Source organism: Grammomys surdaster, unplaced genomic scaffold (assembly GCF_004785775.1).
Source record: "Grammomys surdaster isolate TR1022 unplaced genomic scaffold, NIH_TR_1.0 125940, whole genome shotgun sequence".
Taxonomy (NCBI): domain Eukaryota; kingdom Metazoa; phylum Chordata; class Mammalia; order Rodentia; family Muridae; genus Grammomys; species Grammomys surdaster.
The window spans coordinates 2,321,020-2,389,795 of record NW_021620762.1 but is presented as its reverse complement, the minus strand read 5'-3'; the positions used below and the strand labels follow the sequence as shown (position 1 = coordinate 2,389,795).

The window sequence follows — 68,776 nt, the reverse complement described above, 5'->3', positions numbered from 1 at the left end:
GAGAAGGAGCTGGCTGTAACACGTGGGAATGTCACACTGTAGCTGTTAAAAGCAGTGAGGTTACTGAGTGTTGATAAGGAATTATCTCCAAAATGCCCTTGAGTAGAAAAATAAAGAATGGAATGCATGCACTCACTATGTTTTTTATAAACTTTTAAAAATACTATAAACAAATTGAAAGTGAATAAATAAATTACTAATGAAAAAATTGAGACAGTACTTTGCTCTGTTAAGCAGGCTTGCTTGATTTTTATTTGTCCCTTTATCTTGTCTTAAGACAAAGTTTCACTATGTAGCCTTGGCTGGCCTGGAATTTGCTATGTAGCCCAGACTGGCCTCAAACTCACAGAGATTCACCTATCTCTGCCTCTGCCTCCTGGGAGCTGAGATTAAAGATGTGAGCCATCACACTCAGCTGGCCTGCAACTGTTTGTTTGTTTGCTTGTTTTTCCAAACAGGGTTTCTCTGTCTAGTCCTGGAATCTGCTCTGTAGACCAGGCTACCCCTTTCACTCAGAGATCTGCCTGCCTCTGCTTCCCAAGTGCTGGGGATTAAAGCCATGCACAACCACCAACTTGCATACATATTTTTTAATTTTTAAAATGTTATATGTATGAGTGTTTTGCCCGCCTGTATGTTTATGCACTATCTTCACGACTCCTGGCCTGAAGAAGCCAGAGGAGGACATTGGAGAGCATGGAACTGGAGTTACACACAGATAGTTGTGAGCCACCATGTGGTTGCTGGGAATTGAACCAAGGACATCTGAAAGAACAGTCAGTGCTCTAAACTGCTGAGCCATCTCTTCAGGCCTTGAATTCCTGTCCCTCCTGCCTTAGTCACCCAAATGCTAGATGGCAGAGAACCACTGTGCCTGACTAAAATTGATTCATTCTTGTTGGGATTTATTTTGTTTGCTTTTTAAAGACAGGCTCCAGGCTGGCCTCAAATTCAGCAATCCTCCTGCCTTTACTTCTTGAGTGCTAGGATTATAGGTGTACATCACCAGGCCAAGTGTTCTCAGTTTTAAAATGAGATGCCTTGGCCCTCGTAATTGAAGCAAATGCATGTTCCCAGTTATGGGCCTCTGTCCTGCATAGCTTGAGACCTCTCTCAAGATTTGCCACGCACTCTGAAAAAATCTAGATAAAAGGATCTTGAAATCAATTTGGGGACTGGAGAGATGGCTCAGTGGTTAAGAGCACTGACTGCTCTTCCAGAGGTCCTGAGTTCAAATCCCAGTAACCACATGGTGGCTCAGAACCATCTGCAATGGGATCTGATACCCTCTTCTGGTGTAACTGAAGAGAGTAACAGTGTACTCACATATAAAATAAATAAATAAATCTTAAAAGAAGAAAAAAAAAGAAATCAATTTGACAGCAACCATTACGAACTTTTTACTCTTATTTCTGTAAACTAAGGTTCTGTGTGTATGAATGTGTGCGAGCCAGTGTGTGTGTGTGTGTGTGTGTGTGTGTGTGTGTGTATGTGTGTGTGTAAGCTGAAGACAATCTCAGGTGTTGTTTCTCAGGCTTTGTCCACCTTATTTTGAGACATTGTCTCTCGCTAGCCCGGGACTCACTATCAAGCTAGGCCAGCTGGCCAGTGAGCCCCCGAGAGCCACCTGTCCCTACTTCCCTGCTTCTGGGGTTTCAAATGTGCACTATCCTGACAGGCTTTTAAAAAATGTTTGGTGTGGTCTCTGATTAGGTTTGGAGAGATCCAGAGCTGTGTCCAGGGCTGAAGAGCACAGAAACTGAGGCAGGGTCCTGGATCGGAGGCCATGTTCTTTCCAGCCATCGTAGTGAACAATTTTTGTGCTTTAGAATGTCCTTCTGGCCTGTTCAGGGCACACTGGGTTGTGTGAATGTGGAGAACCAACAAAGGGCTGCTACCAGAGTCTAGGGGACTGGGAGTTAGGAAGGACCTCAGGAAGCAAACAGGAAGGGTGATGAAGATGTCTCCTTAGAGTGTGGCTGACAAGGAACTAAGGCATGGGTAAGCCTCCCATCCCCCAGGGAGCAAGATCAGGATGTCACAGAACCCAGTGAAGTTAAACTTCAGGGGAAGAAAGGGATCCTTGGGCAACAGCGGCTGGTAGTCATAGTGCATCGTCTCCATCTAGTGGCCATATCCAGTACTGCAAGAAGGAATTCCTGTGTCCCCACCCCACCCCCTCAACAGAAAACCTCACTCTGCCACCTCAAGGTTAAAGGTGTAAAGCAGGGCAAGGGCTAACTCCAGAGAGCTTGTTCAGTCAAACCCTAGGTAAGTCTCTGAGCACTTCCCCGGAAGAACATTACGCCTGGACAGGGCGCCAGCGTCCACGTTCAGACCTGCCTTGTCATATTACTCGAGGAATCAGGCAGGAAGCTCTTGCGGCCAGAATCTTGGGATTCTGAGAAGTTTTCATCTCTCCCGGGCACTTCCCTCCTTGAAGGTGGCTTTGTGTACTGTCCGGTAGCTACTCTTTCCTAGTGCCATTCTCACCCTTCAGCACCGGTGGTGGGGGTGGGGTGGGGTGGGGTGCGGCATCCGCCTCTCAGGCAGGGCATTGCCAGTCTAGCTGGCTTTTAGGAATGAATGGATTTTGTTATTTCAGATCCACTCTCACCTACAACTAATTGCCCAGCTGGTTAGATTGTCACACCCCCCACTCCCACCACCCGACAACTTACTCCTTAGAGTCCCCCCCCCCACCACACACACACCTCCTTGCAGGCAGGCAGTCTCCAGCATGGCCAGAGAGAACAGCTTTGTTGACAGGAAGGCTCAGATGTAGCCATCTATCTACTGCTAACTGTAGCCACAGTAGTTAATCGGCTCTAAGCTCCCGGCAGGTGTCCACGCCTCCTCTACACCCACCCAAGAGTTCTGGATTCACGAATGAAGGACATGCACACCCAATCTTTATATTTTAAAATGCCCAAGCGGGGCTGGTGAGATGGCTCAGCGGTTAAGAGCACCGACTGCTCTTCTGGAGTTCCTGAGTTCAAAATCCCAGCAACCACATGGTGGCTCACAACCATCTGTGATGAAATCTGATGCCCTCTTATGGGGTGTCTGAAGACAGCTACAGTGTACTTACATATAATAAATAAATAAACTTTAAAATGCCCAACCTAGGCTAGCTCAACGGCTGGGCCACTCCTGAACCTCCACATGGCTAACATGCTCTCTCTTCTGATATCTTGAGTTAACACTTTCTAAAATCTATACTTTCTCTCTGCTACCCCAGACCCAAACGGGGAGTGGCCCCTGTTTGCGTGTGCACCACCATCAGACTCAACAGCATAAAAGCGTCAAGCTCTATGCCTTTAATCCCAGCACTCAGGAGGCAGAGGCAGGCACTGTGAATTTGAGGCCAGCCTGGTCTACTTAGTGAGTTTTAGAATGGCCAGGGCTACACAGAGAAACGCTGCCTTGGGAGAAAAACAAAAAGAGCATTAGGCTTATGTTGGCTCACAGTTTGGGGCGCAGTCCATCGTGAGAGGGAGGCAGGGCAGTAGTACGAGGCAACTGGTCACATGGCATCTTCAGTCAGGGAGCAGAGATGAGATATGGATGCTGGTGTCCAGGAAGCCTTCTCCTTTTTCTGCAGCTGAGGACCCCAACTCAGTGAGGTGCAGTGGGGTGGGACCTCCAGCACTCAGAGCGGTTAAGTGAATCTAGGAGTGCCCAGGGTCTTCCCACCTCTGTTAAGTAAATCTAAGAATGCTTACAGAGGTGCCCAGAGGTCTGTCTGCCGGGTGACAACACAGGGACTCCATAAGAAGATGCCCAGGTTCGTCAGTCATTAGGAAAATGAAATCCAGAACCATGGGGACCACAGTACCCTTGTTTGTGTGAATAGTTGGCACCCAAGGAAGAACCAGAGTGCCCCCAAAGAGACAAGTGCTACAGGCCTAGGACAAAGCACGTTGCATGCCAGGTGAGATTCCTTGTCTACAGCAGGAAAATGACCACAGTTGACTAAGATACATTATAGTCATGAAATATAGGCATGTACACATGCCTGAGAGACTCAAATTACAGATACACAGAGATATCTTGAGACTTACAAAAATTCTTTTAAATTGTATTTACTGTATGTGTGCCCCAATAGCACACATGTGTAGGTCAAAGGACAACTTGTGAATGTCCCAGGAATTGAACTCCGGTCTTCAGGTTTGGTAGCAATTACCTTTGCCCTCTAAACCAGCAGCTCCCAACCTGTGGGTTGTGATCCTTTCAGGGAAATGACCCTTTCACAGGGGTCACATATCAGCTATTCATGTTATGGTTTATAACTGTAGCAACATTATAGTTATGACATAGCAACAAAAATAATTTTATAATTGGGGGTCACCACAACTTGAAGAACTGTATTATAAAAGGGTCACAGTGTTAGGAAGGTTGAGAACCACTGCCCTAACCATTTTCAATCTAAGATATTTTAAACTTGCTGGTCCTGAGGCTAGGCCTCACACACCCTCTGCAAGCCCTCTGCCTCTAAGCTACAGCCCAGCCTTTCCACTGAGATGTTTTACAATACTTTACATTAAAAAAAATTTTGTGTGTGTGTGTGTGTGTGTGTGAGTTTGTGCCCCCACCTGAGTGCAATGCCTACAGAGACCATAAGAGGGCGTTAACTGGTTTTCTCTGCCAAAGAAATAAGCCAATTCAAGCCAAATTAAAAGTAAAAAGACATGTTTACTGGAGGCTGTTCTTGGGCCAGGGAAATCACCATGTAGACATGGAGGAGGGGACAGAGAGAAAGACAGACAGAGAAAGAGGAAGAGAGAGAGAGAGAGAGAGAGAGAGAGAGAGAAACAGAGACAGAGAGACACAAAGAGAGAGAGATAGGGAGAGACAGAGAGACAGAGAGACACAAAGAGAGAGAGATAGGGAGAGACAGAGAGACAGAGAGACACAAAGAGAGAGAGATAGGGAGAGACAGAGAGACAGAGAGACACAAAGAGAGAGAGACAGGGAGAGACAGAGACACACAAAGAAAGAGAGAGACAGGGAGAAACAGAGAGACAGAGAGACACACAGAGAGAGAGAGAGAGAGAGAGAGAGAGAGAGAGAGAGAGAGAGAGAGAGAGAGAGAATGACCAAACTAGATTATATAGAGAAGAGCCTCTGGAGGAGGGAAGCCCAACCCTTGGACTGAAAAGTTCAGGGTAGAGGGTGAGGTATGCCAGTCATACCCTGTAATAGGGAGGAACTGAGGGATGCTGGGAAAACTGGAAGCCAGGTTCTCTTTGATATGTTAAATAGGTACCTCAGAGGCTTGTCCTGGGTCTGAACTCAATGTGCATTGGATGTCCCTGCAGCTGGAGTGACAGGAGGTTATGAGACACTTCATGAGGATGCAGGGACTGAACCCTGGTCCTCTGCAGGAGAAGAAGTGATCTCACCTGTTGAACGAGCTATCTATCTATCTATCTATCTATCTATCTATCTATCTATCAATCATCTATCTGTCATCTATCTATCTATCTATCTATCTGTCATCTATCATCTATCTATCTATCATCTATCTATCATCTATCCTTAAACAAGGTTTTATGTTATTAAGATTGGCCTTAAATTCATGGTGTAGCCCAGGCTGGCCTTAAACTTCTAATCATCCTTCCTAGGGTAATGTAGGGTAATGACTGTGTCTCCACCCACTGGCAGGTGCTTGGCTAATTAATAATGGGCATGATGGGAAGGGTGTGATAGAATTGAGCCTTAGGAATGCCTGGCGCAGGGGTTGGGCACACAGGCATGTCCAAGAGCGTTTCACGAGGTGGGGGAGCTTCATAAAATACCCACGTTCTTTTTGTTGTTGTTTTGGGGGAGCTTCATAAAATACTCACACTCTTCTTGTTGTTGTTTTCTTTGAGACAGGGTTTCTCTGTGTAGCTCTAGCTGTTGTGGAATTCTCTCTGTAGACCAGGCTGGCCTCGAACTCAGAGACCACTCGCCTCTGCCTCCCAAGTGCTGGGATCAAAGACGTGCGCCACCACAATCAGCTTAATTAAGAGTTCATATCTTAAACCACAATTATGAAGCAGGGTAAGCCAGCCTGGAGTGGCAGCAGGCTTTGAAACTTCAAAGATCACCCCCCAGCAACATAACTCCCTCTAAATCTACCAAAGCAGCACCACCAAGTAGGGACCGTGAATTCAAATGCCTGGGAATATGGGGGATATTTCACATTCAAAACAGCAAATTTCGTGGAAAAGCCTGTTTGAATGATCCCATTCTGTTCACAATGTGTTTGGCATGGAACCCAGGGCCACGTTTATGCTACGCAACCAACCAAGCTACACTTTCAGGCCCAGTTTTAATGTCAGATGCTCACAGATACCGTATGGTGGTGACCCTAGCGTGTAGATGTACGGTGAAGTTCCGGGCAGCCGCTGGCTTCCCTGGAGTGTCGTAGGGTCGTGTGAAATAAACCAGTTGAGCTGGATTTGTGCAGTGCTTCACTGTTCTGGGGAGAACAATACAGGCCACGGTCCAAGTACAGGTTGTGAAATGCCAAGCTGTGTAAGTACGCTGAATCTGTGTGAGCGCTTCTGTGTGAGCGCTTCCGTGTGCATGCGATCTGTGTAAGTACACTGAATCTGTGTGAGCACTTCTGCCGCTTGCCTGATGGCCCGGCTTTAATCCCTGGGACCTACATGGTAGAAAAAAAGAGTTAACTCCCCCAAATTGTCCGCTAACCTTCATGATAAAAATATTTTTAAATTATAATACTGGGCTGTGGTGGTGCACTCCTTTAATCTCTGCACTCTGGAGGCAAAGACAGGCAGATCTCTATGAGTTCAAGGCCAGCCTGGTCTACAGAGTGAGTTATAGGACAGCCAGGGCTACACAGAGAAACCCTGTCTTGAGAAACAAAGTAAAACAAAGAACAAAGCAAAACAAAATAAACAAAAATAAAATTATGAAAATATACAGTTGAACATTATACTTTTCAATATTAATTTAATACCTTTCAAAAAATTTTTTTACATTTATTAGGGTTTTGTTTTTTGTTTTTGTTTTTGTTTTTTTCTTTTTGGTGGGGGCATGCCACGCTGTACATGCAGAGGCCTGGAGGTCAGAAGACAGCTTTCAGGGTCCAATTCTCCTTCTCCCGTGTGGGCTCTGGAGATGCAGCTCTAGTTGACAGGCTTAGCGGGGAATTCTTGTGCTACAAGCCATCTCTTCAAACTGCGTCTTAGTTTTTATAAATCTCATTAATTTAGGACTGGGTTTGTGGCTCAGTTGGTCAAATGACCAGCCAAGAATGACAGAAATTCTGGATTCAATTCTCCTATCTCTACTGAATACCGAATAACTAACTGGGTGTGGTGGCCCATGGGGCATCAATCCCCAAACTCAGCGGACAAAGACAGGAGGCTCAGAAACTCAAAGTCATCCTTGACTAAATAGTAACTTCGAGACTAGCAGGGGATATTCTGGCTCAATAAACAAACAGTAAATCACCTAGAAGACATGACAGAGACCTGGGATAGGGGAGGTACCCAAGAATCAATGGGGGTGGGGTGACCTTAGCTGAGACTCATAGCACTGGGGATATGGAACCTGAAGATGCCACTTCCTGTAGCCAGGTAGGAACCCCAGTGGAGTGACAGGGACACCAACCCACCCAAAATTCATCCTGACTACAAGAAATTCAGGGACAGTTGAGATAGAGCAGAGACTGAGAGGATGGCCAACCAATAACCAGCCCAACTTGGGACCCATCTCATAGGCAAGCACCAGTCCCTGAGACTATTAATGATACTCTGTTATGCTTTCAGACAGGTGTCTAGCATGACTGTCCTCTGAGAGGCTCCACCCAGCAGCTGACTCAGACAGATGCAGAGACTCACAGGCAAACAGTGGATGGAGCTTGGGGACTCTTATGGAAGAATAGGGGAAGGACTGAGGGCCCCAAAGGTGATAGGAACTCCACAGGAAGACCAACAGAGTCAACTAACCTGGACACTTCGGTTCTTAGAGACTGAACCACTAACCAAAGAACATACACAGGCTGGACCGAGGCCTGCCCACACGTATGCAGCACATGTGCAGCTTGGTCTTCATGTGAGTCCTGAACAACTGGAGCATGGGCTATCCAGAAAGCTGTTGCCTGTCTGTGGGATATGTTCTTCTAGCTGGGTTGCCTTGTCTGGCCTCAGTGGGAGAGGTTGTGCCTAGTCCCGCAGAGACTTGATGTGCCAGGGTGGGAGATACCCAGGAGGACCTCCACCCTCTCAGAGGACAAGGGAGTGGAGAAAGGGGAAGGACTGCTGGAGGGCGTGACCCGGAGGAGGGGCAGTGAGCAGTATATGAAGTGAATAAATAAAAATAAAGAGGCTGGGTGGTGGTGGCGCACGCCTTTAATCCCAGCACTTGGGAGGCAGAGGCAGGCGGATTTCTGAGTTCGAGGCCAGCCTGATCTACAGAATGAGTTTCAGGACAGCCAGGGGTATACAGAGAAACCCTGTCTCGAAAAACCAAAACCAAAAATAAGTAAATAAATAAAGAAAGAAAGAAAGAAAGAAAGAAAACATAAAATGACAGAAGAAAAGACATTAAAAACTAGACAACAGGGGGCTGGAGAAATGGCTCAATGGTTAAGTGGTTAAGAGCACTGACTGCTCTTCCAGAGGTCCTGAGTTCAATTCCCAGCAACCACATGGTGGCTCACAACTATCTGAAATGGGATCTGATGCCCTCTTCTGGTGTGTCTGAAGATAGTTACAATGTACTTATATACATAAAATAAATAAATAAATCTTAAAAAAAACCCAAGACAACAATAAAACAAACAAACAAACAAACAAAACCCCCAACAGCAACAACAAAAAACCCTGCCAGGTAAGGTAGCACATGTCTTTAATCCCAGAGCTCAGGAGGCAGGGGCAGAAGGATCTCTGTGAGTTTAAGGCCAGCCTGGTCTATAAAGTGGGTCCAGGATGATCAAGGCTGGTTACACTGAGAAGCCCGGTCTCAAAAAACCAAAAACCAATAAATATGTTCATATTTCCTTTTAAATGAAAAAAAACTTTTTAAAAATTAATTAATTAGTTAATTAATTAATTTTTAGACACAGGGTTTCTCTACAGAGACCTATCCTGAACTCAGGTGGGCCAGGCTGGCCTTGAACTCACAGCCTCAGCCTCCTGAGTGCTGAGATTAAGGGTTTTATGCTTCAGGCCTGGAGAGGTGGCCCTGAGGTTAAGAACACTTATTACTTTAACAGAGGACCTGAGTTCATCCCCAGACCCACACAGTAGCTCACGACTGTTCCAGCGGGCTTGCCATCCTCCTGTCTCAATTCCTTGAGCACAGGATTACGAGTGTGAATCACTAAGTCTCTTACACACTGTGCTTGTTTTATGCTTGTGTGTGTGTGTGTGTGTGTGTGTGTGTGTGTGTGTGTGTGTGTTTGTAGTTGTATGACCAGGGCAACTTAAGGAAGAAAAGGTTTATTTGGGCCTACACTTCCAGAGGGATGAGTCCATGATGACAGAGTGGAAGCGTGGTCCTGGAGCAGAAGTCTCAGCTCTCACATCCTTCACTGTAAGCACAAAGCAGAGAGACCACGGCCATCATGGATGATGGAGTCTTCTGACTCTCAAAAACCAGCTTCTGATGACATGCTTCCTCCAGGAAGGCCATACCTCCCAAACCTCCCCAAACAGCACCACCAACTCCTCAGGACCAAATGCTTCAATGTACAAGCTTACAGGGATACCCTCAGTCAAACCACCACAGGAGGGCACGTAGTGGCTGGAGACCAACACCTGCTGTCTTCCCTGATCGAGAACATGCCATTCCCACTAGACTGGCTGGCCAGCAAGTCCCCAGGAACATTCCTTCCCCCTACAGCATCGGGGTTACAGGCATGTACTGTTGCACATAGTATTTGCGTATCTTCTGGGGTTGCTGCTAGATCCTCATGCTTGTGTGGCTGTCAACTGAGCCATCTCCCCAGTCCCTATATATGGTTACCGTCCCCGTGTACATAATGAATGTCCCCATGAAGCAAACCCACTTACTGCACAACCTCGGGAGATAGCTCTCTGATCCTCAAGAGTCTTATTAAAGCCAGTAGGTAGGGTATGATCCTGACTTGTTAGAATGTGTAGGTAACATAATTCTGGGAGTGTGCAGAAGACCGGGGGGTGGGGAGGGAGTGGGACAGAGGATTCACCCCCGATTTCTGTTGTCTTGGCCCTGACTACTCCAGTGCTTCAGGCTGGGTTCTGTCTGCTTCTTGGATAAGATCGTTGCGTGATTTCTTCTCCCCTAGATTTCTTGGACCGATCATACAACACCTTTGACGATCCTGCCAAAGCCTACTAACACAGCACAGAAAGATGTAAAGGACTTTGGGACTGTAGAGATGACAACTCAGTGGCTAGAGCACTGGCTACTCTTGTAGAGGACCTGGCACCCATGTCCGACACCCTCTTCTGACCACCGAGGGTGCCAGGCACACACATGGTACACAGACAGACATGGAGGCAATACAGTCATGCACATTTAAAAAATATATATATTTGTAAAAGTTAAGGGAGTGTGTCACTGTGGGGTGGACTTTGAGAACCTCCTCATAGCTGCCTGAAAACAGTCTGCTCCTGGTTTCCTTTGGATGAAGATGTAGAACTCTCATGCCTGCCTGGATGCTGCCATGTTCCCACCTTGATGATAATGGACTGAACCTCTGAACCTGTAAGCCAGCCCCAATTAAATGTTGTCCTTATAAGAGTTGCCTTGGCTATGGTGTCTCTTCACAGCTCACATGAAACCCTAACCAAGACATAACATTTTGCTGTACAGCCCAGAGTGTACTGAACTCACTGTGTAGCCCAGGCTGGCCTTGAACCTATGGTAATTCTCTCACTCAAGTCTCCCAGGGATTATCATGTGAGCCATCCTGCCGGGCGGACTGGGGCCCCTGAAGCCCGGAGGGTGTCTGCAATGGAAGGACTTGGGAAGATGAAGGCAGGGGGGTCAGGAGTTCAAGGTCACAGGGAAGGAGCATCCAGGAACTAGAAAGTGTGCCCACTGGACACACCAAATGTGCTAGTCACCTGATCTTGGGCTCCCCAGTTTCCCAGATGGTAAGACATAGGTTCCAACGAGTTACAAACTTCCAGTATTCAGTACATTTTATCAATGCCCTAATGGGCAGGGTACCCTTTTTGTTTCTCTATGGACTTCCCCTTGCTGTCTGCCCTAACTGATTCCTCTCTTGACGAGGGCTCCTTTCTCATCGGTGCAGACTGTCTCCTGACCCCATGTACTCTTGGGCTCATCTCTGCCTTGCTCTCACCTGGCGCTGCCCTCCACGCCTCTCTTCCTAGGCGGCCTCGTCAGGTCCTCAGCCATCTTGTCATCTGTCCTCAAAGCAGTAGACGCTAAGCTCTGACACAGCTGGCCACTTCCTGCAGTTTCATGGCCTCTGCCCTCTCCCTGGTCCTCCTTCTCCCTCCTCCCCCACCTCTGAGCTGAGGACACTGTTTCCTCTGTTCCCCTTGTTGATCCCACTCAGTCCTGAGCTGAAATCCCAGCCTTAGAGCCTCTGAGATGCTTGCATTGGGTTGAAGTATCCAACTGCACGGAACTCTGTTCTTGGCGGCTATTTGACTATTTCCCTTGGAAATGATAAGCCCGGAGTCACCGCTGCTCTCCTGTCACCTGGCCCCCACCCCCACCCCCATCAGGAAACATTTAAATCAGCTTCAAAATTCAATCTCAAAACTGGGTGTCATGGTGGGTCTGTGTGAGCTTATCACTTCAGAGGTTGAGGGAGAAGGGCTGTAAGTTCAAGGTCAGCCTGGACCACACAGTGAGAACCTGTCTCAAAAAAAAAAAAGAAAGAAAGAAAGAAAAGAAAAGGAAAATCACTCTTGGATGTGCCGTCTCTGTCTCTTACTGTCTCCATTGCTACCCTCTTTCTAAACATTGGCCTTCTCTGCCATGTATTTGGGAATCTGGTCACATGACCTTCCAGCAGCAAGCACCAAGTGTCAAAAGTGGTATATTTGGACCAAGGGTCTTGAAGGGTGAGCTTATTCCCTTAAATCTCCCGAGGTGTGGCCACCACAATATTCAGCTGGGCTTGTTCTTGAAACACTCAAAGAAGGTACTTTCATAGAAAGGCTGTCAAGGAAGGTTCTGGAAAGGAGGCCAAAGCAGCCTGAGAGAAACAGCACCATTTCCATTGGTGAGAGGATGGGTCAGGGATTGTTGCCCTGTGGTGGGGAGAGAGCTGAGGCTGGAGGGAGTCAAACTGTGAAGGATGGCGACTCCAGCAGGATTGGTCAGGTAAGGGTCTCTGTGGCTGTGGAGACCATGGGACTGTATTCCAAGCTACAAAAGCCCCTGGTCTTGGAACTGGAGAAATGATTCAGTGGTTGACACTTGCTGTTCTTGCAAAGCAGTTTGGTTTCTGACACTCACCGCTGTCTGCACTCCAGTTCCAGGGAATCTGGCGCCCTCTTTTGGCCTCCTCGGGCCTTGCATGTATCATGGACAACAGGAGCTAGCCACGTTGGTTATTGGTCTTAATGACTTTGCACAGCTCTTGTGTTTTCACAAGGAAAGCAAGTGCTTATGCAGGCCTTTCTTTCTTTTTTTTTATCCCTTCCGCTCTTTCTAAAAACGTGTTTTAATGGGATCTAAACATGGGCAGAGTGGATGTGCTGAGATTGGGGTACGGAGGAGGAGCGAGGTGTCAGACTGGCCTTTCCTCGAAAACAGATTAACATGGGCTCTGCTGGACAGCTCTGCGGAGGCCCTGGCAGAGAGGCCAGCATATGGGCCAGGTTGCTGGACACCACTCTCAGTTCTTGGCAAGGTCTGCAGGTGGCAGCCATAGGTGTTACCGGCTGAGTTCTTGGGCCTCCTGAAGCCTCCTTCCCAGGCTGCTGGAAGGGCGGGAAGCTGAAGCCAGGCAGGTGGGGCTGAAGCTTGTTGTTGTTGTCTTCCTAAACTGCTCTTTGTCCTGGTTGCATCAAACTGAGGACCTTGGTCAAGGTCACAGCGGAACCCCCACTCTCCCTGCCCTGGGCCTGTGTTTCTCTGAGGCAGGCCTGGGGCTCAGCAGATCCCCACTTACTTACAGACAATGCTCCAACAGAGAGCAACATGGGGTTATGTTGGCCAGCCCATAGGTGAGGCTGCCTGTCGTAGTTGACTTTCTATTGCTCTGATAAACACCATGACCAAATCAACCTGGGGAGGAAAGGGTTTATTTCAGTCCATTGTAAAGGGAAGTCAGGGCAGGAACCCGGAGGCTGGAGCTGATGCAGAGACCACGGATGGTACTGCTTGCTGGTTTGCTACTTGCTGCTTGCTCAGCCTGCTTTCTTCTCATTTTTTGGTTTGTTTTGGTTTGATATAGGACTTTATTGTGTAGCCCTGGCTGTCCTAGAACTCACTTTATCGTCCAGGCTAGCCTTGAACTCAGAGATCCACCTGCTTCTGCCTGCCAAGAGATGGGGTTAAAGGCAGGTGACACTGCTCACAGTAGACTGGGCTTTCCCACATTAATCCCTAATCATGAAAATGCCATCCAGGCTTGCCCACAGACTCTTCCCAGATGACCGTAGCTCAAGTCAACTTGACAAAAGCAAGCAACAAAGCTTCCAGTCTGATTTTTGAGACAAGGTCTCATTGTTGCCTAGGTTGCTTTTGCATTTAAAGTGGTCCCCTTTCCTCAGCCTCCTGAGTGCTGGGATTATTCCGAGAGCTTCTATGTGGTCCACCCTGCCCCCGCCACTCCCCTGCCCTCCCCCCCCCCCGCCCCCCCCCCCGCTTCTCTTGTTTCTTTTGTTGTGTATAGGACAGAGGGCAACCTCAGGTACAGTCTCTCTGGAGTCACCCACTTCTGTCTTCCTCCAGGGACCTGGAGCTCACCAATTAAGCTAGACTGGCCAGAAAGCCCCAGGGATCCGACTGAGATTCTAAGTATCACCACAGCCCCTACGTTTTACTGTATTGTGTTGAGATTCCTGTGCTCCAGGCAAGCCCTGGGAGTCTACACCATCTCCCAGGCTTCCGTGTGTGTGGTGTGTGTGTGTGCGTGTGTGTGTGTGTGTGTGTGTGTGTATTTAGAGAAGGGTCAGCCTATACAACTCTGACTGACGTGGAACTCACTAAAGAACCAAGGTTGGCTTTGAACGCAGGATCCTCCTGCTTCAGTTTCCCAAGTGTTGTAGACACGTGTTATCTGGTGCCAATACCTTCATTGATTAACTTTCTCCACTTGGTAAGCGCGGGAAGATATTTCCGGTAGTTAGGCAAGTCAACGTTTGTTTTCGGCTCAGGTTTCAGTAAGGCTGCCTCCCTTATGGAGTGAAGTGGAGCCAGGAAGCTGGCCCGCTAGAGAATGGAGGCTTTCTTGGATGAAGTTCCGGCTGGAGCCTGCAGGGGTCACTGTGAGGCTGTGCTGGGGGCCTCTTTGTCAGGGAAGAGGTGGCAGTCTCCTTGTAAAGCTCCCGCTCCTTGCCCGCACCCCTTGGCTCTCAGCTTGATCTCACCAGGGGGAGCTGACCCAGTTGCTCTGCCTCTCACTAAGAAGGCTGACTACTTGTGGAACACAGAACAAAAGCCCAGGCATCTTCCCTGCCATGGCCTAAAACCGGGAGTCGCCTGCATCCGCCCCAGGTCCTGCAGCATCCGCGGTTGGGGGGGTGGGGGGTGGCTGGGAGAAAGGGGAGAGGGATGGCTCATATCCTCTCTAGAAGGTAGGGATCAAGGAGAGTTCTTCTCAATGGCAGGTTCCAGGATAGTTCCAGTTTTCCACCCACGCCATTCTCTCAAGATTTCTGTGGGAAGGCCTTCTTAGAGATGACGCTCTATCTTGACCTGCTGACACTCCACCAACCAGCTCTGGCTGGACCTCAGGGATCAGGAGGTTCAGAGGCTCCCTGCCTTTTCTTGTTGCCATGGTACACCCCCTACCCTTCTCCGGCTCATCCCAATGCCTCTCAGAGGATTCCTGCTCAGCAGCTCAGTTTGTCCTCCCTTCTCCTGGTTCTCAGCGCCGACCAGCCCGGTTCTGAACACCTTTCTTGCGCCCCGCCCCCATGCTCCTCCCACTGCCTTGCAAGATAGATTTTTTGCTTATAGGGATTAGCTTTGTGTCTTGCTGTGTAGTCCTTCCTTGGCCTCTCCAGAGCTGGGAGCACCACTACACCAGGCTTCCTATTTTCAAAATGAAGCGCTGGAAGATTTGCTGTCTTGCCCAGAGTCACACAGCAGCGCCGCCGACTGAGTGTGAGCTCAGAGGCCACCAGTCTGGCACGCTCCATCTCTGGAAAGGCCTAGCCTCCGCTGTCCTCTCCGCACCCTGCATCCTCCTTCAATTCACGGCTCACTCTTGGCCCGTGTGTTTGTCTTGCTTTCTAAGACAGCTATTTATTTATTCTTTGGATTTCCAGTGAGTACTCTGCTGTGCCAGGCCCAGAAGATGAAGAAAGGCGCCCCGGCCTACATTCAAGCGCACGAGCTGGGAGACAGGACTTTTTCCGTGTCAGCTGAGTCCTCTCAGACAGCCTGAAGCCCTCCCAAGGGGCAGAAGCGGTTTCCGGTTCTCCTGTACCCCTCCCTATGGTGACCTCTTTGATCCCCCCTCAGAGACTTGATGCTGCTGTCGTGACCATTGCCATGGGGGGATGGACAGCAGGGCTTGGGAAGAGGTTCTGGGCTGAGAGTTTAGGGTTGAAGGTTAATTCCAGCAGGCTCCCTGTCCACCATATCCAAGGGTTAACCCCGGAAGCATCGGGACCTATTCAACATCTCAAGTGAAATGTTCATGTGCAGGCCTCGCAGAAGGATAAGGTTTAATTTTTGGCTGTGTGACTAGTACACAACCAAGGCCCTTCTGTATGGACATCTGGACAGTACTCCCACCCCACCCTACCCCACCCTTTTTGAGGCAGGGACTCATCGTGTAGCCCAGGCTGTCCTCTGATTTGTAATCCTCCGACCCTGGTCTGGTGAGTGCTGGGATGACGGGCGTGCACTACCAGGCCCAGCTCTGACAACCCCCTTCGTTCCACACTGAGCCTGTCCTTGCCAGATTTCCTGGACAAAATCCAAAAGGCACTGACTTTTTCTCCCAAAAAAAAAGTTCTGGAGATTAAACCTAGGGCCTGGGTATTACCAGGCCGATGTTCTTGCACTGAGCCGGATCCTCAGCCTTCTCTATTTTTTTATTTTGAGACAAGGACTTATTAAGTTGCCCAGACTAGCTTTAAACTTATGACCTCCCCCAGCCCCACCCCCATGCCTCAACCTCCTGAGAAAGCTCTAAGCCACAGGCCTAGCTTCTCTGAAGTTTTAATAAGACAGACCCTTCTCTTGCTCCTACAAAATCTAGCTTTTTTTTTTTTCTTAGCCTCTGAGCAATCGACAGTCCAACCCAGAGAGTGCCTAACCCCAGGAGCAGCTAGGGTCAGCACAAGGGAAGGGGTTCCCTGGACGGAACTGTTTTCAATGAAACTGCCCTTAGCTAGAACTGCTGAGGGGAAAGAGAGGTGAAGGCAGGCCGCAGAGGAAAAGATCAAGCAGAGGCCAGATACAGGAAGAACAGACCTGTTTAATGACACAGCTGGGGCTGGTTACAAACATCAGAAACTACAAAAAGACAGGCAGTTACAGGAAGGCTGCTTGAGGGTGACCAGAGGGGACGCAGGCACGGTAGCCACAGCAGTAAGACATCCTCCAGGACAGTACACGTGACACACGGGGTCCCCAGAAGTGTTAAGGAGACTTTATGGAGAAGATGAGCAGGTGCCCCCAGAGGAGAGCAGGAGAGTCTCCTGGTCCTGTGGCCCGGCTGCTGTCTGAAGTGAGTAGGTGAGGCTGGCATTCTAGGGCTCCACACTGAGGCTGCCCCTCACCCCTACCCTCATACACAGGACACATACACTGGCCAACACCCCAATGGGATCTCCTGAACTCTTGCCTTCTCCAGGGCGAGTCAGGCAAACCCTTGGGGAGGGGAGGGGAGCTAGATCTTCATGTTTTGTTTTGTTTGACACAGGGTCTCCCTGTGTAGCCCCAGCTAGCCTGAAACTCACCACCATGGAGACCAGGTGTAGACCACCTGACCTCAGACTTGCAAAGATCGTCCTTCCTCTGCCTCCCAAGCTCTGGGATGAGAGGTATGTGCCACTACACCCGGCAAACCAGGTATTCTCTTGTTTTGAGGGTGGAGTGGGGCAAGAATGCAGGACACTGAGCTGTAGGGACAAGCTGGGTCACCCCAACTCTCCCACCTGGCCGCATTCTCTTGTGCTGTTGTAAGCTTTCTCCCTGTTCCCAGTAGAGCCGCCTGGAAGTATGACCAGGACTCTTCCTGGCTCCCCGCAGCTGGGCAAGACCTAGGCTTCTGGGCCTGCAGGTGCACGCGATAGATATGTATGTGTGTGTATATATATATATATATTTATATAGAGATCGTATATAGGATATATCTGTGTATATGCTGGACGTGTGCGTAATGCTCTAGAGATGGTGGCGAGGACCTGCATGCTGGCGGGCAGAGTGAAGCAGGGCTAGTTCCTTTCTGAAGTGACTCATGGGCTTGTCCTCACTTCCCACCGGCCGCTTGCCAGGTCCCCCTCTAACAGTCGGTAGAAAAGCTAAGAAGAGTGTGCCCTCTGCTGCGAGGCAGAAGGGTCCCCTCTGCTAGATTCAGCATTCGGGGAGCCAGCCCCACCTCCCAGTAGCCCGGGGGGGACCACAGCCATGACGAAGGCCTCCATTCGGGAAGTCGAGTCAGGGATTCCTCCAGCTTCCTTGGCACCCAGAAATGGAAGGTCAAGGAGTGTCTTCAGAAGTCAGCCCAAAGTGTTGCCAGGGACGGGGAGCTGGGAGGGGTCCTATGGCCCTGAAGAGGGCAGCGTGGCTGGTGAGCTGTGGATGAGACAGGAGATGAAGGTAACAGGTTACAGGGGTCAGTGGGGGGAAGGTGAATGGGACACCTAGGAACGCTGCTGCACAACCCCCCCATTACCTCTAGCCTCACTGTGCTACCTCAAGCTAGTTGGGTGGCCCCCAAAGGGCCCAGATCTGTCCCTCAAAAAACGTGGCCGGCTTCGGATATGCTTGCCCACTGGGAACGGAAGCATTTCACACACACTAAGACACCACAGGGGCAGCCTGAACTTGTTTTCCACTCATCTGGAAACCGTATGTGCTGCTTGACCTAGCGGAGTGAGTGCTCCCTGGCTTCTGTGTAGCACTGTCCCCATCTTTTAGCTTGGCGGCCACCACATGCCCCTGCCCCGGCACCCCTCCACCCACACAGAGTCACATACCCCCGAAGCAGAGACAGTTCAATAAACAGTGGTGTCTGGCTCACGATGTTTCCCTGATAAGAGAAGTTGGACCCTTCTAGAAGCCAGCCCTGAGACTCCACCCCACCCTGTGAGGCAAGGAGAGCCTGGTAGTAGGTTGGGTCTCACAGGCCCTGGCCCCTGCTCAAGCCCTCAGAACAGGATAAAGGCTGTCAAGGGAGGGGGCATAATCCCAGTGATAGCTGGGGAAACTCAGTGCTGAGACGCTCAGACCTGAGGAGAGGTGGCAAGGCCCTGGGGTGTCTGGCACCTCATCACCTACTCCCCATTCAGCTCACTAGAACCAAAAGGGGGCAGATGTTTGGGGTTTGGCTAGAACTAAGTCCCTGGGGTCCAGCTGGGGCAGGAGCGGGAGGGCTCCGGCCATGTGTTTCTGATTCACTGGGGCTGGCTGGCCAGCTCTTCCCCCAAAGTCCCTCTAGGCCCTGTAAAAAGCTCTTTTCTCCAAAAGCAGGAAGTCTTGTGTCTGTGGCTGTAAACAAACTCATCTCAAGCTGCAGAGCTGCCTGGGGAGGAGAGCAGGGGGAAGGGTGAGCCCCTCTGACATCTCCCGTTCAGTCTCCTCCCTGGTCCCTCTCAGTGGGGGTGACCACTCGAGGTATCCTCAGTTTTTCAGCCTCCTCTGAAAAACTACCCTCCTCTGGCAGGTAAAAATCCAGGGTCTAGGGCAAGCTAGGTCCAGCTGTACACCATCTGGAGTTGACCTGACTGGCAAGAAACAATTCCTGAGTGACCTGACAGCAAGGAACAATTCCTGAGAACTCTATTTGCTCTCCTGGGGAGCTGCTGATGGTAGGGTAGGCATAGGTGGACTGGTTGGTCAGTGGCAGGAAGGGCAGCAGACCTGGCCTCTCCCTGCCCTTGAGGACCTCCTCTGCAGAGCTGGGTGGGAAGGCCGGTAAACAGGAGGTGGCATGGGGCCTTGGAAGAGTCTTTTCCATGGGAAACTGCTAGGAATATTTCTCTACAACACGTGTCCCAAGCCGCTGGCTGACCCCTGGTTCCTGTTCCCGCCTCCGCTCTCCTCCTTCCTCCTTCAGCCCTGCCTCTGCCCTTCCATTCAGCTCCCAGAGTCAGCTCCCTCTTGGAGGTCTAGGGGGGTCTGAGTGTTCCCAGCCGCTAGCCACATCCGAAGGCCAGCCCTCGCTGGCCTGGCACTTCCCAGCCAGCAGGAGTCACTGAGTCCGGCCACCCTGTTGGAGCCTAGAAGTAGGAGCTGTTTTCTGGTCAGACTGGAAGTAAATATCCCCTAGTTCTGTCCATGTGAATGACACCCATGTAGGTCCCTTGTGGGCCTGGGCATGTGTATGTGTCCTCGTGACCTTCCTGGCTCCAGCTCTGTTGAGGCAGACGGTGGATGGAAGTACTGACTGTTCACTGTGAATGGGGAACAGGCCCAAAGGACTGGTACCAGAAAGGAAGGGTGGAGTTGGCCCACCGTGCTCTGAGCCTGAGAAGTGGTCACCCTGCGGGGAGGACATCATAACCTTGGCTGATCTGAGCCCTCCCTTCTCCAGACAAGGAAAAGCACTGCCCAGATAAATCTACTTGGAGTTCACAGCTCTGTGTAGCCAAGAGTCGGGGCTGGACAGGAGCTGGCCTGCAGTGAGAGGGCTCTGTCTCACAGGCCCTCTGCCTTGGGCCTGAAGGCTTCCCGCTGCAGCAGTCAGTCCCAGGTCCCTGGAGAGATGGGAAACCCAGGGGACAAGAGAGGACACAGCAGGGAGGCTGCCCAGCCACCCTCACCCCATCCTCACGTGGTGGTGTTGGGAACCTGCTGTACCCAGCCCACTTCCTTGTAGGCCGCGGTCACATGGCCATAGATGAGGCCACGCAGCTTGGCCCAGGCTTTCTGCGTCTCCACAGGGAAATCATCAGCAAACTCCTCGGCGATCACCTCCAGGATGACCCCAGAGAGAATCTGGGGACAAAGGAGGGAAGGTAGAATAAGCATCTGGGCACCCTGCTTCCCACCATCCCGGGATCCCTGGCTTGTGTGACACGAACTAACAGTCTGGTGGTCACTGGAGACCACGGTCTCAGGACAAGGACTGCACTGGACTGATCCCACCTCTCTCTCCTGCTCTGCTGCCCTCCTGGTCACAGCCTCTCCGGGGGGAACAGGCTAGCAGCAGGGTGATCATCTTTGCTATTCTGGGAGCCCTTCCAGAGCCATGGCTTGTAGGGAGCTATGACACAGTGGCCTGTGGGCTCTGGACAAGAGCGAAAAGAAGGATGGACATACCTTAAAGTACATAGGTTCCACCTTGTGCTTGAGGGCGTGGGCCTTGCCAACCAGGGCGAGCACAGACGACACCTTGTCTGGGTCATGCAGGTTCTCCACGACAGTGTTGAGGGCCCCCATGACCCGGCAGGCGTGCTTCCGCAGCTGGGGACTTCTCTCCATCTCCAAGGGATCCTCCATGTGTCTAAACTGGCTGAAGTACTGCTTGGCCGATGGGAAGTTCACAAAGAACCTGGTGGGAGGAAGGGGGTAGGCGCTGAAGCAGGGGGCTGCCTCCAAGTCCCTCTGGAGTGGCCAACATGGAGGTGGGGGAGAAGTAGTTATGTTTCCACACCAGTAAAGGTTTTTATTCTCACATGGAGCTGTCCTCAGTCACAGGCTCTCCCTGTGGAAGAGGCCTGGTGCTGCTGGGACCACCTACTGAACCTGTTCTGGCTGCCAGGGCACCGTCTGCCTCGCCTCTGTGTGCTTTCTGAGCCCACACCCCATTGAGGCCTACTCTTGTCACTGAGAGAGAGAGATTCTAGAATCATGGGACAATTTAATTTTTAATTAAAGACAATTTAATTATGTTGCCCAGGTTGGCCCTGAACTCCTGGGCTCCAGTAACCCTGCCTCTGCCTCCCAAGTATGTTCCACAGGACCTTCTTTCTCTTCTTCCTCTTCTTTTCTGAGACGAGATCTTGCCAAGTACCCATGGGCTAACCTGGATCTCTGTGTAGACCAGGCTAGCTCGGAAACTTGCAACATCCCTACTCCCCCTACCTCCTGAATGCTGGGGTTACAGGCATGGGCTACCATGCTCCCTCTCTCCCATACCCAGCTTTTTGCTTAGCTTTCCCTCAGTGCTGGGCTTTGACCGGGGCCTGGTGGCTCCTAGGCAAACACCCATTATTTATGTCCCTGGGGTTCCTTATCCATGAAATGGGCATTCCTATCCCCTGGGGGCTGGGGATATAAAGAGGAAGTACACCATCAGCAGGGTGTCTGCGACCCTTGAGGCTCAGTCTTAAGAAGACAGTGTGAGCCCCTCCTGTGACCAGAGTGAGGGTGAGGCCGGAGTAACCTGCCTGTGCTCACTCAGCCTCCCTCTGAAGAGACCAAGAGAAAGCCTTCTCGCCCCAACCAGCCTCGAGGGAACCCTCCTTGATGCCCCTCAATAAATATTGACTGGTTGATCTAATTTAAACAGCCGAGTTTTCCTTTGTGGAGTGGTTTATAATTACTTACCCGTGAGGTCTTAAACTCACGTTATCTCCTGCCTCTGCCTCTCAAATGATGGGACTAAAGTCAGGCGCCACCCTCCCCACGCCCGAGAAAAAAAACCCCTTGAAGGGGAATTTGGGTTTTCCTAACAGTGGCCCTTCCCTTCGCTGGTTTATCTAGGTTTGTTTAATGTCCCCACCCTCCCTTCATTACATCATTCCCCATCTCAGAAACTCTCCTCGGTCCCCTAGCTTTACACCCGAGAGTTAGATGCTCCAGACTTTTTATGCATGGTCCCTGCCCACTTCCCCAGCGCCATGTCTACCGTGCCTTTGCCCAGAGTCCTCTCTGTCCCAGCCCAACGGCTGCACTTAGCATTGGCCAGCCTTCTTCCCATGATGCAGTGGAATGCCTGACACAGGGCCCCATGTCAGACCTGCTCTTTTCTGGCTACCCAGGTGGCTGTCCCTCCATGGCCATTAGTGCCACTGGGTAGTTTTCTCTGCTACCTTCTCAGTCTGTTGGACCAGACCCCAAACCATAAGCAGAGGGAGAGTCTCACAAATGCAATGACCCACCCATCACCCCGGCCTAGGGCCATCCCTAGCTGGGCCTCAGTGAGAGTCAGAAAGCATATAAAGTGTTCTGACCTGTGTCATTGGGTGTCACCATCCCCCTAGAGGAGCTCACAGCTTGTGGCTCAGGCTTGGAGAGTCTGATGTGAGGGAGACACAGAACATCAGACTGACCAGCCCTTCCTGTGGCCACAGCTGATTTTGTCAGGAAGGTTCTGACAATGCGGGGGGTGTGGGGTGTGTGCGTCGTCCATGTGGAGAGGGACAGGGACCCACTGGGATGCTGAGTGTGACCTTGGACACTTTATGACCCCTTCCTCCTGTCTGTGAAAGTTTGAGAGAAGCTTTGCCGCTGGCTTCTTCAGAGGTTTGTGGATGTGGACCAAGGTGGCAGCCGGTCTGAAAACACACAGGACTTCTCTAGAAGCTTCGTAATGAGGGATGAATGAAGAAAGATGCTTCAGGGGTCAGGGAGACAAACCAATGCGTGAAGTCACTCAGCTAAGTTGATCCCCGGAATGTATAAAACCCAAAAGGCAGGGTGCTATGGCACATGGGTAACCCCAGCACTCTTTAACAACGAGAAAGCATCCCCAGGAAACAAGAAAGACTCTTCCTCAACAAGATGGGAGGAGAGAACTGACTCCGGCCTGTTGACCTCTGACCTCCACATGAATGCCATGACTGAGTAACATTCCCCTACCCCTACATAAAACAATGAGCATCTGAGGCTTTAGGGCTTTCCCAATTGCAATACAAGTAATGAATTTTATTTTGCCTGGTATGTTGCCATTTGCAAGACATCTCTTACACTACTCAGTCGCCACAGCCTAGAAGCTATTGTATCCTTTCCCCTGAGGGTAACCCAGGGGACAGTCATTGAGCATTTCATTTACTATCCGAGCATTGCTTTGCTCCCCATCTTGTGGATCAGGAACTGGCTGGTTGGTCCCCAAGGCTGCCCAACAGGCAGGAACCAGTCCTGAGTACAGGTGAGTCTCTTGTCTCAACACAGCAGCACCATGTGTGGCCCTGAGAGAGAGAGAGAGGAACTTCCCAAGAGCCTTGAGTTCTGTCTATCATCCTGGCTTCTCCCGAACCGGTGTTTCCTCCCACCCGTCCCTGGCAGGCTTGAGCTGCTAGGGAGAAGCCTTAGCAGCCAGTCTTGGGGAGTTTCTCAGCTCTCAGAGGCATCTGGGCTTCCAAGAGCCTGAAATAGGCCCATCTGCGTGTGAGGGGGAACGTGTCAGCATTACAACCAGGCAGGAGGGTGGTGCTCCCTCCTCAGGCTTCTCTCTGACATGAGTGGAAACATGGGGTCTGCCTCAGACCCTAAGGCAGCTACTAGCCCAGCTAGCTCCTCCTCCACGACACCATCTCTGCCAGGAACTGCTGCTCATAGCCAGCTTCCTCCTTGCCCCTACCTTGCAGTCAGAGTGGGAGGTGGGGACAGAAAGGAAAAAGAAAGTGGTGACCAGAGGGCCTGGTCCCACGGATGAGCATGTCGTCGGGCTTGTCCGCATGGCTTTGTGATCAGAATATATGGATGGGTCCCGTGTGAAGCTGTGAGAAGCTAAGAGGTCTTAGCCTTTCCCCTTTTCATTGGTCAGGCCTGGGGCAGACAGCGGCAGAGGAGTACGTGGCACCTGGAGCCACAGGGAGTGGCCGGTACGTGTTGGCCCAGGTTTGTCAGTTTTGACTCCGTGGAGTTAGGTGAAGTGTGGTGTTCTGCTGCTCGGCAAGCCAGATCCGATCACCATAGCAGGTCTCCTCGGTTCACTGTGGGCCTTTGAGTAGTATGACTATCAGTAAATATCTCTCCCGGCCAGGCTTGGTCTCTAGGATGTCAGGGGGTGAACCAAAGAAGAAAGGGCTCACAGGTTACAGAGTGAGCCCTACTCTCATCTCAGATCCTGTCTTTCTTCTGCCTGGCTCTCTTTCCCCCCATCCCCATTCCTGGGGAAGCAATTCTCTGGCAAATAGCAAGAGTATCTCCTGGTCCTTCGGGCCTTGCCTTGCTCCCACGTGTGCCCCGTGGGCTGAGGGGGTACCACATCGGACCAGAGCAGCCCTCTGGGATGCGGACTGGCGTATCCGCGGCTCTGTTCTCCACTGTGTGCTTGTGTGAGGGTGCCTACACTGGCAATCTGGGTCTCCGAGTGTCTGAAGCTTCAGGGTCCCAGTGGCCCTCCTTGGTTCCTGTCACCCAGGGTAGTGTTGCTGGGTTAGAGGACTCTGAACTTCCCCAGGAGTCCTCCCCTAACTCCTCCAAAGTGCTTTACTTCTCTTCTTCCAAAATCTATTTCTGAGTTGGAATCCAGGCATAGCGGTAGGGAGCTGGGTAGGTCCCAGGCTTGCAGGAGGCAGAGCAGAGAAGAGGAACCAGAGAAGGGGTCGGGACTGGAAAACAGCTGCACCACAGCTGTCCTGCGCCCGGGTTCCACCCTATCTCCACACAAGGCTGCCCTGCTGTCCTAGATTTGATAGCTTGGGGGCTGAGGGTGTATGTGGGGGTTCTGCCTGAACCCCTGGGCCCAGCACGTGTAGGAAGCGTATAGATTTGATTTGTAACTAGAGTCAGTCTCTAGTTTCTGAGGCTTGGGGACATGGTGCAGTGTTATAAATACAGCGTCACTTGGTTGGGGGGGATGTCCTCAGGGATACTGGGACCGGATGCTATACTTCTTACCTGATTGGAGGGTCCAGATTGGGGCCCTGAAAGCCTCCTCCAAAGCCACCCCCCACCCCCCCCCAAAAAAAACCCAACCAAACAAAAAGAACTCAACCAGGATTGCATCCCGGGAGCCTGCTAGCTTCACTCCCGTCTCACCTGCAGCTCACCCCGGTCTCACTTTTGAGGCAGAGAGGGGCAGCTGGGAAGCTGGGCCTCTTGACCTTTACCCCCTGCCCTCTGCTGTGTTCTTCTGAAGGGCCCAACTGGACAGGGCGTTCTGTTTCTTCTTTAACTCCCTTCCTGACTGAACCTCAGTTTCTCTGCCTGTCTCTAAAACGGGGAGCTCTTATGGGTCCCTTTGAGGGCTGGTTGGGTCCTCGAACATACATCTTAGTTGGATCGCTAGGGTCACTTGTGAGGAGGACCGACTGGGATGGGTGAGTTCTGAGGCCAGGGAGACCAAGCGCTCTCCTGCATCTAGTTCCTGGTGATGAGCCCCACTTCCCGAGGTAGGAAGGAATCAGCTAAGGTTTCCATCGCTCCAAAGCACCCCTGTCACCGCGACCCGTCCCCAATCACTAGGGAGGTGGCGCCGGAGCTCGCTGAGGGCCGAGCCCGCCTCTGCCCGCAGCCGCTGTCACCCTCCCCGTCCTGGGCCCCGCCAAGCCGGGAGCGACACCTACCTCACCAGGATGGCCACCCCCACGTCCTCGCAGTTGGCATACAGCCGGGCCCACGTAGCCTGAACCGCCTTCCTCTCCGCCTCGGACAGCTCCTCGCTCCTCTCCCTGCGCTCTATCTCCATGTCGCCCGGCACTTTCTCCATGAGCGGCTCCGAGCCCAGCGCAGCTTCGCTCGGCGGCGGCGGGCGCGGGGAGCCAAGGCCGGTGCGTGCGAGGCGGGCGGGCGGGCGGGAGCGGAGTAGAGCGCCGGAGGGAGGGAGCGTGTGTGTGTGTGTGTGTGTGTGTGTGTGTGTGTGTGTGTGTCTGTGCGCGCCGGGTGTGTGTGCGCGCGCGGGTGTGCAGGGTATATGTGCGGGGGGCGGGGGACTGCGAGCTGGGGGCGGGGATGTGGTCTGCTGGGAAAAAAGAAATGTTAAAAAAAAAAAAAAAGAATCCTCTCCAAAACCCCAGTCCTGTTTTGGGGAGTCAATTTTGGCAAGGTGAAGGTTAGGCGGGATGGGGTGTCACGGCTGGCGTCTGTCCGCCTGACCACCCACCAGTTAGCAAGGCCACCGCGGTCCCGGCTTGGAGAGGTAGGTGTGGCCAATGTGCAGAAGGGGCTGGGAAGATCAGGGGGTCACGCGGCGCTGGGCAGCGCGCGGTGTACTGGAGTGTGCCCCGGGCTGTTGTGGAGCTGAGGGTGGCGGGGTGTCAGCTCTCGACATGTAGTGTCTGGACGTGTGTGTGTGTGTGTGTGTGTGTGTGTGTGTGTGTGTGTGTGTGTACCCTTCACGAGGTGGGGATCTGACTCAAAGTCAAACACACCCAGGCATCGCCTGCTGGGGAGGAGGAACTTGCAGAAAAATCTGGGCTTCCCTTGTAACCCCGCCACTCCTGAGCTGAGACTGGGCCATCTGACCGTTGTCAGACGTGGAGACTCAAGTTCTGGCAGGTTTGGAGCGATGGGTAGTCTCTCTTCCCATCTGCTGTTCCAGCTGGCTCTCTGAACTTGTGCACATATCCAGTATGGGGAGCCAGGGCTTGTGCCCCACTTCCCTTTCCCCCAATGCCTCCCCATGCCTGCGAGCAGGAAGTCCTAGCAACTAATCAATGATAGGTAGGCAAGGACCAGACACTGTCCTGAGTTACTGCCCTGGCCTTGGTGGAGTCAAGTTCCACAGAGAGGCAGTCAGTCAGGTATGAGGCTCTGGGGAGCCGGAAGTCCTGAGTACCGCACCGGACAGTGAAGACATGTGTCACCATCAAGAGTTCGAGTTGAGAACCGGAAGGCAGATCCTTCATCTCAGTAGACTGCTCAGGGAGAGGTGACACTGGGACAGAGAGGAGTGCAGTCTTGAGAGACCCAGAAACCTCATCCTGCCAGCAGAGAGGCTCAGGCCTGGCGGTAGACAGCAGGAACCCAGAGACCACAGAGGCCTGGTCCTGACACAGATAAGTGTGCTGTCTCTGGCTCTCCCCAAGGCTCCAAGGGGAGTCCTGTTGCCCAGGAAGTGGCTCTCCTCGTCAGCTTCAGTCACTGTCTTTAAAGGTATTTGCCCCATAAACCTTGATGGTCTGAGTTCCGTCACTGTGACCCACAAGATGAAAGGAAGGGATTTATTCCTGCAAGCTGTCCTCTGACAGCACACACACACACACACACACACACACACACACACACACACACAAATAACAGCAAACATTTTAAATTCTAGAAAATATAATCAGACTTGAAGGTTCATTCACAGAGGGTCCACAAGAACCTTTATACGCCTAGCAGGGCCCTCCCTGGAGCTCAGGGTTGCGGTGCCTGATGTCACTCCTGGGCAGGAGGCATTACCTCCATCTTGTTTAGGGAAGGAAAACTGAAGGTACTGGAGAGGGTGGGGGCAGTGTGGGTTTAGGTCCCAACATTACTCAGCCCTTGTCCCAGCCCTGCGGTACTGACTCCAGCTCTACTGCCTAAGGCCCAAGCGGCTGCCCAGGAGGTCTGGGTGAGATGGGCAGAGAATATTTCTATTGATTCCCAACTTCTCCTCTGATTGTCCTGACTCCATAACCTAGGATTATATTGGTACAGTAGTCTAGTACATAATTGATAAGCTTATAATTTGTATCTAAATTATATAAGGTTGTTATATAAGATAGGATTTATAGTTCTGTCTGTGTGCACACCTCGACTCTGGCTTTTTTCGAAGGGAGTGTAATTAGAAGAGCTCAGAGGGCGCGAGGGAGGCCTGGTGCACGCACATACACACACTCACAGACACACTCACACACACTCACATGCACACATATACTCACATGCACACGCACACGCACGTTCCTCTCTGGTCTTCCTGGTCCCATCATCCATTCCTTCTCCTCTCTGCCATTCTCTCTTGCCTCAGCTACGACAGTGCGACAGTGTGGCTCCTCTGCCTCGCAGCCTCGGTTCCCTGAAGACTGGCAAGCTTTCATGTCAGCAGCCCGGCAGAGCTGGCTGAGGGCCCGTCTCTCTCTGGTACCTGCACGTTCAGACACCTCCTGAGATAGATAGCTCGCTCTTTCTCTCCCATGTGGGAGACTGAACTTAGGACCCTGGAACCCCAGGCAAGTACTCTGCCACTGAGCTGTCTCCTCAGACCTCTTTGAGACACTCTCATTAGGTTTCCCAGGCTGGCCTCCAAAGCTCTCTGTAGCTCAGCCAGGCTTTGAACCTGAGGTGCCCCTCCCCTCCCCAGTGGCTTGCAGGTCTTTGTCACTGGGCCAAGGCCCCAGATCCTCTTTGAAGCTACCCCTGATGCTCGCACTTCCCCAAGTGCTCTGCGGGTACGTTTAACAATGTATGGAAGTACCTCACTTAACTTGACTGCACTACCTCCCTTGATGCTGAAGCCCGGATAGGATTAAATGTTCTGGGTAGAACATTCCGGAGAGGCCCTCAGGGTTACCTTGCATGTCTCGAAGGAGGCTGGCTTACTCTGCTACACAAGGGGAGATCTTGGGCCTGGTGAGTTTAATCTCTCTTCACAAGGTCAGGTCCGCTCACTCCACTAATCAGCTTGAACCCCCTAATCCCTTCCCAGGAACTTCAGGAAACACAGCGGTGGCTTGGGAGAGGTGGCCTGGCCATTGTGGCCCCCCGGCCTGTGGCCTTCTTCAGCAGAGTTGGTCATCGGTGGGGATGGGGCAGCCGAGCCATGTGCACCACCCTCTTCCTGCTCAGCTTGGCCATGCTGTGGCGCCGTAGATTTACCAACCGAGTGGAACCGTGAGAAACTGATGGGGTTGTGGGTTGGGGTTGTGGGTAGGAGGGACCACCAGGGAGAGTTACAGATGAGCAGACCTGGTCTGGGAAGGGAATCAAAGGACACCCTGGGGGGGCCACTCTTGGAGCTGGTGGTGCTGGGCTGACCCATTAGTCCTGTGCGGCTGAACTGTGGAAGGGGAGTGGGCAGAGGCTGAGCACTGTCTACAGGTTCTCTTGCCTGCTCTTCCCTCCCAGAGAGCCCAGCAGAGTGGACGGGACAGTCGTGGGCAGCGGCTCGGACACAGACCTTCAGTCTACTGGCAGGTGAGAGAGAGGCAGGGGAGAGTCAGGAGAGGGGAAAGTAGTGCTAAGAAAGCTATTGGTGTGTGTGTGTGTGTGTGTGTGTGTGTGTGTGTACATGTGGGCATGTGGGTACTGTGTTCTAGCCCTCATCCTAGTCTCTCCTTGTGTAGTGGGCAGGTTAGGTAAGAGAGGGAGTCCTTGCTCCCCCTTTCTGGACCAATGCTGTGTTGCTTTGGTTCTGTGATGTGAGTGTTGGGCAGTCCCCAGGAGGACCTTCTGTTGAAGGAGCAGAGAGCAGAGGGAAGAGGCAGGAGCCAGTCTGGGTCGATTTGCTGCTCTCTTATCCTTAGCCCTTCTCCTCTTCCTCCTCCTCCTCCTCCTCCTCCTCCTCCTCCTCCTCCTCCTCCTCCTTCCTCTGCCACTGACGGGCTCTGCAGCTCCGTTGCCCGAACCTCCAGCAGGATTCGCTGTCCAGTCCCCAATAGAAGGCGCAGGAGGAACATGACGTCACCGACACTGAGTGCCATTGGCTGGGCAGCCCCTGCGGGCAGGACGCTGTCTCCAGTGGCCTGGAAGTTAACTCTTCCCTAGGTTGAAGCCATGTGGCCTTTGGGGAGGCAAAGTTGTGCATTCTCCTAGACTTTTCCTTCCCTGGTTTACCAGAGTCTCCACGCCCATCAAGACACTAAAAAAGTGTCAATTTAGTACCTATGTGTAAGACATTATACCCCATGGACTCCCTAGGGTGGGCACCATCACAAGACCAACTCTCACTCCTAGTGAAAACAAAGGCAAAGCAGATCTCCTTATCACCTGGGCTCAGCGAGTGTGGGAGAGTAGACACAGACACGTGCCATGCCCCCTAAAGCTGGAGTTGTGGACAATGCCTGTCAGGCTGCTGATGCACAGTGGAACTGCTGAACCTGTGTGAGCCATACTCCCGGCTGAGCACTTGATGAGTGCTTTATGCTTCCCTAGACCTTTCTCCTTTCTCTCTCTCTCTTTCTTTCTCTCTCTCTCTCTCTCTCTCTCTCTCTCTCTTTATTTCTTATTTATTTATTTATTCGAGACAGGGTCTCACTATGTTGCCCTGGTTGGCCTGGAACTTACTATGTAGACCAGGCTGGCTTCAGACTCTCAAACATCTGTCTGCCTCTGCCTCTTGTGCACTGCAATTAAAGCCATGTGATACTATTCCCAGCTCCCAAACTTTTCTTATACAGTAGTTCTCAATAACCACAGGCGTAACAGGACATACTTACTTATAACTGCTTGCTAGTGACTGAGCAACAGGAAGAGGGGGCTGTCTGACTTCCAAATATCTGTCTTGCCTACAAAAAAAAAAAAAGGGTCTAGACCTCCTGACCAAAGAGAAAAGCCCAGACCCGAGGACTATTGGTCAGGCCTAGCCTGATGCCTTTTAACTCCTTGGCACCCAGTTACCTGGAAGAATTAATCAGACAACAAGGAGCAGGTTGCTGAGGGGAGCTGCCACAGGGGAATGGCTAGGTGAAGTAGGAGGAAGAGTCCCCTAACATGACAGGTTTAACCCTTCCATCTCCTGACTCCAGTGCTTCCCTCTGTTCAGGGAGAAAGGACCGGTGAAGTAAGCCTTCACTTCTTCAGGCAGCTCGACTCTGGGGACTGCGACCCACCCACTGGCCCTAACAGGTAAAGGCTGGACCAGGAGCCCTGGAAGGCAGAAGGCAGGGTGTTGATCCAGCCATGTGGGGTGAGGGAATCAGTCTTCAGTTCTCAGAATCACTGGCAGAGATTGGGTTAGGCTGGGTTTATCTTTGAGCTTGTTACTTATGTTTCAGGCCACAGGGTAAGGGCTGGTTTGAAGAGACTTGAGTGTGGCCCTGACACGTTTTTTAAGGCTTGAGGGTGAGGTGGTAGCTGAGATAAGTCCTGAGGGCAGTGCTGTTGACTTCTGAGAGAGAGGCGGTGGACCGGGCCACCCTGAAATACACACCTCACCTCTGGGCACAGGGGAGCACGCTTAACTGACTGACTTTCTGTTCTAGCTGGAGTCCTGGTTCACCTCCCATCCCAGGAGGATGCTGTGGTGCTCAAAGCAGCTGCAGGAGTGAAAACAGGAGAAGCGGCCATGGAAAAGGTAGGCTTTTCCTCCACAGCTCTAAGGCCACGACTCGGGCTCCTGAGCAAAGCTGGGGTGGCAGAGAGAACATGGGATGTTTGTGCTTCTAGGTGTCCATTTCCAAGCCCCTGCTCTAAGGGACTGCCAAGATGGAAAAGGCACAGAGAAGGGTTTCTCAGGGTCCTCCAGGTTAACTGTTGGGAGCACAGCATCTCAGGCAAGGGTCAGGTGCAAGCAGAGAACAAGACGATTCCAGAACCAAGGGAAGGGTAAATGATAGTTTGGGCTTAGTCATTAAGGGTTTCTCCATTCATTCTCCAATCCAATCCTGAGCTTAACCCACAGAGCGTACATACTTCATGGCACACACACAAGAAGGCACAGCCCATTACCACGTGACTAGGTGGGGGATCCAAGATTAACCCCCTACTCAACTCTGCTACTGATTAGCAAAAGGGGATTCTATCGGCCTAGCCATCCGTCAGCTTGGGAACTATTCCGCTAAATCCCTGTGGTCTAGGGCTGGGTTGTGTCACTCAGCTACAGTGATTCTTATTCCTGTGGCATCTGCCTCTTTTCAGTCCCTAGAACTCATCCTGTCATTGGCTGCTCTCCTGAAATTATCAGTAAGAAAGGCCAGCTGGATCTGTGGCATGTCTGTCTGCCCGAAGCTGGATGGATGGAAGCAAACGCCAGCTTGTACTCTGAATGTGCTTTGTGTGTGTCTGTGTGCATGTGTGTGTGTGTATATATGTGTGTATCTGTGTGTTTGTGTGCATGTGTGTGCATGTGTGTGTATGTGTGTGTTTGTGTGCATGTGTATGTATGTGTTTATCTGTGTGTGTGTTTGTGTGCATGTGTGTGCACGTGTGTGTATGTTTGTATCTGTGTGCACACAGATTCTAAGTGGGCAGCGGCGAGTGGGAAGGGGAAAGCATGATGCTGTGTTTGTCACCATGCTGACTGCTCAGTAACTCGGTGGCGGCCTCCCTTGCCCCCAGCTGCTCTGCCATTTCTGTCTTTACTGTCCTGCCTGATCCAGAGCAGAGATAAAAGCACATTTCCGCTCCTGCTTGGCAGATCCAGGCTTACCCTGCGGGCAGCTGCTCCCAAGTGTCTGGGAGCCATTCATCTTCAAAAGCACCCCCACCCATGTGTCTCTCTTCCCCACTCAGCTCCCTGCTGCCAGCCCAGCAGTGATGCCTCTGTCTAGCCAGCCTCTGCCTTTGACTTTCAGGCGACAGAAGACAGTTCCCTAGACAGCAGGATCCCAGCACTGTTCCACTTCAGTGGAGGGAGAGAAAGGATGAGAGATACAGCAGCTGAGGGACCCACTGTTGCAGGGGGGAAGGGAGAGGGAAGGTACCCACTGGGAGGAGTGGCTGGTACTTTGAAAGCCTGGCTCAGGGAGGTTCACCGGCAGTTCTGTGAGAGCTCTTGAAGTAGGGCAGGAGGGGTGTGTGTGTGTGTGTGTGTGTGTGTGTGTGTGTATGTTTTGTGTCACACTAGGGGAAAGAACCTGCCAGAGTGCCCCTGAGCCCATAAGCCCATGGCCACCTGTCTCAGCTCCTGTCAGCCTGTTTTCTCTTGGGAGGCATGAGTCGTGCCAGTGACAGGCCTGTAAGGCTGACGGCCAGAGGGCACTGTTGCTAGGGACTCTGTCTTCTCCGATCCCAGCTTTGCATTCACTCTCTAATCTAGTCACCATGTTCCTGTCACTTCATCCTTGTCTCTCCTCTCTGCCATTTCCAAGTTGCCCGCCTCCTTCCAATGATCCAAGAAATTGCCAGGCCAAGGTCACAGAGCGGTACCAGGGCTGGCTCCCAGCCCAGCTCCGCTTCTAACAGGGCAACACCTTCTTGCAGCGTCTTTCTGTGAATCTCCTCTAGGGATCCATCCTAGATGAAGGGCAGGATCGGGATGGGAAGGGGCTCGCTGGCAGTGAGGGGATGCAGGTCCCTGGAACCTGGCAGCTGGGGTGCCATGTGGGCTGGGAGGGAGGGGTCTTCTCCCCCAGGGAGCAGGCGGGCTTGGTGGGAGCAGACTGTGTTTACACCTTGCCTGCACACCCTGCCCACGCTCGGCTTATTCCCAGGGCCTCTCCCATCCCAGGCTCTCTGAGCAATCTGCACACTTGCAGCCTTTGCTCAGAAAGTCCCTTCCCTCATAGGGGAGGCTCCATCTGCCCTCGAACCCTCCCTCAGCCCAGAACTCCTCTATAGGAGTCAGTGCCCAGGTGTCCTTCCTCAGCCCACAAACTTCCATCACACAGGTCAAGGGGTGATCTTTAAAGTACAGAGGCTGTCAGTTAATTCTTGGCCACGATGCTGTCCTCACAGAGGCTAAGTCCTTCCGTGTCCTGTTTCCTTAGAAATAGCTGCTGATCGGAAACGGGAGCAGGGATATTCTGGTGCTTTGGGAGGGACAGAGGTGAGATGAATGGACGGTAGCTGCTGGTGCAGGGGGCTGGCTCTGAATAATCAGGGACCTAAGAGCAAAGGGGCTGGAGCCAGGGCCGGGACTGGCAGGCACTTCCTTCCTCTGTGACCTTGGGTAGGGATAGCATGTCTCTGTGCTTCTGTTTCCTAGTCTCTCTAAGACTGAGTTCATTCTGTGAGGGTTAGGTGACTGTGTAGTGCTCGCTACACAACTACACTACACAACACACACAAGTAAGTGCCGCGGGTCTGCCAGTCTTTGGATGTAAGCTACTGTACAGCTGTTGCAGCTCTTCCTCCCCTTACCCCAGGCTACCTCGTCCTGTCCTCCCTCTACATACATGACACCTGGGTGATGGACAAATGAGAAGAGGCGGGGAGGTAGATGCAGGGCCGGGTGAGAGCACCGGTCCGGGGCCTCTCTGCATACAGAAGGCTGTCTCAGCATGGACACCTTCCCATGACAGGTTTTGCTTTCCAAAGCAATCTCGGCTGTGGACGACAGGTTTGCCCTGGTGCCTCCCCTCCCTTGTCTGGAGCCGGTTGCCCTTGTGTCTTCCCAGCTCTTCTGAATGCTAATCTCTCAGTCCGGTGAGAGCCTGGGTGACAGGGAAGGGCTGCTCTGAGCTGCAGGGTGGCTAAGGGCAGTGGCCTGAGCAGGGAGTGCTGCTGTCTGCTGCTTCTGCGGTGGCTGACACTCAGGACAGCTGCCAGTCTCTCCTGGTGACATGACTGGAGAGACAGAATGAGACGTTGCGGGGGAGTGAGGTAGTGGTTCGAGCGGCTTCTGCAGCTGCTGCCGTGTGGTTCTGTCCTGTGTCACCTTGAAGTGCGGATATGACTCTGGGGGGCACCCACCCATCCCACGCATGCAGAACTGTCCTGTGAGGGGAATACGGCAGAGGTGCTGGTCAGTACTAGACTAAGTGTAACCTGGGGCCATTTGAGGCAGGCAAGGGCAGACGGAGCGCTTTACTCTCCTGGTCCCGGTTCTTTGCAGGGCTTTGGTGTTAGGGAGAGGCTGAGAGCCCCCAAATAAGGAGCCCATCAGAGTGGCTATGCTGAGGATTACATTAATAGAATGCTAATGTCACTAATAGTACTGTTAATAATGGCTAACACGGGCTGGGCAGTGGTGGCGCGTGCATTTAATCCCAGCACTTGGGAGGCAGAGGCAGGTGGATTTCTGAGTTCGAGGCCAGCCTGGTCTACAGAGTGAGTTCCAGGACAGCCAGGGCTACACAGAGAAACCCTGTCTCGAAAAACACCAAAAAATAAATAAATAAATAAAAATAAAAATGGCTAACACGGCTCAGACTTAGTGTACGCCAGGCACTGTGCCCAGTGCCTTATTTATAAGCATGGTCTCATTGATGAGGCAGGAACTTGTGATCCTCATGTCCCCAGTAAGGAAAGCGAAGGTCACAGCATTTGCTCAAGGTCACAGCTGGCAGTGAAGCCAGGACCTGTGTCTGGGAATCTGATAGCAAACCTTATTATGGTAGAGAGGTCTCGAATCTGCAGATAGGGTCTACAAAGAAGTCCGGGTGCGGTTTTACCTACAAGGACACAGGGCCTGGAGCTGTGGGCCTACCTGCCACGTCTATCTGTGCAGGGGCCAGGGGACACAGAGAACACTGCTGTTTTCTCTTCAGGCACATGTCAGTCAAAAGCAGGCCAGACTCTGGGATCTGAGAGGCTAGTCCTTGCTCGCCAGCTGAGGAGAGCACAGAGAGTCTGCCTCCTCGGGATCCGTCAGTGCCCCTGAAACAGGAAGTGGTGGCCCCTGGCAGGGATGACAGACAGCAAGGCCATCACTCCCTGTCACTGTCTCTGTCACTCTGCTGCCTCCTCCAACTAGGGTCAGGACTCTGGGGAGAGGGTGACAGCCAGCAGCCCAGTTGCAGAGAGAGGGCTGAGGAGGGCAATGGCTTTGGTTTGTTTGTTTGCCTCGGGGAGGGGGAGGGGCAAGGTGGCTTTGAGTGAGGATCCATTAATCTCGCTGAGACCACAGACTCTCTCCTTGAAGTACCAATGACCCATGGTGGGGGGTTAGGACCCAGGTGTGGCTATGAAAATTCAAATAAACAGAAAGGACTTAATGACAGACTCTGAACATCGGGGGCCAGAGTCAAAGAGCCAGTCTCATTCCTATGTGAGCACAAATGCACACTCACGAACACACACACACATACATGTTAAAAACAAAACAAGCTGAGCGGTGGTGGCGCACGGCTTTAATCCCAGCACTTGGGAGGCAGAGGCAGGCGGATTTCTGAGTTCGAGGCCAGCCTGGTCTACAGAGTGAGTTCCAGGACAGCCAGGGTTACATAGAGAAACCCTGCCTTGAAAAACAAAAAAACCCAAAACACTCAAAAACAGCACAGGACGATTAGGAAGGCAGACAGGGAGGGGAAGCTCATGTGTGGTCACATGTGTGAAGTGCTAGGACCAGAGAAGATCCACTGACGGGCACAGGAAGCAGAGCAGTGCTGACCCAGGCCACAGCTGGACTGCACAAAACAAGAAAGAGCCATGTGGGTGCTCGGGGAGCAAAAATGTTCTTAATCCTGATGGGAATTGATGCTCACAGGCATGTGTTTGCTTACTGGACTCTGATAGTGGATTTTGAATATGCTTTATGTATATATGAATATATGGCTCTTATACCTCAACAAAAATGGCTTCCATAGCTAAAAAGCGAAACAAGGATGAAGACATGTTCACCATTTGTTCACAGTCCAGCAAAAAAAAACAAGATATAAATAAGCAAATGTGGCACTCGACTATAATCCTAGACAGCAGAGGAGCTGGTGACAAGGTCAAAGCCAGGCTGTGCAACTTTAGTGGGATCCCATCCCCCACCCGGGGAGAGGAGGGCATTTGCCTCACATGCCTGAGTCTTGGGTTCAAGGCCCAATATCGGAAGGGAGTTGGGGAAGGAAGGAAATTATGATGAAATGTGGAATGGGGCTGGGGAGGTGGCTCAACAGTTAAAAGGACCTGTTACTTTGCAGAAGACCCAGGTTCGGTTCCCAGTATCCACAGCAGGTAGCTCACAGCCACCTGCAAGTCCAGCTCTAAGAGGCCTGACACTCTATGGCTTCCATAGGCATTTGCACACACACGGTGCACAGAAACTCAAGCAAGCACACAAACATGCACACTAATAAAGCAAATATTAAAAACGGGGGGACAATGAGTATTAGAAGAAACGGAAGTATCAAGAGGTCCCATCTGTATGTCCTTAGCTCTGTGCCAGGCACTACGTAAGTGCTTTGGATATACAGTCTTACAATCGATCCTGTGGGCTCCAAATTATCATCGCTCTCCCTCATTGTCAAAACGAGGATTTGAAGCGCATGTCTTTGATCCCAGCACTTGGGAGGCAGAGGCAGGCAGAGCTCTGTGAGTTCTAGGCCAGCCTGGTCTACAGAGTGAGTTCTTGGACAAGCAGAGCTACAGAGTGAGAGCCTATCTTGAAAAGAAAACAAACAACAACAACAACAACAAAACAGAGACGAGAATAGACGGGTGAAGGATAGTCTATCCAAAGGTAGTCTGTCCAAAGTAGTTCAAGCTGGGTTCAGTTGAGCTGGGATTTTCCTCCAGCCTGCTCCCGTAACAGAGCATGTGCTAAAACACCTGCCATAGGAAAGGTGTCACAAGGAAAACCCGGGGTGCCGCAGTGTGGCAGCCCAGCCGAGAGCACACAGGGAGGTGTTTAAGATGAGCTGGAACGTGCCAAGCAGAGGCAAGGAAGGGAAGCCAAAGCAAAGGGAACAGACACCACAAGCCAAGCTTATGCAACGTTAACGAGGCAGGGATTTCCGGGAATGGGGAGACATGTCCAGGAAAGAACAGATGAGGTCCAGACAATACTGCATATTCTTCAAACTTGTTTATTTTTAAAAATCCGTTTTTAAGTGGCAATTTTATTAGAGGAAATGGCTTTGCAGATAAGACGGGTGAAGGCATGGCTTTTCTTCCTGTGTGTGTTTTGGGTTTTTTTTTTGTTTGTTTTTTTGTTTTTTTGTTGTTGAGATGGAAACTTATCGTGAAGTTATGGCTGGCCTAGAATTCACTATGTAGACTAGGCTGGCCTTAAACTCAAGGAGATCCACCTGCCTCTGCCTTGTGAGTGATGACATTAAAGGTTTGTGCCACCATGTCTGGCTTCTTCCAGGGAATCCTTCCTTCCTTCCTTCCTTCCTTCCTTCCTTCCTTCCTTCCTTCCTTCCTTTCCTCCTCCTCATCTTTTTTTTTTTTTTTCTGAGATAGGGTCTCTTTGGGTAGCCCTGGATATATCCTGGTCACTCTGTAGACCAGACCAGGCTGGCCTCGAACTCAGAGATCTGCTTGTCTCTGCCTCCCGAGTACTGGGATTAAAGGTATGTCCCATCACACCTGGCTTCCAAGGAATTCTTCATGAGGAAATGTGAAATGTGGGTATCATTTCGCTTGACTAGAACTAGACTCTTAGCAGACCCCACAGCTTGAAACTTAAACGATGACACTTCTTTCTTACACCTCACACCCTGTATTTTACTGAAACTTCTAAGGCGGATCCCACATACAGAAACAGTAAACATGAAAGTGTATCTTTAAACCAACAAGGGATGAAAGCCAAGGGTTTTAGGACTGGCTTGCCCCAGCAGTTGATCAGAAGCCTCAAGGACACTCTTCTTCTTCCCCATCCATCCTCAGAGGGATTTGGCTCTTGCTCTGAAGGGAGCCTCACAGATTCCAGACGGCTGTGACAAGCCCAAGCATCACGCCTCTACAGTGTCCCAGAGCCAGAAGAGAGGCTGTTGTTTTTAAAGGCAAGAAGAATTCCCCAGACTTGGCCGGAATTGTATTGTAGACAAGATGGAGGAAGAACAGCTTCCAGGCCGGCCACCAACATGCCTGCATACAGACGTACTTCCTGTGAAACCACTGATGCAGATGCTCCAAGTGTAAGCCGCCAGCGCCGTGGAGGTATCACCACCCCTCTTTCGTGATCTTATTAATAAAATCCACGATTCCCTTTGTAACTAAGAAGGGAACATCAATGCTGTAAAGACTGCTTTCTTGCTATGGGTTTCAGAAACCACATCTTTCTCAAATCCTGTCAGTGACTTCCCCAGCCCTGCAGGCCAGCTGACTAAATTTCCCTTGTGCATTCTGAGGTTGGGTCTCACAGCCCTGGGGTGATAATCGGCTTGTTTGTTTCCGACACTTAGCCCTGGACTGTGGTGCGTCATGTGATAGCTGTAATCTGCATTTGTAGATCTTGTAGAAAGGGTATGGGATTCCACTGTACGCAAGATTCAGATGGCTCCTGATCTCAGTCACACCCGGTGCAAATGAGATCACAGTAACATTAGCACTTCATTCTGGGCAGCCCTGTCCTTGGCTGCTCATTCAGAAATTCTGCCGCAGCCTTCGAAGCTTCTCTGTTATTTCTGGACTGCCTACACAGTGGCGTCTCATGTGTGCTCAGGCACAAGGCCTTTGGAGTTTGCTCCAGCCTCTTGGCCACTGCCCAGCTGCTGGTGGTACCCTCATCGGTTGTGTGCCTGTGGCTGTCCCACAATGTATAATGAGTTGTGCAGGTGTGAAACGCACACAGAGACCTACAGGCAGAGTGAGGTGCTAGGAATAGTGGCCTTTCTGCACACTGGGTGGCATTTATCCTGGAGCCCTGAGTCAACATGAGATCCCAAAGCCAGACCTCCAAGTGGCTCCTACAGGTGCTCGTTCTCAACTCACTCTGCCCCCATGTGGCTCAAACCAACAAAGCAGGTGGCCAGCATCCTTGTGTCAACTTTACTTATCAGGCTCCAGCCACCTCTAAAGACAGAAAAATTGTAGTTGGGGACATGGCTCAGTTGGGAAAGTACCTGCTGCACAAGAAGGGGGACATGAGGGGGACATGAGGTCAGCTCCCCGGTACTCACATAAGAAGCTAGGTGCAGGGGCTAGAGAGAAGGCTCAGGGGGTGAGAGCATTTGTTCTACAGGACGCAGGTCCTAGTCTCAGAGACCAATTGGCACCTTACAACTGTGAGTCTAGTTCCAGGGGTAATCTGACATCCTCTTCTGGCCTTCGAGGGCACCAGACACACACGTGGCGCACAGATGTACATGCAGACAACCCCCACACCACACATGGAATAAGTAAACAAATACACAGAGCAACAGAAGAAGGTAGGAACAGTGTCTGTAGTCTGAGCTCTGGGAAAGCAGAGACAGAGGGATGCCTGGAGCTCAGTGGTTGGTCTGTCTAGCCAACCTACAAGCTCTAGGTTTAGTGAGAGACTTTGACTTGACACCTAAAGTGGGGAGTGACTGAGAAAGACACCCCAAATTGATGTCTGACTCTACATGCACCCGCATGCTCATACATGTGCACCTGCATATATGTTCATACACATACATTTTTGAAGACACAACAATCCTCCTCTAGTTTACTTTCCCCCAGAAGAAAAGTTCTTCCATAGGAGACCAAGTCACTCAGCAATGGAACGATAAAGGGATAAACTCCGCAGGCTGAGATCAAACCAAGTCTGCCTTTAAACAAGTGTGACTTTAAACAGCACCTCACCTTTCAAGATGTGTCTCTTCTTCTGTCAAATGGGACAGTCACAGGGCTTCACAGATAGTGAGGATTACAGGGCCTGAGACAGTGAGCATCCACCTAGCGAATCCTGTAAAGTATTAACTACCATTATTATCCTGTCTGCAGAAGGCCACGTGCCCACAAGTTTCACAACTGGCTATGGGCAAATTCTTCAGAATTCCCTCTGCAAGTCTCACAAGAAAGAACTTAGCGTGCTGGGAGAAAAATGCATTCTTCCCTTTAGTATTCAACAAAATAATCTGTCTTCAAGAGTAAGATAGAAAATTCAAGGGCCTGTGTTCTTGCTGAATACATTAATGGTTATTTCCCTGGAACATTCTGTGAGAAGACATAGCCAAACACTAAGCCCAGCACTGTGATGGAATTAAAAAAAATATTAAGAGAGGCCCCTCTGCTGCTGAAACACTCGAAGTCAAATTAAAGGAGAGAAATTTATGCAAATATGGTCATTAAGAGTAAGTAACAGATTTCCACATTAAAGAACGATACAGGCTAAATGCTACAGAGCCCCTTGTGAGGAGAACGGGGCGAGTGTCATGAATTAAAGGCTCTCCATCTTCCTAGCTTAAAGTAGCTTGTAAACAGGTATAAGCTCCGGCCCTGCCTTGCCACTTTGTCTTATTTTAAAAATGAAGCCAAGATGCTTCATGCAAAATGGTACTCAAAACGAATGAGGCAGGATGGAAAGGCATAGAAAACATGGCCATTGAAGAGGGAGGGGGGTCCCTCACTCAGGAGTCCCCTCAAGTCTCTTGCCAACAGAGAAGCAAGAATTCTGGTATAATTACCAACTGCTGAAGGCCTCTCACCCTTCCCAGATATTAAACTACAAATTTCAGCGACTCTCACCAGACACCAATCACATTTAACAAGGGGAGGGAGGACACAAACTAACCCCCCACGCCCACTCCATGCAACCCCTAACGACTCGTGGACTACAATTCCATCCAAAGGGTCTCTGGGGACAGCACACTTATTTCACTTACCAAGATAGCAAGAAAGTGTAAGTTGTAGCCCAGGAGCTACCAGAATGGTCATACACGGCTAACGCTAAGGCAATTAACTGCAACTCTCCCTTGAGCCCATTCCCACACTGGGGTGTGCGTTCTTCCTGAGCGCCTCTCTTCCTCCTAATCCTCACACTAAACGCCTCTATTAAAATGATTTTTATCTCCAATTTATGCTGGCTAGTCCTCAGCGCTGTTTTCACGATTCTTCCTCGTGAGAACAGTGCCACAGGCAGGAGACTACCTGCTGCTGCTGCTGGTCGCCCCTGCGGCTCTCGAGCGCCCCCTGCCGCCCGCACCCGCTCTCGCCCCCATCTTAAAAGCAGTTGAGGATCCCCTGGGACTCTCCCTGGACTTCCCTAAGGAACCAAGCCAAATGACATTTCTCCACCGCAGATAAAAATCTGTAGCACAATTAATAACGAGCCTCAGTTTCCTCATCGGTCCCTGAACTCTCAAACATTCTCCACCTCCCCAGCCTTAGCCGGGGACCGCCGAAGTTCTCCACAGACCAAACGTCTCACCCTGGACCCTCTGCTGCCCCTGGTGGCTGCCACCATCTTACCCCTTGTCTATGCTCAGGCTGAGGTGAGACGACCCACTCTCGGCAACGACAGCTTTAGAACTACATTTCCCATCAAGCCTTTCTTAATATCGCGAGAGTTCCGGCGAGACTGGGGGGGGGGGGGGAAGACTGCGCGCAAGCGCACCCTCGTTCTTTCCGAGGTCCTCTGCCGCGCGTGTTTGGAAGGTATGGCCACCTCGGTCAGTGATGCTCTACCTGAAAGGCCTAGGCTTCGGGTCATGGTAAGCGGTGGAAAAGGGACGATGAGGTTTTTTCTACACATACCGTCGACATGCTTGCTCTCTCCGGAGATGAAGTGTCGACGATGAGCCCTTTCCTTTGCTATTGTAGGCGTTAGGTCAGGTCTGAGATTCTACGACAGTGCTTTCCAGACTGCGAGAAGTTTCATGCCAAAGAGATGAAGCCCTTTTTGGGTTTCGAACTTCCTTCTCTTGTGGCCGGGGAGGGAGCGGTTTTCCCTCTGTGGCCCGTAGCCAGCCATGTGCTCAGCTCTGCCCTGGGGTTTTCATTGGGGGTGGTGGCCTTAATTCGTGAATACGTGTGGCCCCTGGTAACTACAGATTGTAATGAAGGGGACTGTAGACTGAAAATGGATAGTTTTAGCATGGCAGATTTTTCCTTCCACGAAGGCATGCCTTTGGTACTCGAGAGACAAGCTGCATGTTCCGTCTCAGAAGTCATGGCTGGGTCCTTGAGAGCAAACGGACTCTCTGTGCCCACCACTCAGAAGGCATAGGTAGATGGGCTTCTGCCTCAGGTTTACTTCTGCTATAAGAACGGGCGTTGAGCCCTCAGTCCATTTCCGTAAGGGTTCCAGACAAGTCCAGAGAGGGTCTGTGCCATTGTAATTTGGGGCTACCGAGTGTCGTTCTGGAACTCAACGTGGTTGCCAGAACAGACTTAGAAAATTGAGTTGGGTTGCCCGGGGATTCTGTAACCTCTTATTGGTTGAGCTGATGATGATTGAAGTTATCCCTGTCTGAATGACACTTCTGTGAAGAGTCATGGTTTACTGAGGCTCGACTCTTGAGACCTATTTTGAGAATGTCCACGTTAAGGTAGCTTCTGTTAGAATAAAGTGTGGTCTCTATTACTCCTTCAGATTGACATGTTGGCTCCAGGAAGCATCATCATAAGGCGTGGTGCATAAGGGCCTTCGGGATGAGTCTGTGTGGTAAGATCTTTGCTTGTGGTTGCTGGGAAGGGTTGGTCTGTTAGATTTGGGGTTGTGAGTGTTGCAGAATTGATTATTCGGATGAGGGAACGGTTCTGCTGTTCCTCCATTAGCACTCTCACAAGCTGTATTTAATGTTTGTGAATACAAAGTTGTCTCTCCCTTGGGAACAGTTAAGTGAAGCTCAGGGGATTATATTTCTTTTGTATGTGCATGCATGTGTTAGTCAGGTTGACTTGTATGAGTTTGGCTTCTTTAGCCACTGAGCTGTCTATTGGCCTGGAAATTTCGTAAAGGGTTTGGGCCTGCTACCTGATAGTGATACAGAGCCCTGTCTTCTGTAACACGGAATCACTGTTTTCCAAACCTGGATGTATCTCAGAACACATAAAAAGTGTTAAAATACACACATTTCTTCGGTCCACCCTCGTGGATGAAGCAGTCTTGGCCAACTTCCTGTTAGTCACCTCATCTTTAAGAGAAATAGCTTAGTGATTAAGAACACTTGCTGAATCTTTGTTAAAAGCTTATAAAAAGTTCTGTGCATAGATGCCTACCGTGCTGTGGGAGCTGAGTCTGTGATGATGGAAAGTTAATCTGTCTGAAGGTCTTTCTGTGTGGAGTTAACCTGTCTGTTTCCTTACCGATAGGTGTAGGCTGAGCCTCAGTTTCTGGGCCCTCAAGGGATGCTGATGCTGCCACACAGGTAGCCGCCCTGCACCTGGATTTTTGCCTGGACTCAGAACAATGCCTGTCCGCAGAAGACCTTCCACACACGGCTCAGTGAAGCATCAGTGCTTCCTAGGCCTGTAATCTGGCTGAGGAATGTGCTGAGGAACAGGTAAGTTTTGTTTCTTGGCTAGGTTGTTGTAGGTCCCTTGTGACAGAGGAAGCAGTTGTTACTGGTTGAGCGGATGATGATTGAAGTTATCCCTGTCTGAATGACACTTCTATGAAGAGTCATGGTTTACTGAGGCTCGACTCTTGAGACCTATTTTGAGAATGTCCACGTTAAGGTAGCTTCTGTTAGAATGAAGTGTGGTCTCTATTACTCCTTCAGATTGACATGTTGGTTCCAGGAAGCATCATCGTAAGGCGTGGTGCATAAGGGCCTTCGGGATGAGTCTGTGTGGTAAGATCTTTGCTTGTGGTTGCTGGGAAGGGTTGGTCTGTTAGATTTGGGGTTATGAGTGTTGCAGAATTGAGTGTAACTCTTCCTCTCCTTTTTAGATAGTCTTACTGTACTGCCCTTGCTGGCCTGCAACTTGCTATGTAGACCCATTTGACCTCAAACTCAGCTCGTGGCCTTCCAGGTGCTAAGATTAAAGGCATGTGTTACTGTGCCTGGCTCTTTGAGATTTTTCTGTTGTCATTTTGTTTGTGGTCCCAGAAAGCCCGGAAGCCTATGATGGACTAGTTCTCCCTGTCTGAAGATTTCAGCTGAGGGAAATACTCTGCTGAAGCTTAGGGGTGTGGCCCCGTGCTTGAAGAAATTTGAGCATTATAAGGGATTGAGTTGAATAGACTCCGCAGAGAGCTGTGTGCCAGCCTCCCAAAACCTAAGGCCTAGCTGCCCTCTTAACCCTCCCCCTGGGTGCTCTGAGGGCAAAGCCCCTGAGTTAGCAGAAATGGGCAGGTTGCCAGCGTCTGTCCTGTACTCACTGGAGTGAGAAGTACTTGTCACATTTAGAGGAGGAATATAAGGCGTGTGCCATGAGAGTTCTTACCGGCTGCTCTTGCCTCTAGCGGTGCTTGACATTTAGGAAAGAAGGTGCCATGCCCCTGTCAGCTTCCTCAGGACAGCCTAAGTCCTGTCTCCTTGATGGCACAGAGGAGCAAGCAGCTACTGGAGCTGAGAGGAGCAGGCTCTGCTCAGACCTAACATTGAAGTGTCCACAGTGTCCTTCTGTGAAAACTGGGAGGTGTGCCCAGGCTTAAGGTTAGGTTTGCCTTCATCACTAAAGTAGTCGCACTTGTGAGCTTTACTGCAGGCAAGAGGAGAGGGCAGTCTGCCCAGCTTTGCTTCTGAGTGGACTCAGGTTCAGGTCCTTAGGGGTTTAGTTGCATATAAATAAATACTCATGAGAAAGGTTTCATGAGAAACCTTTTTTTGGCCATTTACCAGAAACTTCTTAAAACTTTAAAAAAACAGTTAGCCGGGCGGTGGTGGCGCACGCCTTTAATCCCAGCACGTGGGAGGCAGAGGCAGGTGGATTTCTGAGTTTGAGGCCAGCCTGGTCTATAGAGTGAGTTCCAGGACAGCCAGAGCTACACAGAGAAACCCTGTCTTGAAAAACCAAAACAAACAAAAAACATAGTTCTCAGCCTGCTTCTGAACTTTACTCGTGCCTGCCAGTGCACAGCACACATTGATGCCTTGTGATGGTGCCGGGAATTCCAAGAGTGAAAATGCCTGGTCCTAGAGGTTTCAGTTTTACTAACTTAGCTCTCTCCTTCCAATTCTCTTGTTTCTAGGTTATTGCTCTGTAGTGCCAGAGAACTATATAGCTGTTGCTGCTCCTGCCTTTCGTTTTCCAGTCATCAAAAGACCTTGGAGTAGAGTTACCTGACTGGTCACCCTGGGAAGCCTTTGGCAGCTGATGAGGGCACTCAGTCAGAGGCACTGGGAAGGCCCCTGCTGAGTCCAGAAAAGCATTTCTGACAGATTTTTCTGGGAAGTCAGGGTTGGGCTTTGTATTTTGAAGCACAAATAAACTTTATAAAATTTAACTTGGTAGCATGTGTGGATGTACCAGTGAGCCTTAGAACACTTAAGGACTGTTGAATAGCTCGTGAGCTGAACTGCAGAGAATCAGACTGTTTCTGTTGACCTGCTAAAATTGACTTGTCACCTAACCTAAGTTAACATTGCCTAACATCTCAACCATCCAGTGGTGATGGGCTGGAGGGCACAGCTACTCTTCCACAACACCTGGGTTCGATTCCCAGTACCCACATGGTGCAGATCAATCTTAAATGGAACATTGGTAAAGTACTGCCAATGTGTCTGCACATTTGATGTGTGTACTGTGTGTACTGTGTGTACTGTGTGACAGGGTATTGAGAATGTGAGTTGCCAGGGCAGTACTGCCAGCTGTGTGAGATCAGGGAGGGACTGGTAGTTTGCAGAACTGACCCGGGGCTGTCTGGAGTTAGTCGGTAGGACAACCATTCAACTCCTGTAGCAAGAGGCTGTGGTTTCCTGGGTAATTAACCCCCAGGCTGGGTCTCAAACTATTATCCCTGTCTCAGCCTCCTCTATTGGGAATGGGGTGGGAGCCACCATGGTCACTGTCAGGTTTGGGTTTGAGACAGGCTGTTAGATGCCTTGGGCTGGCCTGGTCTGCCACTCCTCCCCAGTGCTGGGAATAAAGGTGCACACCACTACTCCCAGCTGTAGTGAGGTTTTTAAAGTCCTGTGGTCAGTAGTGACTTGGGTTTATTGCCAGCAGGTTTCCCAAACCACAGAACCAGCAGTTGGTCCTCAGCTTTGGGGAACTGGCCGGTAGTCCTTAGAGATAGGCACGCCCCATTCCAGCCTTTCGTTAGGAGCTGCATGGATGAGACTGAAAGGCTCGTTGGACTGCATCAGGTGCTGTTTATTAAAGCTGGGAAGTGAGGGTCCATCACTGTTTCCTGTTGGTGACAAGGACTGATGTACCTCTCCTCTTCAGTCTCGGTGGCGACTTAAGCGAGGTTGGTCAAATGCTGCCACCTCCCATACTTAGGTGCTAGATGCTCATCGCCTGGGCCTTGGCGCGTGTGTCCTGAGTGCCACCACACCCCTTCCCTCCAGACACACCATCTTGTAGTTTGTATCTTCTACTCTACCAACAAAAAAAGTGGTCATCCATCACTTACCCTATTATCTAGCCTCAAACTATTCTGCCTCTGGTTCCCATCCTGTCAGGAGGCAGAAGTGTCATGTTCTTAGAATGCTTAAGGTGTCCTCATAGGCTCAATGGCTTTGGCATTTGGGACTTGACATGCCATTGGTTTCAGCTGGGGTTGGGTCTCTGCTCATTCTTGGTTACTGGGTAGCCCTGAGGGGGGTTCCATTAATTTCTCTAGTCGCTCAGGACCGGGTGCTGGCTTTGAACTACTTAGCTCTGAGATGTGCCTGCCTCTGCTGGTAAGGACGACTGTCTCTCATTTTGGGAGAGTTAATGTTCAATTTTAAAACAAATCCTACAAAGCAGTCTGCCCTCCCGTGGCCAAGACTCAGAAGAATTGTCTTGACTCGTGACGGTGCCGTGCATTGAACAGGCTCTGGGATTACATGACGGGTCTTGTCTCAATATCCTCTGTTGGGAAGTAGAGGGCCAGGGGGAGTGTTGCCTCTTCCAAAGGTCGAAAGATCAGGAAGCTTTGAGGCACAGAAGTCGGGACTTGGGAGTCAGCGTTGGTACAGCCAAAGAATGCCGGCATTGTGCAGATCACGCCAGAGCGCAGCTTCCAGGGACAGATCGTGGTTTGCGTAGAATATCAGTGGTCTCTTCTCTCGGTCGAAATAGTGGTCTGAGTATTTCTGGTAGTTGTTTGTGATGAATCCGTAGGCACTGACCTGGGTGGGGACAGTTACAGTTAGTGTTCATTGACTTGAAATAGAGTGCCTGTCCCCAATATAAAGAGCTCCACACAGGCACTGTGCCCTTTGTACACATCCTCAAAGATGAGTCTTAAAACTCCGTTGAACAAAAGGTGTAATTAGTAACGACACATGCCAGTACTCAGTGAGAGGCAGAGCCAGGTTTGGAACTTAAGTGTGACTCAGCCATCATGATCTTGAAGTTCAAGGATGGAGGCCATCATCCAGGAATACAGTCAAGAAACAGCCAGGACCAGAGTGGTGTCTAACCTCCATCCCTCATGCCTTTACAGGGACCACAGCCTTTTTCTTTTTTCTTAAGTCCCGAGGATTGAACCTAGGGCCCTCATGCTTGCCTTTGAAAACTCACTCAACCTCCCTTGTATGTCACCACACAGATCCTACCAGGAACCTTTTACCAGTTTCAAATTTTCTGATGTGGAAGGCTGAACCCACTGTTCTCTGCCAGCTCTAGGACGTCCCCAGCCAATTCTGAGAGTTTGCTTTCAGAAGACTTGTTTGGGCAGTTGCCCCTTAAACACCACAAAGGAAGGGATCAGGAAGGGAGGGTGTGGGAGCTAAGGCTAGGCTGACCCAGAACCCACCCTCCTGGATAGCGAGTGGGGATCTGTTGCCCAGTCCCACTTCTGGGCCACAGTGAGTCCTGTTGACGGCCGTGATCCGCGGCCACCTACCTGGTCACAGGTGTGCAAGGCTGTCAGCAGCATGAGCGCTCCTGTACTAGGCATATACATGTCTCCAAAACGTGTGTTAATCAACTTGGATTTCAGAAACCTGGAAGGGTATCAGAAACGTTAAACCCGGGAAGGGACTGGTGAGAGTTCAGTACATACAGCCTTTGTCACACAGCGTGATGACCCCATGGATGCCCAAAGCCCTGTAAAGCTGGTGTAGCACCATGTTCTTGCAATCCCAGCTGCCCTGTGGTGAGATGGGAGACAAACAGCAGAATCCCACAAGCTCAAAAAGGGCAGCTAGCCTGGCGAACGTTACCGCCCAACCTCCACAGGCTGCTGCTTGCATGTCTTTTGTTCAAGCCTTCCATATAAAAAAGTTTTTTTGTGTGTGGGAGGGGTGTTATTTGGTGGTCTCCCCCCCCCCCCCAGATACGGTTTGTCTGTTGGCTGGCCTTGAACTCGCTTTGTAGACTAGGCTGGCCTCGAACTCAGAGATCCACTGTGTCTGCCTCCCCAGTGCTGGGATTAAGGAAGTGCTCCACCACACCCAGTCCTCCCCACAAAGATTAAAGACCCGAGAAACATTCAAGTGTCTAGTGCCTAGTTGACGGTTGTGACTTTAAACTGTGCCATCCACTCAAACAGGCAGGAATAGTTCAGGAACTGGCCTTTCTACTCCAACCAATTCTCTTTAGGGAAAATGCAAGGGGACTGACGAAGTGTGAGCATTTGGGCGAGCTACTGCCCTACACCAATACTGTCTTTTACCGTGGTATCTCCAATGCTTGGACACTATTCTATTAACACTATTAACCTGAGACTGAAGCTTCTCTCCCCACCATGGCCAGTAGGAGCCACGGATGATCAGGGAGCTCCCCTAGATCCTGGGCACACCGGTGTGATGGTGTCTGCAGATCCTGACCTCAACCTGGGTTTGTCATTCAAGCTCCCTGAGCTTCTGCTGGCCTCCCTCCATCTACTGCTTGAACCACTTTCTTTTGAGACATTGGCCTTTGTGACATAGGGTGGGTTTCTCTACTGTGGGATGGCTAGCATCAGGCATCACTGCTGGACCTGTGCACTGAAGGACTTTGTCAGAACCTTGGCTTCTACCTACTAACGCCATGTCGTCCATGACAACCAAAATATGTCCTGACAGAACCAAATCACTCACCCTATACCCCCTCAGTGTTGGGAACCACTAACGAGAGAGGCATGGAAGCCAAGAGAGGGAGAGAAGTGAGGTCAGCGTCTCTTCCCCTTGGTTCTTCCATCAGTGGCTTTTGGTGAGGTGGAGTTTGGAGCCAGAAGTGATGGCAGTAGACTTTTAACACCCAGCAACCAATGTGCTCCTGGCTTTGTGAAGCTTGTGTTTATTTTGTGCTGAACCCTGTTACCACCTCCACCGAGGTAGTAAATAAGTTAGTATATGAACCCACAAGCATTTAGGGCACATGGTGATCAGTCTGGGTCTTGTCTCAGAGTATAGTGAAGCAGGCCCAGCTGAAAGCACTCTGGATGTGTGGGGTCCGCGTGGAAAGGGAAAAGAAGGGATGTTGGTTCCCTGTCTCCCACCCCATCTCCATTTCCATCCCCATCCCCCATACCTCTCTTTCAGGTAGTCGATGAAGTCTGGGTGCAGGAGCTTGAATTTACTGGCAGAGGTTTCCGGTCCGAAATAGGTGTGAGGCCTAGGTTCCACGATAGAAATGGACAGAGCGTCCAGAACCATCGTATTGAAGGGAGAGCGAGGGTAGTGTTAAGCGCCTGTGGTAGCGGTAGGGCCGGGGCTGGGAGTAGAAGCGAGAGAATGGGGTATAGAAGGTGGCAGGCAGCACCGACGGTACCACGTGTGGCTTCCCCTTCAGCAGGACCTCCGTCGGCGGAGTGTAGGAGAGGGAGGATGGGGGTGTGAACAGGGCTGGGGGCGTGGGATAGGAGCACTGGAACTGGGGGATATGAGGAGGAGGTGGGAGGAGGGGGAAGTACAGCGAGTCAGGAGGTGGTGGCGGTTGCTGCCGGGTTTGTTGGGCCTGGCATGGGAAGGGGCAGGGGAAGCACCGATTTTGTGGGAGAGGTGCTGTAGGGGGCTGGAAGTAGGGGGGCTCTTTCATGAAACGTGGCACATAGGGGGTGATGTAGGAAGGGATGGCTCGGATGGGCCCGATGTAGGAGGCCGAGGTGGCAGGGCTATGGGAAGGAGACCTGGTGACGGTCACCGAGGGCGTCAGGGAAGGGTTTCGAGAGAGGGCTTTTAGTCCAGTCTGGGAGGGAGATTTGGAGGCTGGAGGAGTAGGGACCTGAGTAGACCCTCGGGGCACATGCTGGACGTGGGGACTAGGAGACTGGGAGGAAGCTCGGGAGGAAGGCTGAGAGGCAGCTGGGGTAGGGTTGTGAGAGGTTGGGCGGGAGGAAGCCCCCCGGGTTGTGGAAGGGGAAGGGGCTGAGCCTCCAGAGCTGGGGGGGGGCTGCTGATTGGTTGGATTATCAGCGTGGTTAGATCGGGACTGGGATGGGGACTGGGTTGGGGATGGATTAGGGGTGTGGGAGGGGGAGCTCATTGGTGGTAGGGAGGCTTATGTCCACCCGGGACTCTGAAGCAGTGCCCAAGAGTGCATCCCCAGTACATCACAGAACCCATCCTCAGTTCTTATGACCTATAGCAACGCCAGGGAGCGATTGTTAGGTAATCACAGGGTGGGGGTGGGGCACCCACCCAGCAGGGGCTAGCCTGAGTTCTGTCATATCACCCATTAAGAGCACCTCCAAAGCTGCTCTTTGGGAGACTGGGTCGTTATGTCCCAAGAACCATAAGAGGGGTTTGGTCTTCTGGCCACAGCAACGGCTTTGGTTTCTAAGGCACAAAACACTAAGAGGTGCTCAGGCCAGGGCTCAGATGAGGATCCAAAGAGTTGGAGTCATGTGACATCCAGGAATTAGGGAAGAGGACATGGTATCCTCTGTTTTCAGCTCTCTGGACCGAGCCTGGGAGCCAGCGTTCCTGGGTCCTGGGCAGGATGCCTACCTACCAGGATCAGTAACATGAATACTAGGCCCACACAGCTCTTGTGTTCAGTAGGCCAGCTACCCTGTTGCCTGTCTGTCCTCCAGTAGGACAGCTGGGACAGCAGCCTACAGTTGAGGGGCCAGGTCTGTTCAAGGAAAGACTACTTAGCATCCAGCAGGGTTGACAGGGGCCCTGAGCCACCTGAAAGTCTGGAGAACCCTGAGAAATCTGCCTTTAGTGACACTTAAGGTGACCAAGCATTAGTTCTTCATTCACTGGAGAGAGTCCCACGAGCCCCGTGGTCCACTCCACCCAGGGGTTCCCAGAAGACGGTACCACTATCAGACAGATTACAATCCCCGCCACTAAATTATGCTGAATATTTAGGGAGTATTGAATTCTGAAGAGTTTTCCCTAAATACCACATCTCACACCGCAGCCAGGGGCTAGAGAGCCATCAGCTCACTGCTCATGGGTCCTCAGAAGAAAGGGAAATCCTCAAGCGTCCCCCCACCCCCATGTCATAGGCTCACACTCCCATCAGCTGCTCACCTGTCCCCTTTATCAGGACCTTCTGGAACAGGCACACCCAGAATGGCAGATCTCAGCATCAGGTAATCACGGATGCTTGAGGGGATGAAGATGTAGCGTAGGTCCTGTAGGGGCATCAGACAAGGCCACGGTCAACCTCAGAGAGAGAGTCCTCCACCTCAGCTCCCCACTGAAGCGTGTGAAGACTCCCTTACCAGGCTGCATTCCTACTGGGAGGTTCTTGGGTGGTTTCATTCTAGGCTCACAGAGCTTTAATGTCCCTCCCTTTGAGAGGTGACACATGATTGCCATTTCCTTGAGGACTGGCTAGACATGTGACTAACGTATAAAAGCTTTCTTGCGTTTTTTGTTTGTTTTAAGACAGGGACTCGTGTTGTTCAAGCTAGTCTCAAACCTCCCAACATAGCTAAGGCACACCAGTCCTTCTGCCCCCTGTTCCTCCTGCCAGACTGTAGAATACAGATGGGCTGGAGAGCTGGCTCCGTGGTTGTGAGCACTTGCTTCTCTTCCAGAAACCTGGGTTTGGCTCCCAGCACCCATACGGTGGTTGATAACAATCCATAACTCCAGTCCCAGGGGGTCCAATGCCCTCTTCTGGCCTCTGAGAACATCAAGTATGTACATGGTACACAGACATACACACAGACAAATTTCTAAGGCACAAGACACTGATCACACAGCTCTGGAAACTAAGGGCTGGACCTAGTATCCATGATCCTGGTAGGTAGGTAGGTAGGTAGGCATCCTCCCCAGGGCTCTGCCCCGAAGCCAAGAACACTGGCTCCCCAGGCTCGGTCCAGAGTTAGGAACAGAAGGTGCCATGTCCTCTTCCCCACTTCCTGGATGTCAGATGACTCCAGCTCTTTGGATCCTCAGGCAAAATACACATGGTCTTAAAGACTGTGTCATAAGAAGTTAATGGTTTCCTTGTTCCCTGTGGATTGCTCAATCTGGGGAAAGGTAATGGTCCTGTCATGAGACTCTGAAGGATTTCCAGAAGAGCCCAGGTGAAAAAGACCTGGTTATGTTCTGCCTAGCTCAGTTCCTGCTTTCTGAGGAAAGCAGCCCACTGCTGGAGAGGACCTGAGGGAAGACCACTCCCTGAGTCACTCCCAAATACCTGACACTGACTTGAGGCGATAAAGCAGGGTGGCAGACTCCCACAGAGGTACCATGACCACGTTTTTGTTCCCTCACGAACTAATAGCTTCTGCAGTAGGGACTCAGTGTATGGATGCTATGCCAAGGACAGTTCTGAATGTCCTGATCAGAGGTAGAAGCTTCTAGAAACATGGTCCATCCTTTTCTAGGCCCATAGAATCCCTTAACCCAAGACCTCTCTCACTCTGAATGTAGCACTCAGAGAGATAAAGGCAGAAAACATGGTATTATGGCCAGTGAGTGTGGAGGGAAGATTCAGGGCAGAGAGTTCTTTGGCTCGGGCACTAGCTATGATCCAGGTACAAGACTCAGTCTCTGTACCTCAGTTTCCTACTGAGCTCTGAGCTCTGGTGAGGGTTCAAGAGAACCCACATCACTCTTTCAGTGGGTAATCTGGGGCCACTGAGAGCCTAGATCTGAGTAGTAATTCTAACAATGTTTTGGACATATCCCCAAACATCTGAGCACCTCCCTTCCCTGCCCCTCAAAACAGTCTTATTGTAAAGACCTGACTGTAGATCAGGCTGGCCTCAAAAATCACACAGATCTGCCTGTCCCTGCCTTCCAAGTGCTGTGACTAAAGGTTCAGACCATCATGCCTGGCATCCTCTCAGTTGCCCTCAACTCTGCCACCGGAAAGCAGAGATGGCGATTTCACACAGAGCAACAGTGATACTTAGCTCCCTGTCCTGTAATACTCTATACCCTTTATACTCTATACCCTGGAACAGAGGAGGTACCCAATAAATGCCCCCAAGCTGTGCGTAGATGAGGAACACTGGGGTGGACACTCCAGGTTTGATCCTTAGGCCGTCTGCTGACTTGCCTCATGGAAGGATACTGGGCTTCAGTCTCCTCCCTAGTGAAGTGGGTTCACAGGGTGCCTGTCTATATTCAGTAAATATTAACCCTTCCCGGGACTTCCATGCCTGAGAGGCAGCCCTGAGCCAACAGAAAGAACAGGGAAATGTCCACCAGATGTGCCTTTAGCTATAATGTCTGCCTCAGGTGGCCAAGATCTTTCTGTTTTTTTTTTTTTATATTGATTGATTGATTGGTTGATTGACAGCGTCTATCTATGTAGTCCTGGCCATCCCAGAACTCACTATGTAGATTAGGATGGCCTCAGACTCACAGAGATCTGCCTGCCTCTGCCTTGGGAGTACAGAGATAAATGGCTTTCGGCCACCCAGATGGTGGCCAAGATCTAAACACTATCTATACATCCACTGGACAGAGTCTGTGAACCCCAAAGCCCTCCCCACACAGGGGTTCCTAAGAAGACAGTGCCCACCACCGTCAGCCACCATTGCTAGCCTCACCTGCCCTTGTGGCACAGAGGTGAAGCCCAGGTTGGCATAGGAGATGAGTGAGTTCTTCATGGTGTTCACAGTGAAACCGTAGAAGGAGGTCTTAGTGCCCACGTCTTGCTCAAAGCCTTCGGTTATGGCGCCATTGAGTCTGGTCCCAGCAGAGGCCTATCAGTATCTTGTTGCAACACCATGCTGTCTGGCTCATTTTCCTCTCCATGGCTCCACCTCACTAGTCCCCATCCCTCCGGTTTGTACCGCTCCCCTGCCCATGAGAATATCTGTTTGGGGGTGTCTAGCCTGATCCTCACTTCTTGGGTCCTTAAGGGATGCTCTCTGAATGGGTAAATCTAACCCTTGCAACCCTTCCTCCCAGGTTCCTTTATGCTGGGTACCTGCGTTCTGTCTTCAGGGTTGGCTGATAATTGGTTTAGACCAGTGGTTCTCAACCTTCCTAATGTGGCAATGCTTTAATACACAAAGGTGACCGACAACCACAAAATTTTCGTTGCTGCTTCCTGACTGTAATTTTGTCACTGTTATGAATCATAATATTAATATCTGTGTTTTCCGATAGTCTTAGGTGACCCCTGTGACAAGGTCCTTTGACCACCCCCAAAGGGGTCACGACCCATAGGTTGGGACTGCTGGTCTAGACTGACCATCCTAGCTGATGAGCTGCCTTAGGCTTAGCCTTGGTCTCAGGGCAGATGTTTCCTCAGGACTGGCAGAATAAGGGCTGTCCCCCCAGCTCCCCGGTCCCTGTCGTCATTACCTGAAGACATAGTCATGGGCATCGATTTTCTGACCCTGCCAGGACCCATTCAGAATGCCTCCGTTACCCACCACGGCACAGCGAATACAGTTTAGAGGTAGTTTTCTGGAGGCACCAAACAGCTCCGCACTCTCCGGGTTTTTCAGAAGTTTCAAGGTAGAGGCAATGACTGTGGGTGAGGATAAGGGGGAGCCATGAGGAGCAGGCTCTTGCCAGGCTTTTCCTGGACAGCCTGGCCTGGGACCTATGAGACGGAGACCATCCTAGGATGCACAGAAAATGCTGGACAATGGGGGCAGTGTGTGTAGCGGGGACGGAGAAAAGGATACAGGGAGCTTAGGTGGCCTGAATACCTAGAATAACTGGTTCTCTAAGACTGGGTTCACTTCAAAAGAAAAGGATTCAAGGCATGGGGTGGGCCTGACCGTGGTGGTTTATGTCAATGGCCACAGTGGTACCATGAAGGCTCTTAAACCTCTGAATTCAGACGACCATTAAACACTGGTCATTTTCCATGCTCGGGAGACCCCAAGGGAGTGAAGGTGACTGAGCAGAGGAATCTTCTCAGCTTAGTCCTGGCTGCTTGGATGAAGGAGGAGAGGAAAAGGCAGGAGTCACGCACAAAAGAGCCCACAAGGCTTTCCAGTGATACTGTGAAGGCAGCCAGGGGTAGTTTACAGTGGGATCAACAGTGGGAAGAAAGGGCTGGCTGAGGCAGACGGTAAGGGAGAGGCAATAGGTAGCACATTACCTTTGTGAGAGAGTCCCTGCCATCCATAGGGGACTTTGTGCTGGCTCAGATTTTCCCACAGCTCTTGAGTGAAGAGGCCATCCCATAGCAACACTGGAGTGGAGAGATTGAACAGGCCCCGGAAGTGGTCATCCTTCTTAACAGCCAGGGACAGCGGATGTTGGCAAAGTCGGCTCTGGGAAGGAGGAGAAGAGAGGGCTAAGCCCATTAGATAGGTCTCCCTGGGAGCCTACAGACCTCACAGGAGAATTCAGGAGGATGAGTTTCCCTTATTCTTCCAGAAGGGGCCATCCCTGAATCTTTCTGCTGAGATTGCCTGTGGTCCAGCAGCCTGATAGGCCAGGGAACGTTCTGGATTCAGCCTGGCCAGCCAGCCTTTCTTTGCATCAGTGGATCTGGCTTCATATTTCATGGATTTAGTTTGCCCATGTGGGCAAACTCTGGGTTCTCTGCAACCAGTGGATTCAAGCCTGGCTATCAGACTCCTATCTCCTGCTGGGAAGAATTACAGCCGCCCGCCTTCCCTTGGCTGCTCATAGTCAATCCCTCAGCCTTTGTGTCCACTGAGAACCTTAAAATGACACTGTGATGTTTGGACCTGATGTGTCATTCAGGTAACTTGGTCCCCAGCTGGTGGAGCCAATCATCGTGAAGCATTTGGACCACAAGAGCTCTGCCCTTTATCAGTTAACCCACAAATGCGTTAATAGTTTGATGGCAGCCCAGCGTGGTGATGCAGATCTTTAATCCCAACATTCCCAAAGTGGAGGCAGGCGGATCTCTGTGAGTTCAAGGCCAGCTTGGTTTAAATATGGAGTTCCAGGACAGCTAAGGCTACATAGAGAGACCATCAAAATATCAATACCAATGCTACTACTACTAAGAATAAAAATTTGACGACATCATTGGGAGCTGGTGGAAACTTCTGCAATGAGGCCTTACTGGAGGAAGCTGGTTACTACATGTTTTGGGGTTTCTATCTTGTCTCAGGGTCCCCTTATGTCCTCTCACCATGCTTACTGGCTGCTGTGATATAAATGACTCTATTATCTGCTGTCTCCCATGATGCTCTGCCTTTAGAAACAAGAGATCCAAATGACCATGAAACCATGACCAACATAACCTTTCTTCCTTTGAGGTTGTTTTCTCAGGAGTTTGTCACAACATCAGAAAAGCCAGGGCATCTACCTACGTTGCTTGGAAATAAGGTGTCTGTGAATGTCACCAGAATGAGGCCTAATGGCTTAGGCTAGTCCTAATCTACCAACCAGCCTCCTGATAACGAGGCTGTGTGAGAAACGGAAGCCATGCAGTGGATGTCAGTGGAGATGGAGTGATACCAAGCCAAGCCTAAGACAGAAGTAGGCCAGGGTGGTTTTTTAGAACCTCAGGGGAAGTATGGTCCCCTGGTCTGATATCGGCCCTCTGGCTTTCAGAACTGCTGGAGAGTTGATTTCTACTGTGTGTGTGTTTTTAAATGGTGGTTGTTTGTTTTGTTTCATGTTGTTTTGTTTTTTGTTAATGTGTTTACACATGTGAGAGCAGCTGCCCCACAGACACCCACAGGCCTCAGATCCCCTTGGAGTTGGAGTTTCTAGGTTAGGAGTGAGCTTTCTGATATACAGGTAATGGAGACCAAACTTTAGACAAGAGCAGAATGTGCTTTCAGCCCCCGAACTCTGTTGCTTTAAGTCACCTGGCCTGGGCCCTGAGTTGTGGGAGCCGCAGGAAACAGGATCTCACCTCTGCACTCAGGGCACTTCAGGAAAGTAAGGTTTTTAGCTGCCTTCATAATACTGAGTCTCAGCCTGGATGTTGGGGTGGGGTTGGGCTCTGCTACTTCTGAATAAGCTTCTTTGTTAAGCCCCTGATCAAAGGACAGGGCAGGAAATGTTTGGACAGTGGTTTCTGCTATCGTGCAACGTATGAGCATCCCACACTATGCAAAGAGGGTGCAATCCAACCCACAGGGTGTGTGGGGAGACAGGATGAGAGGTGTAACGCAGAGAATGTTGTCAGTGGTGCATTAAACCAGAGCAAGTCAGACTTGTCATCCAAAGCCAAGGAATACATGACTTTGGCCTAAACCGTGACACCTTTCCTTGGAAAGACTGGAGGTTTGTTTGTGGGCAATGGTGTCTGGGGAGTAAGATCTCAGGAAGGGTCAGTAGGATGGCAGAAAGGGGTTGTCTGGCATCAGAAGGGAAGATGTAATAGCAGGTTCCAGTGAGTGAGCCCCTGACACAGTAAGGTAGACAGATGTTTTTGTATAGTCCTGCGTGGTGCAGTTTGGTTCAGCGTGTCTCCGTATGCTTATCTAGATAGCCTGCGTGGTCCTCACCAACAAATGGACACATTTGACTCTCCAATAGTTCCTTTAGATAAAACAGGCACATTCAAGCTTGGATGAAGTCACTTGTTCTAAGTCATAAGTAAATCCCTCTTTCTGCTCCACGCAGTGGGAATACAACTCAGTTTACAGCTTCCCAGGACTACACTTCCATCAATACTCCCCCCCCCCATAAAAGACCCTCTATGCAACCCGAGGTCTGTCTGCCTGACTTTCTTTGGTCTCTAGGTACCTCATATATTGAGATGGGATTGTCCCCATTTTAGAGTGCCTTGCTTCATGTGTTCAAAAGCCACAGCAATGCCTATTTTAAACTAGCTGGGACTGTACATCAGTTAGCACCAAGCAGAAAACCTGCTGGAAACTTAAAAATGGCCTGACCTAAGCTCTCAAGATGACTGTAGCCTCTTCAGCCGCTAACCTCGTGTCCACGCCCTGTTTCGAACACAGCTTTCCCTCATCACCTGCCCAGATCCACTCATGCTGTCTCTGAGTGATAGCCTATCACTCACCTCTTGAATGCAGGGGCATCTTTTCTCCCTGAGCCCCTCAAACCTCACTTAACATATCCAAGCCTAGTCTCCTAGGCACCAGGAACAGCTTATGCCTGTATGAATCCATAAAAGACATAAGCATCCTCCAGTTCAACCAGTATGAGGGTGGCAGTGAAGGTTGTATATCACCCAGTATGCGGCCAGTCCTGGGGTTAGATCAGGGCTCCCATTTGGGTGGCACTGATTACTGCTGAGTGGCCCTGAGTAAAGCAGCTAACTTCTCTGTGCCTCAGTTTGTACCTCTAGAATAGCTCAGCACGATTTACCTGAACCTTGAAAAAGAAGTGCTCTGTGGCACATCAGGTACCTGGCTATTACTTAGGGCCAGAGTCCCTAAGACCCTCGAAGCAAATGTGGGGCATTTCCCAGATATTTGTGTTTATTCTTCAGTGAGTGAGCAAACCGTGATTTATCATAAGTAGGTTTTAGAGAAATAGAGTAAAGAATCCATTCAACACAAAGATACAAATTTAAGGGGCTGGAATGAGGGCCGGGTGCTTAAAAGAGAGTATTGCTTTTTCAGAGGACCAGGGTTCGGTTCCCTGCGTCCACTCTTGGTGACACCCAACTGCCCACAATCCCAGTTCTAGGGGATCCTATGCTTTTTGGGTATCTGTACACACACGGTGCATGCACATACACACCAGCAAGCCCATTCACACTACTAACAATAGTAACAGAAAAATTAATTTAAAAAAAGGGAGATAATTTAAAGGGGCTCAAGCAATGGCTCAGCGGTGAAGAGCACTTACCGCTCTTGCAGAAGACCTGAGTTCAGTTCCCAGCACCCACCCACAAATGCCTGTAACTCCAGCTCTGGTGGGTTCCACTGCCTGGATCCCCTGTGACACCTGTACTTAACATGTACACACACGCACACACACATGCACACGCACACGCACACACACAGAGTTAAAATAAGGACACAATTAAGAATCCCAAGAACTTTCCAGCCGGCTACAGCCCAGAGGTACTAATCTATCTGCTGTTTTCTGCTGAGTTACAGGAAACACTAGTGGGCAGATCTAAGATGCCTCGAGAAGATGGCTGTTTACCTCTATGTGGGTTGAAGTACAAACAGATTACACCCAGAAGCCTCAAGAATGTCTCGTTTGTTTTTTTCTCTTCTCTTCCACTCCCAGCTAGAACATGCTCAGCTGCCTCAGAGGGGCAGATCACCGTACCTTTTTTCTGTTTTCCAAATTCGGTGACTTGGGTTCAAAGAATGCTCGAGATGACGTGATGTTCCTGGTGGGGAAAGGCAGAGGTAAAGTGGGGGGTCCGACCAGCACCTTAGAAGCTTCTAGGCTGATTTCTTCAACTCTGAGGCTGACAGAATCCCCAAGATGTTTATTTCTTTGATCTTTACTCTGGACCGCGACTTCCTCTTTAGATGTATAAATACCATTCCTTAATTACATTCTGGCCAGCTGCAGAAACCAAGAAACGAGTCTCTCGGCAAGGGGCAGACATGTGGGGTTTATAGGAATAGGGGTGGTTAAAATATGAAAACGTAAAACAGGAAATATAACCAGTCCCTAGAATTGTATCTGAGAGGTCTCCTTCCAAAGCCCCAGGGGTGAGTGTAGCAGCACATGTCCTTAACCCCAGTATTTAGGAGATCGAGGCAAAAGGATCAGGAGTTCAAGGCCACACTCGACTACTTAGGTTTGACCTGAGGCTGAGCCAATGACACAGAAGAAACAGAAACAGCAACAACAGAAGCCTGGGGGACAGTCCCTAGGACCGAGGCCACGGGGTGTCTTACTCCTCCTGTGGAGTATGTCCAGAGCTCTGCAGCTGGTGCATGTGAATCTTGGTTTTGGCCTCTGTACAACAGTGCTTGGATCACCTGATTGTTGGAAGGGGCCCAAGGGAACAGCTAAATTACTCAAAGTGAAAAGGCCTTCTAAATGCCAGCCATTGTCCGTAAGGGAGAAAGGCAGGGATCTCGTATCTCTTATCAGTTTCTTCTAAAGGGATGTGAGAAGGACGCTCACAATTCCTAGGCACTATGATGCCTCAGGGCAGAGGGAGAGAGTGGAGGAAGCCTGTTCGGTGGATGGCGGCCAGATGCTTCCCTCTTTTATTACCCATGCCCCAGCAGCATCAGGGAGGCAGGGGTTGCGGGAGGACTCGGGACCTGCAGTTTTGCCTGGGAAACAAAGGTCTCAGGTAACTCCTGAGCCAGTGCGGAGCTTGTGATCTGTGCTTTCCTTTAGTTTCCCAGGTTTCTAGTAAGATCCTTGAAGGGACATGGGATGATCCCTTCCCGCTCCTCCCCCCTTCTGCTCCTCCCCCCACTCCTCCACTAGCCAGATGTCCACCCGATAATCCTATCGCTCCTCCCTCCCCTACGGAGCCGAGACCCTGTTCAGCCTGGGCTCCTTGGGGCATGGCAAACATCCACACCCTGCCAGTCCTGAGGTTGCGATAGAGTCCAAGCTTGCCTCTCTACCCTACCCCCACCCTGAAGTATCTCTGACAGGCAGCAGACCTCGTGACCCCAAAGGGAACTGCCAGACTTAGGACAAAGTGACCGCCATGGGTTATTGATAGTGGGGACTCTCTTGAACCCTGTCATTCCTCACCCAAGGTCTCCCAGCTTCCCTGGGTTTGGTGACTTCATGACCCTTTCTCAAGAATGCAAATTCTTCCTGCTACCTAGGGCTCCTTAAAGGGAGGTAGGCCCCCATGCCCCTCTGTGAAGACATTGTAGCCTTAGAAATAAGCACAAAAACGCACGGTTTAATAAAAACTAAAGGCTCTTGTCAGGCGTGGTGGCACCTGCTGTAATTCTATCACTCTAGAGGAAGAAGCAGGAGGATTATGAGTTCAAGGCCACCCTCAGGTAGCAGCAAGTCTCAAGCCAGTTTGAGTTTTACAAGCGACATATTGTCTCACAACAAAGAAACGAAGTAAGCCCAAATATATTCAGCTTAATTTAAAAAGTAAGCATAACATGTGTCCGTGTGTGCTGTGTGTGAACGTGCTCACTCATCTGCGTGAAAGTAGATGGACGCTACGGAGTCACAGGGAACATTCCAGAACCCTGGGCAGAAAGGACGTAAGAGCCCAATGGTGGGGAAGGGGGTGTGCTGTGAAATACTGTCTTCTGGCAGGACATGACCACTGGAGTCATGAACCGAACGTAGCAGCTGTGGCTTGCTGCCTGCCCTGAGCTTGCTTGAGTTGTGTACTCACTAGTGAGTCCAGCGGGCTCCCAAGGACAGTTCCACACACATGCTCGCGAAGACCCCTGAAGAAACTCAAGAGTTCACAAAACGAAGCACAAAAAGCAAACGGGCTTTCTTGTGGGGAATAAAGGGGTGCTGGTGGGCCGGTGGGAAAGAAGCACAGAGTGGGAGGGGGGAGGGTCATTTGAATATATTATATACAAGAATGGAATTGTTTTTTTCTTTTTTTAATCCCTTGTGTTTTTTTGTTGTTGTTTTTATTTTTTATTTATTTAGTTATTTTTTTTTTGGGGGGGGTTTCGAGACAGGGTTTCTCTGTGTAGCCCTGGCTGTCCTAGAACTCACTCTGTAGACCAGGCTGGCCTGGAACTCAGAGATCTGCCTGCCTCTGCCATTTGAGCGCTGTGATTAAAGGCATGTGTCACCACTGCCCTGGCGACATATGAAAATTTCAAAGAACAAATTTAATTTTAAAACATTGGCTACAAAAAATTTTGAAAAGTTCCCAGACGGGAGAATTCTCTGGAACCAGAGTCTTGTGAGTAGAAGAGCCCCGTTAGACACTGCAGGCCCAGCCTCTCCCCTGACTGTCACATAGCCCTGCTCACAGGAAGGATGTTGCAGCTTCCAGCCACACTCGGAAAACCACCTACCTTGCTGGACTACCTACCCTCCTCCTACAGACTGGCTGAGCCCTAACCTGTCCCTTTCTCCCCCATATCCAGGTTTACTGTCGCAAACACCTACAGAAACAAGGAAAAGAAGGGGCTTCTGGTTCATAGTAGATGGCAGGGTTTTGTTGTTGTTGTCATCTTAGCTTTAGTACTGGGGACTGGGAAGGCAAACACATTACCAACCGAACTACATCCCCAGCCCCCAAATCAGATTTTGAAAGGAAGAAAGATCTCTTGAGAAGAAAAAAAGTTTTGCCAGAGTGAACTGGGGAGGGACCTCGGGCCTTTCACCCCTTCACAAAGAACTACAGTCAACCTCGGAACGCTGAGAACGAATGGGAGAGACAGTCTTCCACAGGAAAGGGCACGCCCACTGGTTATCCAGTACCAAGTGGTCAGCCCGGAAAGTCTATGTACAAATAACAGTATAGACTGAGCAGGCTGGATTTAGGATTATATATGTCTGTGTGTGTATGTCTGTGTGTGTATATCTATGTGTATATATATATGTCTGTATGTGTCTGTGTATACATATGCATATATTATATATGGGCATGCATATGCATGTAACAACAATTAGTGAAAAAAAAGGGGCCAGCAATTCGAAACACCAAGGATTAGTATACAGGAGACTTTTGAGGTAGGAAAAGGGAAGGGAGTACCGAATACCTATAATCTCAAAAATAAAAGAAATAAAAGAGATACTTTTTAAAAAGAAAAAGCTCTGTTGAGGTGTAATCCAGCTGTAACCAACCTCCCGCGTGAAGTCATGTTAGGCCCTTCACAGGATGTTACCAGCCCCAGCGCTGCCAGCAACTGATGTGTGTCCTTCAGCCAGACACTAGATACCCACTTTGTTTTCATCTCAGCAAGCTGTGCTCAGGAGTGTGCAAACAGGCAGGTTGCTGAGGTCTCTCTGCATGCTGCTCTGTCTGTTTTTCCGCCCCCACCCCCCAAGCCCAGATTCTAGGTATGGCTTGGTTTACATCCCCGAAATAAAGCTAAACCGTCCCAAGGCTCCTTCAGTAAGCCAGGTGGAAGGCTCAGAACAAGTTCTGTGGTGTTCCAGATGGAGCTAGCCTTTCTTTAGGGCCATGCCCAGATGGAGCTTATCAAAGTAACTACTCAAACAAATAAGAGACCCAGATAAAGGGAGCCAGATGCAGGTAGGCCTGAGCTCACAGCCCGGAGCGAGCAGAGCAGGGGACTGGCCACCTGAAGAGTAGAATAAAGTTGGAAAACAGGGGACTTGAGTCCCTCCCCCAAAAGTGGATTCAGGAAGAAAGTGGCAACAGGGAGCTTCCCAATTAGGCCTGGACGAAATTCACCGAGCACGCCAGGGTCGCCAGCGTGCTCCGGGCCGGGCAAAGGCCCAGTGTCCGAGAGGCAGCATGAGATTAAGGCTGCAAAAGGCGTGTCGCCGCTGCAGAGTCGCTCCGGAGTGTCTGCGGGCGTCCGAAGAACTGGGAGCGCGCGCCCTCCCCGCGCCCTGGGCGCAGCGACCGGCAGCGCTTACCTGGCGGGAACCTGGGTCTCCGGGGACAGCAGCCCCGTTGAGGAGTACAGCATGAGCAGGATCCCAGAGCTGGTGGCGACGAGCAGCAACATCCGAAAGAGCCAGCGGCGCGGGAGGTCCATGCGAGTCCGGCCGGGGTGCGCCCCGTCTGCCGCCCTGCGCACTGGCCCCCCGGGCGGAGAGGACGGTCCCTATGGGACACGCGGAGGCGGCCGCCCTGCTCTGCCCCGCCCTGCCCACTGCGGGACGCCGCGCGCCTCTGAGTCCTGCAGCTCCCCCCTGTGTCCTCGCCAGGCCTGAGGTCGCGGCAACTCCAGAGACTGAACGTCACTAGGGCCGCCCCGCGAAAAGCCTTCGTTCAGCTGCTGGTGGCTGGAACTGAGAGCGCTGTTCCAGGGCTGCCCCCGAGGGACTTCGATGGCCGTCACCCGGGAGGCTGCTCTCCGAGGAGAGCCACACCCCGGACGTACCTATTTTAGAGTTGGCCAGGGATGTTCGGTTCTCACCGTCCAGGGCTAGCATGTGCAGTGAAGGGTGGGACGGGCACGGAGAGGCAAGGCTACCTGCTGCCCTGACTGAGAACTGTGCGCTTAGGGACGCCCACCCCAGGTTTCTGGACCAGAAGCAGGTGGCTGGCAGCTGTGAAGCAATCTGGCCGGCTCCCTCGCTCCTCGTACCTTGTGTCCTTGTGTACTCGCGGAAGAGTATATTCAAATGATGGAAGGAAACCCCTTAGCTTAGATTTGGGGTTAGAGGTGGAGGGTTCAGGTAGGGAGCCTGCCGGCCGTGCACTGAGGGGCTTAGGTTGTCATCTCTTTATTTGGTGACTGTCCATTGAGATGGAGGACGTCATGTAGGGAGCCCGTGTGATGGTTGTTACTGCTCTGTTTGGCAACATGCAGAAAGGCCAGCCCTCTCCATGCACTGCTCAGACCTGGCCTGAGAGGCTGAGAGAGGCCGAGTGCGAGAGATGGAGCAGGCCTTCATTGCCTGGGGCTGGGGAGGCTGGCCTGTCCTTTGGAAGCAAAGCCCTTTCTGTCTGTGAACCATCTGTGAGGTGGTGTGTTCTTAGGCCCCAGAGCCAAGAGTCTGGGAGGGTGACCTTTGACTCCCCAAGCTTTAATCTGGTCTGATAGCTGAGAAAAATGGAGTCCATGAATTGGTATCTCCCCAGTGTCAGGCTTCCTAGGCTCTGGGACTGTGGTGAAGAGTCTTCTTCACAGTCTTCTACCTAGTCTTGTGTGGACCAGGGCGGAGTCTCTGGAGTGTAGCCAGTCAAGTCAATCCTGTCCTTTGTGAGAGTGCCGTGGTGATTGCTAACGGCCACAGCTAAGAATTTGTGGTTTCAAAAAGAAATCTTAAACATTTTTAAAAAAAAAAAAAAAAAAAACAGGGGCTAGAGAGATGGCTCAATGGTTAAGAGCACTGACTACTCTTCCAGAGGTCCTGAGTTCAATTCCCAGCAGCCATATGGTGACTCACAACCATCTGTAATGGGATCCGATGCCCTCTTCTGGTGTGTCTGAAGACAGCTACAGTGTACTCATATACATAGAATAAAACTAAATCTTAAAAAAAATTTTACTTGTCGGGCGGTGGTGGCGCACGTCTTTAATCCCAGCACTTGGGAGGCAGAGGCAGGTGGATTTCTGAGTTTGAGGCTAGACTGGTCTACAGAGTGAGTTCCAGGGGAGCCAGGACTACACAGAGAAACCCTGTCTCGAAAAACCAAAAAAAAAAAAAAAAATTTACGTAAAAAAATAATTTTTTACAAAGAATATAAAAAAAAATTGTGGTTTCAAGTTTTATGTATTTGTATGTATGCTGGTGTTACAAGCACAAGTATGGAGGCCAGAGGGTGATTTGTGGAAGATCCGGTCTCTACTTCTACCATGATTGTCCCAGGAATCAAACTCGGGACCTTAAGCTTCGAGGCAAGCACTTTTATCTGCTGAGCCACTTTGATGACCCCCGATTTCAAGTTTTCCCTTTCAGTCTCTGTGCTTTTCCTTTGTCAAAACTGCTGTTTCTTAACCCAGTACAGTTCCTGCCTCCCTGGGGGATGCTCTCTTTCCTCCCCATGGGAGTTGACCCCCATCCATGTTAATGATGTAGGTCTATGTTTTTTTTTTTTTCAGTGTCCCATGGCAACACTTCCTGGACCAAAGCATCCTGCCATCCTCCACAGTCCTCACTCCTCCCACCCAGTCTCTCCCAGCACCTCAAGTGTTTCAGGAGGTTTCTTTCCCTGGGTCATAATCTGTGCTGCTGTCTCAGCAGCAGCAGAAATCCACTTGTGGGCTTGGCTTTCCGCCCAACCAAACTCCAACACAGATTCATGCTTGGATCTGTGCTCCAGTGCTCCCTGCCCCCACGTGCCCACTCATTCCAGAGCAGAACGGAACCACCAGAAACCCAGCTCAGCTCACTTCTCGCCAGCCATTGTCCAAGCCTTGGTTGGCTTCAGCTCCTCCTCTGCTTTCCAGAGACTCTGGAACATCACATCAAGTCCTCTCTTGTCTCTGCCGTTCTTTTGAGAAAGGAAGATCCACAGGAGTGAGCATCTGGGCGGGGGACTTAGCTCAGCTGGTAGCATGCTGTGTGTCTAGCGTTCCTGAAGCTCTATGTCAGTCCCCAGCACCACAAAAATCAGTTATGGTAGCATACGTCTATACTCTAGGCAGGAAGAGGCAAGAGGATTAGAAGTTCAATGCTATCCTTGCCTACTTAGAGAGTTCACGGCCAGCCTGAGATGCGTGAGACTCCATCTGATGGTTATGGTTAACTGTCAAGGTGACACATGGAATGAGTCTAGAGGGGACCTTGCCTAGGTCCAGGTCGGCTTTTTCTTTTCTTTCTTTTTTGAGGCAAGGGCTCCCCATGTAGCCCTGGCTTGCCTGATATTTGCTATGTAGCCCAGCCTGACCTTGATTTGGCCTGCATGAGCTCATCTCTCAGACTAGCTGCTTCAAGTTCCCTGGCTTCCCTGAAGTCTGGTACCACAACCTGGACTGGAAGCAAGGTAAACAGACAGCTTTTCCCTTGACCTTACTTTCGTCAGGGTACTTTATAATAGCAAAGGCATGACACCAAGACGCCCTGTGTCAAAAACCAAGCAAATAAAGACACACACCTTTAATCTCAGGGCTGGAAGAAGGAGACACGCAGATCTCTGAGAGCTGGGGGCCGGTCTGGTCTACATAGGACAGCCAGGGTTACATAGTTAGACTCTGTCTCAAAACCAAAAGCATAAACCTGTTTCAGCTTGCATGTCCCTCACTACGGTTGGAAGGGCAAAGGCTCTGAGATGTTTCCCTCTGATCAGGTGACAAGGTTAGTCAGACACAGGTTCAAGACTCCTGGATGAGAGTGTCATTTTGACAAAGTAAGTGACCTTGGCCTCATCATGCTGAGTCTTTTCTTATCCTGCAAGCCCACAGGGATGAGGCAGAGAGGTAAAGGAGCCTGCAGCACAGCCAAAGAACTCTCTGTACAGCGGGAAGCATGATTATTGACTGACGGCCCAGCTGCAAGCACACATGCATGGACAGAGAGAACCTTATTACCCTCAACAGGACAAAATGTGCCCCTGCTCCAGAGGAAGGCGCCATCTTTATCCTCCTAGGTGGTTTACTGACTAGACAGTTTGGAACAAAAAAGCGGATGTGTCTGTCCTCAAAGATGTGACTAATGGGTAAGAACTGTCTTCCCACGCATTCCTGCTCACACCTGTGGCGTGTGTTCCTCCAGGCTCTGAAATCCAGCCCCCCACCCCCGCATGTCCTCCCATGGTTCCGGATCCAGGGCCCCCCCCCCAGCTGCATGTCCTCGCATGATTTAGGTTTTCCTTTAGCGGCCACTCCCTCGGCGCAACCCCGGTGGAGCCCTGATCCCAGTTCATAAAATGCAGAGACACTGAGCCGGCTTAGTGGGTAGAGGTGCCAAGTCTCACAGAGTTCAAATCCTGTGACCCACAGAGTGGAAGGAGAGAACCAACTCACACCCACCCCACAGTCTAGTCGTGGCATTGTATAGATGTACACACATGCACACATACACTAAATGTGATGATAATAATAATAACAACAACATCCTCAAGCTATGACTTAACAACAACAACAGCAACAACAACAACAACGTCTCATCCTCAAAAGCTAAAAGGCAGACAGCACACCGTTCAGCTGGCTCTTAGCTACCCTGTTTCTTCCCAGTCTGTTCTGTGTCCTCTTGTCTAAGAAGCTGTCTTCCGAGCCTGCAGTGTCACCACGGCTGAGCCACAGTTCCCAGTGGAACCGGTGTTCTCTGAGTGTCATTCAGACTCGCCTACCTTTGAATTCAACTGTGAGATTCTCATAATCTCTGTTGGAATGCTTTCCTCTTGTGATGTTAACAGCCAGCACTTTGTTGGCCATGGAGTCTGTCTGTCTGTCTGTCTGTCTGTCTGTATCTCTGCCCTGTCAGCT

At 50.9% G+C, this 68,776-nt stretch overlaps 3 protein-coding genes, 1 long non-coding RNA gene and 2 other non-coding genes across 7 annotated transcripts; 4 read left to right on the top strand and 2 right to left on the bottom strand.

Annotated features, from left to right (window-relative positions):
• Positions 1-16,568: 16,568 nt before the first annotated feature.
• On the bottom strand, positions 16,569-26,033 carry Cygb (cytoglobin). Of its 2 annotated transcripts, none has more exons than XM_028752860.1 (4): positions 25,737-26,033; positions 20,599-20,830; positions 20,111-20,274; positions 16,569-17,910 (listed from the first exon to the last, which is right to left on the bottom strand). In XM_028752860.1, exons 1-4 carry the CDS (start codon positions 25,877-25,879, stop codon positions 17,877-17,879), a joined length of 573 nt encoding a protein of 190 aa, XP_028608693.1. In that variant the 5' UTR covers positions 25,880-26,033; the 3' UTR covers positions 16,569-17,876. The 2 variants fall into 2 exon arrangements, with proteins under 2 accessions (XP_028608693.1, XP_028608695.1); XM_028752862.1 differs by lacking the exon at positions 16,569-17,910 and adding an exon at positions 18,322-18,367 and having other exon boundaries at positions 25,737-25,921.
• Positions 26,034-28,897: 2,864 nt separating this feature from the next.
• Prcd (photoreceptor disc component) lies at positions 28,898-38,808 on the top strand. Its single transcript, XM_028752970.1, has 5 exons — positions 28,898-28,968; positions 29,203-29,271; positions 30,839-30,921; positions 31,278-31,369; positions 38,497-38,808. The coding sequence occupies exons 1-3, from the start codon at positions 28,898-28,900 to the stop codon at positions 30,858-30,860; spliced, it is 162 nt and encodes a 53-aa protein (XP_028608803.1). The 3' UTR covers positions 30,861-30,921; positions 31,278-31,369; positions 38,497-38,808.
• Positions 38,809-42,139: 3,331 nt separating this feature from the next.
• On the top strand, positions 42,140-45,910 carry LOC114608829. The gene is made up of 5 exons (XR_003709424.1): positions 42,140-42,227; positions 43,109-43,180; positions 43,831-44,021; positions 44,241-44,312; positions 45,656-45,910. It is a non-coding gene; the product is annotated as an uncharacterized LOC114608829 (long non-coding RNA).
• On the top strand, positions 42,955-43,029 carry LOC114608862. The gene has a single exon (XR_003709429.1). It is a non-coding gene; the product is annotated as a small nucleolar RNA R38 (small nucleolar RNA).
• Positions 44,087-44,161, top strand: LOC114608863. Its single transcript, XR_003709430.1, has one exon. It is a non-coding gene; the product is annotated as a small nucleolar RNA R38 (small nucleolar RNA).
• An 845-nt stretch (positions 45,911-46,755) lies between the features above and the next one.
• St6galnac2 (ST6 N-acetylgalactosaminide alpha-2,6-sialyltransferase 2) lies at positions 46,756-64,451 on the bottom strand. The gene is made up of 9 exons (XM_028752845.1): positions 64,314-64,451; positions 60,111-60,174; positions 56,023-56,197; positions 55,272-55,440; positions 54,509-54,647; positions 52,026-52,129; positions 50,074-50,157; positions 48,464-48,563; positions 46,756-47,744 (listed from the first exon to the last, which is right to left on the bottom strand). Exons 1-9 carry the CDS (start codon positions 64,433-64,435, stop codon positions 47,577-47,579), a joined length of 1,125 nt encoding a protein of 374 aa, XP_028608678.1. The 5' UTR covers positions 64,436-64,451; the 3' UTR covers positions 46,756-47,576.
• Positions 64,452-68,776: the final 4,325 nt, after the last annotated feature.

Coding starts and splice junctions, on each gene's coding strand:
- Cygb (XM_028752860.1), bottom strand. CDS start 25,879: ATGGAGAAAGTGCCGGGCGACATGGAGATAGAGCGCAGGGAGAGGAGC. Junction 20,831..25,736: donor GGGGTGGCCATCCTGGTGAG/GTAGGTGTCGCT, acceptor TCCTCCCACCAG/GTTCTTTGTGAACTTCCCAT. Junction 17,911..20,110: donor CAGGTTCCCAACACCACCAC/GTGAGGATGGGG, acceptor TCTCATCCACAG/CTCACCAGCCACGCTGCCCT.
- Prcd (XM_028752970.1), top strand. CDS start 28,898: ATGTGCACCACCCTCTTCCTGCTCAGCTTGGCCATGCTGTGGCGCCGT. Junction 28,969..29,202: donor TTTACCAACCGAGTGGAACC/GTGAGAAACTGA, acceptor CTTCCCTCCCAG/AGAGCCCAGCAGAGTGGACG. Junction 29,272..30,838: donor GACCTTCAGTCTACTGGCAG/GTGAGAGAGAGG, acceptor CCCTCTGTTCAG/GGAGAAAGGACCGGTGAAGT.
- St6galnac2 (XM_028752845.1), bottom strand. CDS start 64,435: ATGGACCTCCCGCGCCGCTGGCTCTTTCGGATGTTGCTGCTCGTCGCC. Junction 60,175..64,313: donor GAGACCCAGGTTCCCGCCAG/GTAAGCGCTGCC, acceptor TTTCCCCACCAG/GAACATCACGTCATCTCGAG. Junction 55,441..56,022: donor GCAGGGACTCTCTCACAAAG/GTAATGTGCTAC, acceptor CCTCACCCACAG/TCATTGCCTCTACCTTGAAA.